Genomic DNA, 72089 nt, shown 5'->3' on the forward strand with positions numbered 1-72089 from the left:
CATGCTAGAATTGGTGTAAAGAAAAGCAACAGTGATGGGATGTCATCCAGAGATTAGACCACGAAAAACTGTGATGTCCTTCTTGCTCATTTTCTCTCTCTGGAGCTTCTCACTTGCTCTGATGAAGCAAGTCGCCATTTGTGAGCTGCTCTCTGGAGAGGGATGGGACAAAGAACAGAGGGTGGTCTTTTGACCGCCAGTCAGTCAGGAGCTGAGACCCTCTGCCCGACAGGCTGGGGGGAACTGTGTCCTGCCAGCAGTCTTCTGAGTGAGACTGCAGGAAATCCGTCTCTGTGCTGCCTGGCTTTGCAAGGACTGTGGTCCCAGAGGATCCCTGACTGCAGCCTTGAGAGACAGACGCTGAGCCAGACACCAGAACCAGCTCAACCACACCCAGACTCCAGATGCACTGAAACTCCGAGATAAGAAATGCTGTTTATAGTCAACAAATTCTGGCTACTCAGTGATAGGTGATTCACTTCAGTCAGGTCTCTGCTCAAGTGTCTCCCTGTTTAGAGTAGTCTCTTGCCTCCTGAACCAAGGAGGCCAGCAAAACTGATCCCCTGTTATCCTCTATATCCTTGCTCATCTTCATTTTTCCTTATGGAAAATTATTGCTACTCACTTTTATATTACATATTTATTGATTAGCTGGCTTCCCTACTAGAATAAAAATCCAATGAACACCATGCCTGTCATTTTCTTGGTAAATAAGATATATTTGCCCCAATGCTGCTTAGATATATTCATCAAATATTTATTACAGGGCTAATATATACCAGGTCCAGTGATTATAGATTCCCTGGTATCTAGGTCAGTAAATGTCTAAATAGATGTAGATAGATGGTAGATATCTCTACGGGCCTTAGTTTTGCTCTCAGAAATAATAAAGAACATATCAATTCTGTTCCACAAACCCAGTTCTAATTGTTCTGTTAACTCTACTTTTTGGGGTATAAGATCTCGTTATTAAATTTATTTTGTATGCTGTAGACTTATTTTGGAGTTTAAGCATGGGGATCTTACTTTAGTATATTTTTAATTTTAATTGAGTTTGGTTGATTTTTAATGTGTTAGTTTCAGGTGTACAACAAAGTGAATCAGTTATACATGCCCACACTCTTTTTTAGATTCTTTCCCCATAGAGGCCACTGTACTGAGTAACGTTCTCTGTGCTATACAGTAGGTCCTGCATAATTTATATATAGGAGTGTGTATGTGTCAGTCTTAGTCTTCTAATTTATCCCCCCCTCATAGATGCTGAAAATAAATCTATGTCACATTGTAGACTTTTGATGGAGGTTTGATGTTTCCTCATTCGGTGTTCACTTTTGCCACTGAGATTCTGTTTCAACTCTCTGCTTCTTTAGAGGAGATGTGGGAGATACTGCTGAGGCTCACTGTCTCCTGGCTTCCACTGGGATGGGGGGGGCTCATGGTGCCATTAACCAGACCCCCAGGGACCATCTCCTGCATCCCCAGACTGATGAACCACAGTGTGTGTCTGCCTGAAGCTCCCACAGTCTCTCTTCTTATCTTAAGAAGATCTTCTTATCTATCCCTGTTGTATGTGTGTGCACTGTCAATGGTGATTAATTGACCTGGCTACTTTCCCACTCTCATAAGATACACCGAGATAGACAACCTCTGAATGTGGATCGTCTATGTTGCTTCATTTTTACAACTGCGTTCTTTAAAGAGTCCTGACCTCTAGTTTTTTCTGAAAGCTTTCATCCATTTGTTGTCCATTTCTGGACCACAAAGGATAACAATTCTTATGTTGAAAAACTTCTGTATATAGTTATGTCTGTATAAAAATATAAAATATGACTATATTTATATTTTACATACACATATGTATATGTACAGGTAGTCAACTTAGCTCCCATCTTGAAACTATTATCTCTACCTCACTTTCCATTGGCCCTTCAAGTATTTGAAGATCTTTATCACATCATCCCATGTTCTCACTTCCGATGTCTAAAATGATCGTTTCTCTAAAGACTCTAATCTCCAATAATTTTGTTATGTTCTAACACCAAAACTCCCTTCTCTATTCCAGTAGATACATTAGAGTTCATTCAGTAGCACTACATGGCTGCCAACATGAGAGGAATAGAGTACAGTGGGACTATTCTTCTGTTAGTGCTAAGTCTGATTTACCTTTTTTAACCATATATTTATACAACTAGCTCATAATAATCAAGTTAGTAGAGGAGTGTGCTACTCCTTGTCCATATTTTAAATATTAAAGTCTGCCAAGCAATAGCACACTCCTCTACTTCAGAATGAAAGACTTCACACTAGTCTCTACTGAGTTTTACCATGTTAGTTTTAACCTCTCACACCCTTTGGAAGAATGTCAGTCTATGCAGAAGGACTTCAGTTAGGTTCAGTTCAGTTGCTCATTTGTGTCCAACTCTTTGTGACCCCATGGACTGCAGCACGCCAGGCCTTCCTGTCCATCACCAACTCCCAGAGTTTACTCAAACTCATGTCCATTGAGTCAGTGTTGCCATCCAACCATCTCATCCTCTGTCGTCCCCTTCTCCCACCTTCAATCTTTCACAGCATCAGGGTCTTTTCAAATGAATCAGTTCTTCTTATCAGGTGTTTATTCCTGTCTTTACTTAACTGTCAGTCCTCTGATATGTTGATCCCTGGTGAACTGCTATTTCTTCAATCTATATGACATTTTTTCCTCTCATTAACTTATCAGGAGGCATACTATATTAGATTTTTTAGATGTAAAGCCCATATTTTACTCACTGGGATTATGTCATCCATTTATTCAATAAAGATCTATCAAGGGTCAACTCTGTGCCAAGAGCCAAGCTGGACATTGAATACACAGAGATCAACAAACAAACGCAGTTCTTGACCTCATGAAACTTAAGCTTATTATTCACAGTTTTAGAACTGTTTGTTAGACAATACTATAATTTCTAAGTTTTTATATTCAGAATTTTACTCTTTTTAAAGTACCAATCTTGATAAAGCAAAAACAGTGCAACGTTAACTGTAGAATTTATGTGGTGGATAGTTGGGTTGTTCACTGTATATTTCTTTCTTTTTGTTTAATCCCTCAGTCATATCTGACTCTGTAACTCCTTGAACTGTAGCCTGCCAGTCTCCTCTGTCCATGGGATTTCCCAGACAAGAATACTGGAGCGGCTTCCCCATCTCCTTATCCAGGGGCTCCTCCCCACCCCGTGGGCCGAACCTATGTCTCTTGCACTGGCAGAAGGATTCTTTATTGCTGAGCCACCAAGGAAGCCCCATATTTCTTTCTCCTTAATTTTGGGGTAAATTTTACTTGTCTTTCACAAGCCATGAAATTGTGCATATCCCTTTTTAAAACTCCTTACATAGCTTTACTTGCTTTTTATGAACTTCAGAATGCTACAGCCTCTGTCTCCCGGGATTCCTGGTAAAATTGTTACATAACATAAAGAACACTCAAAGTAAAGCTGGACCATGACTCAAACTAAGAGCCTAGCATGAACTGGCTCTGTGCCCCTTGACAAATCACTTAATGTCTCTGGGCCTCAATTTTCTGCATCCCTAAAATGGAATAATAGTAACAGTCTAAGGTGTTTGAAAAATAAGTAAAATTATCTACATAATTACTTAGCATATTTAAAATGCATCTACCAAGCTTCTGCTATTTTCTGAACTTATACACCAGGCACATAACCATCATTTCCTTCTTTACAAATCTGAATTAAGCAGTTAATATCCATTCAAGCTTTCTTCTTTCTTTACCCTTTGAAAAATAAAATTCTTAGAAACTCATATCTTTAATGTGTTGTTAGATGATTTAGTTCACAAATATGGTGTCAGAAGAGGTAAAATTTTCTATCACCTTCCGTTCAGTTCAGTCACTCATTCATGTCTGACTCTTTGCGACTCCATAGACTGCAGCATGCCAGGCCTTCCTGTCCATCACCAACTCCCAGAATTTACTCAAACTCATGTCCATTGAGTTGGTGATACCATCCAACCATCTCATCCTCTGTCAACCCCTTCTCCTGCCTTCAATCTTATACTTACTTACTGCACTTCTAACTGCTGCATTTCATTTCTTTAGGTATGTTCTATAATTTGTTTAATCACTCTTGTGTTGTGGGCTTTTAGGTGGTTTCTTCTGCTTTAAATATTTCTGCAATAATTCTCTCGTGTCTATATATACATATATATACACAGGCAAGAGGAGACATGCACACTAGACAGTGAAGGACAGGGAAGCATAGCAGGCTGTAGGTCATGGGGTTGCAAAGAGTTGGACGTGACTTAGTGATTGAATAACAGCAATATGCGTGTGTGTGTGAATGTGAGTGTATATATATATATATATATATATGAGTCCTCATTATAGATTTTTCTATCAATTCCTAAAAGTAGGATTTCTTCTATCACAGGTTGTATGCCTTTTAAACTATGAACAAAACTGACAAAAATACAGAGAATGTGAAAAGTTTTAATGGAAGAGCAAAAAACATTCCCACATTGAGGAAAGTCACATAAATAAGGGTACCAATAAGCATTATTTGTATTCTTTTATTTCTTCCAAGAAGTCAGCATCTTGACCCTTTGTGTGAGCTTGAACGACAAATTTCAGCTCCTGCCAAGTGACCACAAGCTGTTTGTCAGTCTCTCTTTATCTTACTCCTGTCCCTTCTGTGATTAAGCCCACAGAGGTTAAACAATCCTCTAGGAATCTCACCCCTAGAGCCCTGAAAACCAGTGTTTGCTGCCCTTTGGTTTTTAATCTCAGTAACTCCTCACCATACACAGACTCCTCATTGTGCTATTCACACTTTCCAGATGAAACCCAAGGTGTGACTCAACTGTAGTCAAAGAGAAGGAATTCTGCACAATTTCACACAGAGACATACACTAACAATCCACTTCACCTCAGCAACTGAACTTAAAATTGAGTGATTGTGACATGAGATCTTTAAAGAGTCGTCCCCTTGCCTTCAGTTTTATTAAAGGTACGGATGTGTAGTCACACTTAATGGTGTTTACTTGGAAGCATATGATGTTTACCCTTGCAAATGTATTATGCAGCCCTCAAGTTAGAGTGAACAAAAGGGCATTGTAACTTCATGTAGTCCGACTGCTTGCTTAAATTTAGGTTTGCACTCAATTGAGAAAAATCTTTGCGTATCAGTTATCTTGGACTTATTCACAGAATGTTGGGGTCTATTCACAAACGATTATGTCTGCATTAAAGGGAGTGGGGACTTTGTATGTGTTGCTCAGAGAACCATCAACTGCCTCTCCTGAGGAATTTATATAAGATCAATATTTATCAACGTGAGCCAAGAATTGTGCCATACTCCTTGAGAGCCAAATACTTCATTTTCTGTTCCTTCACCCATGGGAGGAGCACAGCAGACTGAAATGTTTGCACGAAGTCCACTTAAAGTGGTTCTTACTCAGTTTCTGTTGCTTTAGATACAGTGTGAGGTTTTGGCTGAAACTGCAGATTTCTGTCATGGATGTTGCTCATGACTAACACATAGTATTTATATATAGATATGTATCATATATATACAATGTATTTATAAAATAAATGAGTAAAGAGATAAACAAACATTGTTTTCACTCTTAACAAAGAAAAAAGAGGATAGCCTACTGAATGTATTATTTTAAGATATATTAACTGGACACCCGCCAGACATTTTTGCCTTGAATGAGGATACAGTTGTTACTTGGAATGATCTTCTAGCTATGTATGTAAATAATAAAAAAACATAATAATGAAAAGCCCTGTACTCTATATTAAAGGTTAAAAAGAAATTCTTGGAGATTCAGAGCAAGAATCAACATTCTGTTTAGAGAAATTTAAGAAAGATTAAGAATCTATAGGAGTTCAACAAGCTTGTGATGAATGAGGAAGGGAGTTTTAGAAAAAGTAAAGACATAAACAAAAGAAACATAAAAGATCTTCAGATTGTAGAAATAGGATGTGTTGCCATGAACAGTTAGAGGACTTGTGTCAGTAAGAACAGTCTAGTCTGAACTTTTCCGTTAGAATTCGATTGTATAAGGCCTTATATACCCAGCTAGTGAGCTGTCACCTTCTTTTGTAAGCAAGAGATCCTCATAGACTTTTAAACATGGAAGTGACAGGATCAGATTTCCTGTAGTGCTGCAGTTTTGGGGCAAGGGGGAAAGCATATCCTTATGAGTAGGGTGTAGATAAAGCATGGACTCTCAAGTAGGTCATGTGCAAAGAGCAAGAGAACAGCCATCTTGAGTGACCTGGGCATGCACACTACCACTACACACCATGCAGGACTTTTATAATCAACGTCCACCACTCTTTCTTGATATCTCTGAGACAATTGTGTTGAGGTGCACTGTGAGAAAACACCACAAATGCAATACAGACTCCTGCAGCTAAGACTATGAAGAATAAGCCAGGTATTCACTTACGTCAATTTTTCATGAAAGTCTGGAGGAGATCAACAGCATCGTGCTGTAGACTCAGCCAGCACACTCATGTCACAGTGAGACCACCACTGCCACCCAACCTGTAAAGAAGTTTCCCTCCACTCAGACAGAGAATGAAATGCAAGATGCCTCACAGGTACAATCCAGGGGGAGACCATGAGCTTTAAGCAGAATGCAAGCAGTAACAGCATTCTGATGTAACACCACCCCTGCCTGTAGTTTCGCTCTTGGCCTGCTGAACCATACTGCCATCTACCCTAGTCCCTGCAGCCAGGGCTAGATGCTGGGACAGTCTATACTATCTGCATACCATCTGGTGAGAGGACAGGAAAGGTGGGATTCCACTTGTTTATCAAGTCTAGTGCTGTCTCTATGGACTGCTGCTTTGAGAAGGGCTTCAGAACTGCATCTGGACTCAGCAGGAATGTCTCCAGTAACAAGGAAACAAACTTGTCTTTAGTGTAAGAAGGGAAAGTAGGGAAAGTGACAGAAGGCATAAGCTGAGCTTTTGCTATCCTTGAGCTAGCAAGATTTTGGCAAGGTCTGGGTGAGAAATCATAAAAACTAAATAACAGCAATCTTAGTTTTTAAGTGAGAGGTGAAAGGAGCATATTTAAATATTTTATATTATACATAAAATCTTTAATAGTAATTTAATGTATTTAGTATGTATAATGTAATGCATTTAGAGGACTTCATGGATCGTATGAGTTTTAAGATAAAAGAATAAAGGATGACTGGGAAAGATTGAGGGCAGGAGGAGAAGGGGATGACAGAGCATGAGATGGCTGGATGGCATCACCGACTCGATGGACATGAGTTTGAGTAAACTCCAGGAGTTGGTGATGGACAGGGAGGCCTGGCGTGCTGCGGTTCATGGGGTCGCAAAGAGTCGGACACGACTGAGCAACTGAACTGAACTGAACTGAGCTGAATAAAGTTTAAGATAGGAACCTGGGGAAATCAATGGCCATTAATTAACACATTTTTGACTGGAAATTTTTTTTCAGAAACTAACACCTGTGGCATTAATAAGTCTTTTGTCAATAATGTGTTAAGAAATGGTTTACAATCAGTTGAGACTGGTAGGGAGGTGAAATGGAAGATGATATCAGTATTGGGCATAAGTTCTAGAAGCAAAGAGGGTATTCAGAGAGGGTTACCATTTCCTTCTCCAAAGGATCTTCCTGACCCAGAGACCAAACTCGTCTCCTGTGTCTCCTGCATTGCAGTTGGGTTCTTTACCATCTGAATCATCAACAGTAAACAAAACAGATGAAATTCCTTGCCCTCCTGGAGTTCACTTTCCAATGGATAAAGAAAACAGAAAAACATCATCATCTGGGAGATATAGTATTAAATTATTTGTTTTTAAAAGTTGGTTGCTGAGTTGGTCTCCTATAGGCAGCTTAATTCCCTGTCAGGCTTTTAACCTTAGTACTACAAATATTTATTCTATTTTGCTGATAAATTTTAACATCGACCTCCACTGTTATCTTGGATAGAATATACTGTCTTTACCATTAAAATAATCTTTTGTGTTCAAAGTTGAATCTTCTGAGAAGGAAAAGCAAGTAGGTGCATCTTTTAAAATGTTTTCCCCCAAATAACTGAAAAATAGAGCTTGGGAAATGCTTACATTAAGATGGAGCTAAAATTTCCTCCATGGTCATTTCTTTCCTTCTCTTTATCTTCTCATTACCAGATTTTTTTATGCATGAGAAAGCAAAATCTGAAAATTAAGATATAAAATAGAATCTTATGAAAGAAATACCCCGGAAGCTTGTATTTTTGCTTCAAGGCAAAAAGCTATTTTCCAGTCTCCTCTTCCTTCTATTTCTGCATGTCCATGTCATATACAAATTCTCTATGGTGGGAAGAGTCATTTTTAGTGGATTCTAGTCCAGGCAGTTATCGACAGAGCGCCTTATGGTACTCACTGTGGACACGTTAACAGGTATTATAGCTTTTTCAGTGCTACCTTAGCACCAGCCTTGCTCTCACTGCTTCTGAGTTCCCAGCTTGTCACAGCTGCTTCTGCTGATGCTCCCCAGGTACAGGCTCAGCTCCCTTACCTTTTCCTGATTAAGATGAATAAGGCATCATGACTCCCATTCCAGGTTGGTATTATATTACCCTTGGCCCCAAATTCATGACCCTAGATGACTGAGGGACTCCCACACTGCTTGCTGCTAATTAGTTCTGAGGTGTACTAGCAAGATTGGTTACTAGAAGGACTTGTGTACATTTGTGTTGCAGTTCATTTCTTCTACCTTTTTCCCCTTCATGCACCCAGTCTGCAATCTAGAACTGCAGTCCTGATGCCCTCTCCTTTTCCAAATGAGATTACACCTCTAGTTTACTACTCAAGATTCTTGCTGTAGTTATCTAATTACTACTCTGGATATTCTTGCTGTGAACAAGACCTTGGAGATTGTGTCCGCCTGGCTTGTTAGATTGGTCAGTTTCCACGAGTCTAATTCTTGTTCCACTCACCAGATGCAATTCACTGTGAAAGCCATTTTGAAATCAAAGATTGGAGACGGGTACAGCCCCAGCAACACTGGGCATGACCTGACTTCTAACACCTCTGGAGTTGTCCCTTGTCTCACGCCAGGGTTCATTTTAAGCTAACAAGTGCTCCATCCCCAGCTCACCTGATAATACTGTAGACATCAACGAAAAGTGTCCAAGGTTCAAATCTCAAGTGCGGATAATCTATAATAGGAGTTACCTCATGGTAGTGGCAGATGCTTTTGGTGTCAACATTTATTAGCTGTTAGTCATTCTGTAGATCACATTGTCCCTGATCATAGTAATGGACAGATCTGGGTTTTACATTTATCCCAGTTTCCTGAAGAAGATCAAGGCTTTGAAAGCAGGAGTGGCCTTCTCTGGGGCTAACTCAAGACCCCATTAGTCTTCCTGTGGGAAACACAGCTCTAGATTCTTTGGAGCACCTACGATATGGAATAGATTTCATATAATCACCAGTCCTTTTAATGTTTCCAGTTTTTTCTTTCATCGCTGTTCTAATGGTTCCTTGAAAAAAAAAATAAAGTTTGGGTGCACAAATAAATTTGTGAGTGGGAAGAAGGAATCTGGGAGAAAAGAGAAAGTGAAGTTAAGAAGCTTGTTTAGAGAACCAGATGGCTTTTAACTTAGGAAAGTAGGCTACATTGCCAGCAAGTGCATAGATAAGTTCCATCTTCTACCCTATCTCTTCTTTGGTTCCTGCCAATCACTCTTGGCCACACTCTTGCCCTGATCCTTAACACATACTAAGGCTGTGTGTGGCCTCCCTTGCAGGCAGAGGACTTGTGGCTGTGGAAGAATGGCCTCTTCCAGGAGTTTTTCTGAGGAGCAATTCCAGGAGGCTTGCGCGGAACTTCAGAATCCCGGGCTGTTAGGCTGGAATCGGCAGATGGAATCCAGGGGACTTACCGTCTACCGGAAGCTAAACAGGGTAGGGTTTCACCTGCTGGAGGCCGCTGGGGGGGCGGCGGGGGGGGGGGGGGCAGCACACAGGGGACACTGGGAAGCTGCAGCCTGTCCAGACCCCAGAGGTCTTCTGGAGCCAGGAGGGATAAGCACTGGGGTGGTGCCTCCAGCTGACTTTGCCGCTTTTGGGTCCTAGTGGGTGGAGAGGCCAATTGAATTTATTCTCATATCAGACCTGCCTGACAGGGAAAGTGGTTTGTAAGAGAGGTTAATGGTAGACTTAACATGTGGGTGCGCCTGATTCTCAGCCCCATGCACTTGCCTGTAAAAGATATGGAGCCCCTCTCCTTGGCTGATGCCCATGGTATTTGTGTGGCATGGAGTATCTTAGGTTTGAATACAGGTAGAGAAGAGGCTGGACTTTTCAGAGCATGGGTATGCAGGACAATGTGTGTAAAGAAACCCAATGACTTTTTAACTAGCTTTTTGGCCTTCCCCCACTCTATCCCTTCCATCCTACATAGTAGACTCTTCAGTCAAGTACCTGAGAGAGAGGCTGTGATCTATCAATGCCCTTCCTGTGGCACTGTTGATTATAGATTTATTCATACTAATAGTGACTATAATAACTAATGCAGTGTATGCTTTCTTAGGCTCCAGGCATTGTTTAAATGATTTGCAGACATGGTCTTATTCAATCCTCAGATGAATCCTAATATAAGGTGCTAGGATAGTCACCTTTCTACCTATATGGAAATGAATATGTGAAACCATTAAATTGATTTCTCAAGACTGACTTGGCTGTCTAACTCCAGACTTGCACCAGACATGTGCTCTTTCACTGACTCTGAAAGTGGGCAATTGCTGTCAGGAGGGCTATGCATGTGGAACTAGGTGGTATATCTCCCATGACTAATCCACCTCCCTCTGCCCTCTAGTCAACACTGACCATTCCCCCCACCTCCCCCAGAAGGCTTTTTGCTCCTCTGTTTTTGTGGCTTTCATCCCCTGAACTGAGACAGAGTGTCTGGCTTTGTACTGTGTATTGTTTCCATTGTGTATTGATATGTAGCAAGGCCCACCTCTCTCTTGGGGGGAAGATGGGTATTCAGAATGTTTCCTATCCTTATCAACTATAATACAAGTCTTTTTTCCACCTGTTCTGGGCATGAGAGCAGTCATGGTTCATTGACATAAGTTGCAAGTCTCTCCAGAGAACTTCCAGATGTTGGAGGCCATGTGGTCCTACAGGTGTGTCCTTGAGTTTCAGCAGCTAGGTTGGAGGGCCACTCTCCCTTGCCACCTTGATTTCCATTTGTGTTAAATATCAAGAGGCCCTGTTGTATCAGATGCAAGCCTACAACATTTCCTACAGCCTTAGTCCACATCCAGTATTATATGCTGCCTGACCCATTTTGCTAGAGCCTCATTTTCTTTCCAAGTTGACTTCTATCCTTTGCTTTCCTCCTGGAAGAGAATTCCCTCTAATCTCCAGTTAGCAGATCTTGCCTTCTCAATACTGCTCCAAATCAAAAGTGAATTCAGCTTGTCCCATACTTTCTCCAGGCCTGCACTTATCTCTTCTAAAGGCCTTTGCCCTTTTCTCTCTTCTGGGTCTGTGTGGTTTCACCTACTGTGTATGTTGTTAACATTAAATCATTTTTGCACAGCCATGCACTTCCCTGCTTGGAGTCATTTTACCTGTGCATATAGGTATGTCTTTTGGTCTCCAAGCCCTTGGCTGGAGGGCAAACAGAAGAGCCTGGCCCCTCTGGCAATCTTTACCTTGATTAACATACCAGACTATTATCTATAAAATTCCAAATCAGGTTTTTGCCATCTTTACAAATTCCTCCAAATAGCATACACAGAGTGGACTTGTTTAAGATTTACTAATACTGGGGGAGAAGCAGAGGATTTCAATGATCCACCCAACTTTTAAAAAACTTATTTATTTTTTTATTGACGGATAATTGCTTTACAGAATTTTGTTATTTTCTGTCAAACCTCAACATGAATCAGCCATAGGTATACATATATATGTTCCCTCCCTTATGAAACTCTCTCCCATCTCCCTCCCCATCCCACCCTTCTGGGTTGATACAGAGCAACTGTTTGTTTCCTGAGCCATACAGCAAATTCCCATTGGCTATCTATTTTACATATGGCAATGTAAGTTTCCATGTTACTCCCTCCATACATCTCACCCTCTCCTCCCCTCTCCCCAGGTCCATAAGTCTATTCTCTATGTCTGTTTCTCCATTGTTGCCCTGTGAATAAATTCTTTGGTACCATTATTCTAGATTCCATATACATGCATTAGAATATGGTATTTCTCTTTCTCTTTCTGACTCACTTCACTCTGTATAATAGGTTCCAGGCTCATCCATCTCATCAGAACTGACTCAAATGTGCTCCTTTTAATGGCCGAGTAATATTCCACTGTGCATATGTACCACACCTTTTTTATCCATTCATCTGTCAATGGACATCTAGGTTGCTTCCATGTTCTAGCCACTGTAAATAGTGCTGCAATGAACAATGGGATACACATTTCTCTTTCAATTTTGGTTTCCTCAGGATTTATGCCTAGGAGTGGGATTGCTGGGTCATATTGTGCTTTTATTCCTAGTTTCTTAAGGAATCTCCATACTGTCTTCCATAGTGGCTGTATCAATTTACATTCCCACCAACAGTGCAAGAGTGTTCCCTTTTCTCCACACCCTCTCCAGCATTTGTTGTTTGTACTTCTTAATGATGGCCATTCTGACCGGTGTGAGGTGATATCTCATTGTAGTTTTGATTTGCATTTCTCTAATAATGAGTGATGCTGAGCATCTTTCACGTGTTTGTTAGCCACCTGTATGTCTTCTTTGGAGAAATGTCTGTTTAGGTCTTTTTCCCTCTTTTTCACTGGGTTGTTTGTTTTTCTGGTATTGAGTTGTATGAACTCCTTGTATATTTTGGAAATTAATCCTTTGTCAGTTGTTTCATTTGTTATTAATTTCTCCCATTCTGAGAGTTGTCTTTTCACCTTGCTTATAGTTTCCTTTGCTGTGAAAAAGCTTTTAAATTTATAATCAGGTCCCGCTTCTTTACTTTTGTTTTTATTTCCATTACTCTAGGAAGTGGGTCATAGAGGATCTTGCTTTGATTTATATCATCAAGAATCCTGCCTATATTTTCCTCTAAGAGTTTTATAGTTTCTGGTCTTACATTTAGATCTTTAATCCATTTTGAGTTTATCTTTGTGTATGGTGTTAGGAAGTGTTCTAATTTCATTCTTTTATGTGTAGCTGTCCAGTTTTCCCAGCACCATTTATTGAAGAGGTTATCTTTGCCCCTGTTGTATATTCTTGCCTCCTTTGTCAAATATAAGGTACTCATAGGTGCATGGGTTTATCTCTAGGTTCTCTATCTTGTTCCATTGTACTATATTTCTGTTTTTGTGCCAGTACCATGCTGTTTTGATGACTGTAGCTTTGTAGAATAATCTGAATTCAGGAAGGCTGATTTCTCCAGCTCCATTTTTTCTCAAGACTGCCTTGGCTATTGGGGGTCTTTTTTGTTTCCATATGAATTGTGAAAATTTTTTTTTGTTCTAGTTCTGTGAAAAATGTCTTTGGTAATTTGATAGGGATCACATTAAAAACGCAATAACTCAAAACTATGAAATGAAGCAAAAGCAGTCCTAAGAGGGAGGGAAGGTTATAGCAATATAATCCTATCTCAAGAAGTAAGAAAAACATCGAATAGACAACCTAAATTTACACCTAAAACAACTGGAAAAAGAACAAACAAACAAACAAACAAACAAAAAAACCCCAAAATTAGTAAAAGGAAAGAAATCATAGGGATCCAAACAGAAATAAATGAGAAAGAAATGAGAGAAACAATAGCAAAGATTAATAAAACTAAAAGCTGGTTCTTTGAGAAGATAAACAAAATTAACAAAACTCTAGGCAGACGCATCAAGAAAAAAGACAGAAGAATAAAATCAACAAAATTAGAAATGAAAAAGGAGAGGTTACAGCAGACAGTGCAAAAATACAAAGGATTTTAAGAGACTATTGTGAACAACTATGTGGCAATAAAATGGATAACATGGAAGCAATGGACAGATTCTTAGAAAAGGTCAATCTTCCAAGACTGAACCAGGAAGAAATAGAAATTATGAACAACCCAATTACAAGCACTGAAATTGAAATGGTGATCAAAAATCTCCCAAAAAACAAAAGCCCAGGACCAGATGGCTTCACAGGAGAATTCTATCAAACATTTAGAGAAGAGCTAATGCCTATCCTTTTAAAACTCTTTCAAAAAATTGCAGAGGAAGGAACACTTCCAAATTCATTCTACGAGGTCACCATCACTCTGATACCAAAACCAGACAAAGACAACACAAAAAAATGAGAACTACAAGCCAATACCACTGATGAACGTAGATGCAAAAATCCTCTACAAAATTTTAGCAAACAGAATTCAGCAACACATCAAAAATTCATATACCATGATCAAATTGGGTTTATTCCAGGGATGCAAGGATTCTTCAATATATGCAAATCAATCAATGTGATACACCATATTAGCAAATTGAAAGATAAAAACCATATGATCATCTCAGTAGGTGCAGAAAAAGCCTTTGACAAAATTCAGCACTCATTTATGTTTAAAACTCTTCAAAAAAATGGGCATAGAAGGAACCTACCTCAACACAGTAAAGGCCATATATGTTAAGCCTACAGGAAGCATTATTCTCAATGATGAAAAATTGAAAGCATTCCCCCTAAGATCAGGAACAAGACAAGCATGTTCACTTTTGCCACTATTATTCAGCATACTTCCTAGCTAAAGCAAGCAAAGAAGAAAAAGAAAGAAAGAAAAGGAATCCAGATTGGAAAAAAAGAAGTAAAGCTCTCAATGCTTGCAGATGACATGATACTGCATGAAGAAAACCCTAAAGATAGTATCAGAAAATTACTACAGCTAATCAGTGAATTTAGCAAAATTGAAGGATACAAAATCAATACACAGAAATCACTTGCATTTCTATATACTAACAATGAAAAATCAGAAAGAGAAATAAAGGAATCAATTCAATTCCCTATTGCAACAAAAAGACTTAAATAACTAGGAATAAACTCACCTAAGGAGACAAAAGAACTATACACAGAAAATGATATGACACTGATGAAAGAAATCAAAGATGATATAAAGAGATGGAGAGATATTCCACATTCTTGGGTAGAAAGAATCAATATTGTGAAAACGACTATGCCACCTGACTTTTGAAAGTCTACATTAAGACCTTTACTTCAGACCATCAATAGCCACATCAATCATCTTATTTCTTAATAATCATCAAAAGATTTCCACCCTGCTGTAATGAGTCCCTTGATTTTACTGTCTCTCCCCATTTTTGTTAATATAAGACCTATAAGGGGAAGCTGAGACAGGTAATCAAATAAGGATTGTTGGATTGCTGGAGTTTGCTGCAGTAGGTTCAAAGTGCTTGCCAAATGTTTGCTGAGTAAGGCAGATGTTCAGTGGATGAATGTCCTGATCATGATAATGGAAGCTCATCATGGCTTACATACAAATCATACCAGCTGCTTCATCAAGGATTTATTATTTGGAATTTGTAGATTGAGAAGAATCAGAGAGTCCCTCTTCTCAGACTTTTCAGTGGCCTTTATCCAGTAGAACCAAGCTTGGTACTCCCTAGAGAATAATCTGCTATGAGTTTGGATCATATATAGCTATGTACAATTAGCTAAGAAGCCACAATGAGATGTGATCATGATCTAAATGATACTGTAAGAAAGCTACTTTTACATGAATTAAAAAGACTAAAATAAGAGTAGAGGCATTTGAAAGAGCTCGGAATGTAACAAAAAGTATGTGTATTTTAAACTAAAACAGATTGTGGTTTTAGTAGATATAAATAATACTGAATTTTATTCTTGGACAAATTGCTACTTTGATAGACAATATTTTGATAATATTTTTATTTTCTCTTTCTATTGAATCAGAGAATTTTAGACTTAGAAAATCTTAGAAACCATTCTGTCCAACACCATCACATTTTCTTTTCACTTTTCTTTTACTTTCTTTTCTTTTTTCAGCTTCCCTGTTCTCACCTTTCCTATTTTTCCTCCCCATGTTGTAATGGCAATAACTTATCTTTACATGGTACTTTAATATGCAAAATTCTATTGCATGTATTTTTTCACTTATCCCTCTTGAGAATTCTAGAAGATAGACAGATATAGACTTCTTTTCCTATTTTACAGATGATATTAGACCAACAACCAGGGTTGTTAAGTGAGCCCTATAAGACCTCATAACTAGTAACCCTACATGAACCAGTCTACTTTAATAAGCTCAATACCAAAATATAAAGCTTGCTTCAATTTAGAAGTATCTTCTCTTTCCCCAAACTAAGCAAAACTAATGCAAAGCTGCTACGTGCTATTCCAAGTGGTATTGTGGGAAGAACATGGGTTAGAGTCAGATAGTCATTTCTGTTCCACCACGCTCGCACGCTCTTATTAATTTACTCAGGATGTGGTAGTGTTTTACTTGCTAAGTCATGTCTGACTCTTGCTACCCCATGGACTGTAGCCTGCCAGGATTCTCTGTCCATGGGATTTTCCAGGCAAGAATACTGAAGTGGGTTGCCATTTACTCCGGAGGTAACTCATCAATGCCTCCTATGTAGTTGCCCTAGCAGGCACTGCCTCAGAGCAGGAAGGCAGAGTCTCTGCTTCAATGAATGAACAATAAACCATATTCGATGATGAAAATAATAGTAAAGAGAGATTCAATTTCTAGATAGGTTGATAAGAAGTCTGGGGTCCCCAAGGAGGAGAGAGGGATCTGGGGCTCTCAAAGAGGAGATAGGGGTCTGGAATTCTCAAGGAGGAATTTTTTTCTTCTTCTACATTCCTTAGTCTTAGTCACATAAAACATTTTTTCTTTAAGCCCAGAGGTGATGATTACACAACAAAACAACTCAGCTTAACTTTGTACTAAGGATTATATACAACAATGTATCCTGTTTGTGGACAGTTTCTCCTTCTTGAAAACCTTATGACTAATCCTTTTATCTTAAAATTTGTATTATGGGAGTGAGTCTGGTAGTTCAGTTCGGTTCAGTCACTCAGTCCTGTCTGACTCTTTGTGACCCCCATGGACTGCAGTACATCAGGCCATTCTGTCTGTTACCAACTCCCAGAGTTTACTCAAACTCATGTCCATTGAGTCAGTGATGCCATCCAACCATCTCATCCTCTGTTGTCCGCTTCTCCTCCTGCCTTCAGTCTTTCCCAGCATCAGGCTCTTTTCCACTGAGTCAGTTAGTCACATCAGGTGGCCAAAGTATTGGAGTTTCAACTTCAACATCAGGTCTTCCAATGAATATTCAGGACTGATTTGGTTAAGGATGGACTGGTTGGATCTCCTTGCAGTCCAAGAGATTCTCAAGAGTCTTCTCTAACACCACAGTTCAAAAGCATCAATTCTTCGGTGCTCCAACTCTCACATCCATACGTGAATATTGGAAAAACCACAGCCTTGACTAGAGGGACCTTTGTTGCAAAGTAATGTCTCTGCTTTTCAATATGCTGTCTAGGGTGGTCATAACTTTCCTTTCAAGGAGCAAGCATCTTTTAATTTGATGGCTGCAGTCACCATCTGCAGTGATTTTGAAGCAGAAAAAAAAAAAAGTCTGCACTGTTTCCACTGTTTCCCCATATACATGACAGGAAGTGATGGACTGGATGCCATAATCTTAGTTTTCCGAATGTTGAGTTTTAAGCCAACTTTTTCACTCTCCTCTTTCACTTTCATCAAGAGGCTTTTTAGTTCTTCTTCACTTTCTGCCATAAGGGTGGTATCATCTGCATATCTGAGGTTATTGATATTTCTCCCAGCAATCTTGATTCCAGCTTGTGCTTCATCCAGCCCAGCATTTCTCATGATGTATTCTGCATATAAGTTAAATAAGCAGGGTGACAGTATACAGCCTTGACATACTCCTTTTCCTATTTGGAACCAGTCTGTTGTTCCATGTCCAGTTCTAACTGTTGCTTCCTGACCTGCATACACATTTCTCAAGAGGCAGGTCAGGTGGTATGGTATTTCCATCTCTTTCAGAATTTTCCACAGTTTGTTGTGATCCACACAGTTGAAGGCTTTGGCATAGTCAATAAAGCAGAAATAGATGTTTTCCTGGAACTCTCTTGCTTTTTCAATGATCCAAAAGATGTTGGCAATTGGATCTCTGGTTCCTCTGCCTTTTCTAAAACCAGCTTGAGCATCTGGAAGTTCACGGTTCACATATTGCTGACGCCCGGCTTGGAGAATTTTGAGCATTACTTTACTAGCATGTGAGATGAATGCAATTGTGCGGTAGTTTGAGCATTCTTTGGCATTGCATTTCTTTGGGATTGGAATGAAAAGTGATCTTTCCAGTCCTCTGGCCACTGTTGAGTTTTCCAAATTTTCTGGCATATCGAGTATAGCACTTTCTCAGCATCATCTTCGAGGATTTGAAATAGCTCAACTGGAATTCCATCACCTCCACTAGCTTTGTTTGTAGTGATGCTTCCTAAGGCCCACTTGAGTTCACATTCCAGGATGTCTGGTTCTAGGTGAGTGTGAGCGATCACACCATCGTGGTTGTCTGGGTTATGAAGATCTTTTTCAAATAGTTCTTCTGTGTATTCTTGCCACCTCTTCTTAATAGCTTCTGTTTCTGTTAGGTCTATACCATTTCTGTCCTTTATTGAGTTCATCTTTGCATGAAATATTCCCTTGGTATCTCTAATTTTCTTGGAGAGATCTTTAGTCTTTCCCATTCTACTATTTTCCTCTCTTTCTTTGGACTGATCACTGAGGAAGGCTTCTCTCCTTGTTGTTCTTTGCAACTCTGCATTCAGATGGGTATATCTTTCCTTTTCTCCTTGCTTTTCACTTCTCTTCTTTTCACAGCTATTTGTAAGGCCTCCTCAGACAGCCATTTTGCTTTTTTGCATTTCTTTTTCTTGGGGATGGTCTTGATTCCTGTCTCCTGTACAGTGTCACAAACCTCCATCCATAGTTCATCAGGCACTCTGTCTATCAGATCTAGTCCCTTGAATCTATTTCTCATGTTTACTGTATAATCTTAAGGGATCTGATTTAGGTCATACCTGAATGGCCTAGTGGTTTTCCCTACTTTCTTCAGTTTAAATCTGAATTTTGCAATAAAGGAGTTCATGATCTTAGCCACAGTAAGCTCCTCATCTTGTTTTTGCTGACTGTATAGAGCTTCTCCATCTTTGGCTGCAAAGAATATAATCAATCTGATTTTGGTGTTGACCACCTGGTGATGTCCATGTGGAAAGTTGTCTCTTGTGTTGTTGGAAGAGGATGTTTGCTATGACCACTGCATTCTCTTGGCAAAACTCTACTAGCCATTGCCCTGCTTCACTCTGTACTCCAAGGCCAAATTTGTCTGTTACTCCAGGTGTTTCTTGATTTCCTAAATTTGCATTCAAGTCCCCTATAATGAAAAGGGCATCTTTTTTGGTTGTTAGTTCTAAAACTCTTGAAGATCTTCATGGAACCTTCAACTTCAGCTTCTTCAGTGTTACTGGTTGGGGCATAGACTTGGATTACCATGATATTGAATGGTTTGCCTTGGAAACAAACAGAGATCATTCTGTTGTTTTTGAGATTGCATTCAAGCACTGCATTTTGGACTCTTTTGTTGACTATGATGGCTACTCCATTTCTTCTAAGGGATTGTTGCTCACAGTAGTATATATAATAGTCATCTGAGGTACATTCACCCATTCCAGTCCATTTTAGTTCGCTAATTCCAAAATGTCAGTGTTCACTCTTGCCATCTCCTGTTTGACCACTTCCAATTTGCCTTGGTTCGTGAACCTAACATTCCAGGTTCCTATGCAATATTGCTCTTTATAGCATTGGACCTTGCTTCCATCACCAGTCACATCCACAACTGGGTATTGTTTTTGCTTTGGCTCCATCTCTTCATTGTTTCTGGAGTTATTTCTCCACTGATCTCCAGTAGCATATTGGGCACCTACTGACCTGGGGAGTTCCTCTTTCAGTTTACTATTTTTTTGCTTTTTCATACTGTTCATGGAGTGAGTCTGGTAAGATCTCTCTATTGTTAGTTCTAATCCTGTCATATCAAAATGTAAATTGTGGGGGTGGGTCTAGAAAGATATTTACAAACTTGAGAAATTCTTTTAGTTTATTGTAATAACCAATTAAAAATTTATAGCTCCCTTGCTAAGACTAGTGAGGGGCACCCTCTCCACCCCCTTCTGATGTCTACATCAGAAACTTTCTCTGTCCCTTTTACCTGTAATAAATCTTCTGCCACACAAGAGCCCGGAATGGCCAAGCCTGGTTTCTCATTCTAAAGCTAAATCTTCTTCTTTGGAGATCACAAATCCAACATCATTCACTGTAAGCTATCAGTATATAATGAAATGGCAGTTGAAAAATGCTACAAAGAAAGAAATGTGGGATGAAGGGATACAGAGATGTTATGGTGGGGGGTGGGGGTATCCAGGAGTGATGTGATGTGTTCTATGTAAAGGGAATATGGAAAGCCCCTTTTCCAGAGGTAACTGAGTGGAAAATTAAGCAAAATGAGGAATTGTGTCTTGCAAATATGTGGAGGAGAAATGGACTAAAGACAGTTTATCAAAGCTCAAGCATGTTAGAATTGTCTAGGGAGCTCTAAGGGCATCACCAAACTTTGCTTAGAATCCAGATTTAATTGAGATGCAGTGGAGTTTAGGAGGGATGGTCCATTTGAAAAACTTCGCTTTCACATAGAGGTTGATTATTCTTTCCTCCCTACTTTTGTGTATGTTGAAATGCTAGTGCACCAGAATCACCTGCAGGGAATGTTAAAATTCACAGTAGAACTAAACTCCCAATTTTAATTCAGTAGGTGTGGATAAGAAGTTCACATTTTACTTTTTTTTTCTCTTCTCCATCTCCTCCTTCTTCATGTTTTCCATTTTGCATTCTACTTTTAGCCAGTTGTCAACTTATATTAAAAATAGAATGGAAAAACTCAGATCATCAGCTTCCCATAGCAAAATTCAGGCTTAAACTAAAGGGAGTGGGGGAAAACCACTAGGCCAGCTGGGCACAACTTAAATCAAGTCCCCTATGAATATGTAGTGGAGGTAACAAATAGATTCAAGGGATTAGAACTTGTAAACAGTGTGCTTGAAGAACTATGGGCAGAGGTCCATAATATTATACAGGAGGCCTTGAACAAAACCATCCCAAAGAAAAAGAAAAGCAAGAAGGCAAAATGGGTATCCAAGGAAGCCTTACAAATAGCTTTAAAAAAAAGAAGAGGAGAGCAAAGGAGAAAGGGAAAGGCATATTAAACTAAACACATGCCAGCAGCATGGCGAGAAAAGAAGGCCTTCTTCAATGAACAGTGTATAAAGCTGGAAGAAAATGGCAGAAGGGGAAAGATTAGAGATCTGTTTAGGAAAATTGGAGATATCAGGGGAATGTTTTGTCCAAAGATGGGCATGATAAAGGACAAAAATTGTAGAGACTTAGGTCAAGACCTGGATGAAGAGATCAAGAAGAGATGGAAAGAATACATGGAAGAACTGTATAATAAAGATCCAGATGAAGTGGATGACTACAGTGGTGTGGTCAACCACCTAGAGCCAGACATTCTGGAGAGTGTAGTAAAGTGGGCCTTAGGAAGCACTTCTGTTAATAAAAGTTAGTGGATGTGACAGAATTCCACTTCAGTTCAGTTCAGTCACTCAGTCGTGTCTGACTCTTTGTGATCCCATGAATCACAGCACGCCAGGCCTCCCTGTCCATCACCAACTCCCGGAGTTTACTCAAACTCATGCCCATCGAGTCGGTGATGCCATCCAACCATCTCATCCTCTGTTATCCCCTTCTCTTCCTGCCCCCAATCCCTCCAAGCATCAGGGTCCTTTCCAACGAGTCAACTCTTCGCATGAGGTGGCCAAAGTACTGGAGTTTCAGCTTCAGCATCAGTCCTTCCAATGAACACCCAGGACTGATCTCCTTCAGGATGGACTGGTTGGATCTTCTTGCAGTCCAAGGGACTCTCAAGAGTCTTCTCCAACACCACAGTTCAAAAGCATCAATTTTTCGGCACCCAGCTTTCTTCACAGTCCAACTCTCACATCCATACATGACCACTGGAAAAACCATAGCCTTGACCAGATGGACCTTTGTTGGCAAAGTAATGTCTCTGCTTTTTAATATGCTATCTAGGTTGGTCATAACTTTCCTTCCAAGGAGTAAGCATCTTTTAATTTCATGGCTGCAGTCACCATCTGCAGTGATTTTGGAGCCCAAAAAAATAAAGTTTGACACTGTTTCCACTGTCTCCCCATTTATTTCCCATGAGGTGATGGGACCAGATTCCATGATCCTAGTTTTCTGAATGTTAAGCTTTAAGCCAACTTTTTCACTCTCCTCTTTCACTTTCATCAAGAAGCTTTTTAGTTCCTCTTCACTTTCTGCCATAAGGGTGGCATCATCTGCATATCTGAGGTTATTGATATTTCTCCCGGCAATCTGGATTCCAGCTTGTGCTTCATCCAGCCCAGTGTTTCTCATGATGTACTCTGCATATAAGTTAAATAAGCAGGGTGACACTATACAGCCTTGACATACTCCTTTTCCTATTTGGAAGCAGTCTGCTGTTTCATGTCCAGTTCTAACAGTTGCTTCCTGACTTGCATATAGATTTCTTAAGAGGCAGATCAGGTGGTCTGGTATTCCCATCTCTTTCAGAATTTTCCACAGTTTATTGTGATTCACACAGTCAAAGGTTTTGGCATAGTCAATAAAGCAGAAATAGATAGTTTTTCTGGAACTCTCATGCTTTTTCAATGATCCAGTGGATATTGGCAATTTGATCTCTGGTTCCTCTGCCTTTTCTAAAACCAGCTGAACATCTGGAAGTTCTCGATTCATGTATTGCTGACGCCTGGCTTGGAGAATTTTGAGCATTACTTTACTAGCATGTGAGATGAGTACAATTGTGTGGTAGTTTGAGCATTCTTTGGCATTGCCTTTCTTAGGGATTGAAATGAAAACTGACCTTTTCCAGTCCTGTGGCCACTGCTGAGTTTTCCAAATTTGCTTGCATATTGAGTGCAGCACTTTCACAGCCTCATCTTTCAAGATTTGAAATAGCTCAACTGGAATTCCAGCACCTCCACTAGCTTTGTTCATAGTGATGCTTTCTAAGTCCCACTTGACTTCATATTCCAGGATGTCTGGCTCTAGGTGAGTGATCACACCATTGTGCTTATCTGGGTCATGAAGATCTTTTTTGTACAGTTCTTCTGTGTATTCTTGGCACCTCTTCTTAATATCTTCTGCTTCTGTTAGGTCCATACCATTTCTGTCCTTTATTGAGCCCATTTTTGCATGAAATGTTCCCTTGGTATATTTAATTTTCTTGAAGAGATCTCTAGTCTTTCCCATTCTGTTGTTTTCATCTATTTCTTTGCATTGATCACTGAGGAAGGCTTTCTTATCTCTCCTGGCTATTCTTTGGAACTCTGTGTTCACATGAGAATATCTTTCCTTTCCTCCTTTGCTTTTCACTTCTCTTCATTTCACAGCTATTTGTAAGGCCTCTTCAGACAACCATTTTGCCTTTTTGCATTTATTTTCCATGGGGATGATCTTGATCCCTGTCTCCTGTACAATGTCATGAACCTCCATCCATAGTTCCTCAGGCTCTCTGTCTATCAGATCTAGTCCCTTAAATCTATTTCTCACTTCCACTGTATAGTCATAAGGGATTTGATTTAGGTCATACCTGAATGGTCTAGTGGTTATCCCTACTTTCTTCAGTTTAAGTCTGAATTTGGCAATAAGTTCATGTTCTGAGTCACAGTCAGCTCCTCATCTTGTTTTTGCTGACTGTGTAGAGCTTCTCCATCTTTGGCTGCAAAGAATATAATCAATCTGATTTTGGTGTTGACCATCTGGTGATGTCCATGTGTACAGTCTTCTCTTGTGTTGTTGGAAGAGGGTGTTTGCTATGACCAGTGCGTTCTCTTGGCAAAACTCTATTAGCCTTTGCCCTGCTTCATTCCGTACTCCAAGGCCAAATTTGCCTGTTACTCAAAGTGTTTCTTCATTTCCTAAATTTGCATTCCAGTCCCCTATAATGAAAAGGACATCTTTTTGGGTGTTAGTTCTAAAAGCTCTTGTATGTTTTCATAGAACCATTCAACTTCAGCTTCTTCAGTGTTACTGGTTGGGGCATAGACTTGGATTACCGTGATATTGAATGGTTTGCCTTGGAAATAAACAGAGATCATTCTGTCGTTTTTGAGATTACATCCAAGTACTGCTTTTCGGACTCTTTTGTTGACTATGATGCCTATTTCATTTCTTCTAGGGATTCCTGCCCACAGTAGTAGATATAATGGTCACCTGAGTTAAATTCACCCATTCCAGTCCATTTTAGTTTGCTGATTCCTAGAATGTCGACATTCACTCTTGCCACCTCCTGTTTGACCACTTCCAATTTGCTTTGATTCATGGACCTAACATTCCAGGTTCCTATGCAATATTGCTCTTTATAGCATTGGACCTTGCTTCTATCACCAGTCCCATCTACAACTGGGTACTGTTTTTGCTTTGGCTCCATCTCTTCATTCTTTCTGGATTTATTTCTCCACTGATCTAGCATATTAAGCACCTACTGACCTTGGGAGTTCATCTTTCAGTATCATATCATTTTGCTTCTCATACTGCTCATGGGATTCTCAAGGCAAGAATACTGAAGTGGTTTGCCATTTTCTTCTCCAGTGGACCACATTCTGTCAGACCTCTCCACCATGACCTGACCATCTTGGGTGGCCCCACATGGCATGGCTCAGTTTCATTGAGTCAGACAAGACTGTGGTCCTGTGATCAGATTGGCTAGTTTTCTGTGATTATGGTTTTAGTGTTTCTGCCCTCTGATGCCCTCTCGCAACACCTACTGTCTTACTTGGGTTTCTTTTACCTTGGTCGTGGGGTATCTCTTCATTGCTCCAGGAAAGCACAGCCGCTGCTCCTTATCTGGGACAAGGGGTATCTCCTCATGACCGTCCCTCCTGACCTTGAACGTGGAGTAGCTCCTCTCGGCCCTCCTGCGCTCCGCAGCAGAGAACTACTCAAAACCCTAAAGGATGATTCTATCAAGGTTCTGCATTCAGTGTGTCAGCCAATCTGGAAGACCTAGCCGTGGCTACAGGACTGGAAAAGGTCAATCCTCATCCTAGTTCCCAAGAAGGGTAGTACTAAAGAATGTGCTAACAATCAGACAATTGCACTCACTTCCCATGCTGTGTGGATCACAACAAACTGGGAAATTCTTAAAGAGATGGGGATGCCAGAACACCTTACTTGCTTCCTGTGAAACCTGTATGCAGGTTAAGAAGCAAAAGTTAGAACCAGACAAGAAACAATTTACTGGTTCCAAATTAGGAAAGGAGAATGTCAAGGCTGTATATTGTCATCCTGTTTATTTAACTTCAATGCAGAGTACATCATGCACAAGGTTGTATGAAGCACAAGCTGGAATCAAGATTTCCAGAAGTATCAACAATGCAGATATGCAGATGACTCCATCCTTATGGAAGAAATGGAAGGGGAACTAAAGAACCTCTTGATGAAGGTGAAAGAGGAGAGTGAAAAAACTGGTAAAAGTCAACATTCTAAAAATGAAGATCATGGTATCCAGTCCCATCACTTCATGGTAAATAGATGGGGAAGCAATGGAAACAGTGATAGATTTTATTTTCTTTGGCTTCAAAATCACTGTACATGGTGACTGCAGCCATGAAATTAAAAGACACTTGCTCCTTGGAACACAAACCTAGACAGCATATTAAAAAGCAGAGACACTACTTTGCAAACAAAGGTCCATACAGTTAAAGCTATGGTTTCTCCAGTAGTTATGTACAGATGTGAGAGTTGGACCATAAAGAAGGCTGAGCACTGAAGAATTGATGCTTTTGAACTGTGGTGTTGGAGAAGACTCTTGAGAGTCCCTTGGACTGCAAGGAAATCAAACTAGTCAATTGTAAAGGAAATCAGTCCTGAATATTTATTGGAAAGACTGATACTGACTCTGAAGCTCTAATACTTTGGCAACCTAATGCAAAGAGCCAACTCATTAGAAAATACCCTGATACTGGGAAGCAGGAGGAGCAGGGGAAGACAGAGGATGAGATGATTGGTTGGCATACCAACTCAATGGACATGAGTTTGAGCATGCTCCAGGAGATGGTGAAGGACAGGGAAACCTGGTATGCTATAGTTCATAGGGTCACAAGGAATTGGACATGACTGAGCAACTGAACAACAACAACTTATGTTGAGACTCCTGGTCCAGGGACCAGACTTGAGGACAACTGATGTATGAGGGGCCTCTTGCATGGTGCTCAAGAGGGTTTTGAGTTTGGAAGCAGGAGTTGATAAACAGTGGGGACTGAAAGATAAAAGTGGAAGTAAAAGAGTATCTGAGACAAAGGCAACATCCACTTTAAGACTCAGTCTCTGATTTTTAAAATAGTCACCAGTTGTAGTGCATGAGGTTCCCTGAACAATGTTGAGAAATTCTCCTGGCAGAGCAGGGCCATGGGTCACTTACAAAAGCTTTCCCAGGGATCTTCAGTCAGATCTCCTTGGAGCTTTAGGCTGGTTCCCGTGCCAGTAGAAATGGTGACGTGACAGCAGATCATGTGAAACCAGCGTGCAGATCATGTGCAGCAAGCACATCATTGATTTAGGCCAGGAAAATGTTGGTATAAAAAGATCTGGGGAATTTCCTGGTGATCCAGGGGATAGGACTCTGTGCTTTCATTGCTGAGGTCACAGGTTTGATCTCTGATAGGGGACCTGAGATCCCACAAGACCTTCAGTGCAGCAAAATGCAAAGGTCTGGCTGATGGTTTGACTTCTTATGTTTCTTTAGATGTCTTTCATTGTGAAGTAAAGCTGCTTTTAGCCTTTCATAGATCTTCTAATCAGTAAGTTTAGTGAGGAGCAGATCACACTTTCCGAGGGACTGTTCTTTCCTCTGCTGTTAACCTATTAAACTATTAAGAGCCTGGCCTCTCTGGGAAAACTCTGTGGTTCACCAGGCTGGGCTGAGAGGAAGTTTGGCCTTTCAGAGGGAAGGAAATATTTAATTGCCATTTACCTCCATGAAAGAGAAGCTTCCACTCTCATTCTCCAGGTAGAATCATAATCTGATAGCATCATTGTTTTCTTTACTTCTGGATAATGGGACTATTCTTCTCCCTTCCCTCATCCTTCTATGTACCAGCATGATTCATGGAACAATTTTTTGCACACAGGACACTTATGGAGCCTATTTACTCATGGGTAGGGTCACCAGGTTTAAAACTGAAAATCATATGCAGCCTCCCCCTCCTTCCTGCTACTGATTGAGGCCACCCCCTCTGCATGTTTCTTTCTGTCCTATTCCACCATCCCTGAGCACACAACTGGATAGACGTGTCAAAGCCTCGGTTCTCCTTCAGCTGGGAGGTGTGGTAGGAGGCAGTATGAAGATGCGGGTCCTAAGATGTGGCTTTGAGGAAATGAAGTGAGAGAGCTGAGAGGATTCTGCACATTCGTCTGCAGGTATACCTTTGTGCAGCCACTCTGCCTTTCCCTACATCCTTGCATGCAGATCACACCAGGTGGCTATTAATCAACCAGAACTTTTATTATCACTGGGCCTTGGGACACCTTGACAGTTAAGGTGACTTGTTGGAAGGAACTAGACATTCTGGATCTTTAGATGTGTTATTACACCAATACCTGGGCTAATCAGGGCTTGAACTGGGGCAATGTCACATAGAAAATGGTTCTTGTTTGGTCTTCCAACCTGCCTTTAACATCAAAATCATCACCTCTGAGCAGAAGGAGAATTCTATCAGGCTCTCCAGTGGGGGTACTTTGTCACTTCACAAGCTCACCACTCCCGACATTATTTTGGCAAACTATTTTGCTCTCCGTGGAAACCGTGCAGATGAATATATTTTTGTAAGAAAGGGAGAATCGTGTGACTATAGAACTTTGAATTTTAGCCTGGGACCTTTAATGTGTTGCTAAGATATAAAAAGGCTAAGAAATATAATACAACTTCCTTATCTTGGCATTTAGTGTAGGAAATACATCTTTCCGTGTCTGCCTTTGGGTTGTCTGAATATACTTTAGTGAGACAAAAACTCCAGAATATTCATTCATAATCTATCCAACCAGTCTTTCAGAACCTATTGTATGCCAGTATTTTGCTAAGCTCCAGTAATGCCTGATGAACAAGACAAAGTCATGCCTTTGAGAAACTGTAAGGCTAAAACAGGCACTTTTTATGCTATGTAGATCTGAGTTCCTGACCTAAACTATTTTTTTCTCCCTGACAAACTTCTTTTAGCATTTCTTTCAGAGCAAGTGATCTGCTGCTTGCTCAGTTTTTGTTTGTTTGAAAGGTTTTTTTTTTTTATTTTTTCTTCAGTTTTGAAGAAAAGTTTTATTGGATATAAAACACTAGGTCGGTGACTTACTTCTTTCAAAATGCTATATATTTCAGTCCATTCTCTTTTTGTCAGGTTTCTGATGGGATGTCTGCTATAATTTCCATCTGTATTCCTCAATTGATAAAGTGCTCCCCCATCCTCCCCTCCATGGCTTCTTTCAAGATTTTATTTTTCTCTTTGTATATGATATATTTAAGATTTTGGTATTTATCTTGTATAGTTTGCTAAAGATTGACAGATTTACTTGAAGGGCAGCCTGAACTTAAATAATAAGCTTCCATGTGATTCAAAATAAAATATAATATATTTGGGACTTATGACACAGATTCCTCTCCTGTATATGGAATTGCAACATGACTCTAGTAATTCAGAGCTTTCCTGGGTTGTTGTTTTAGAATGGATGGTGGCAATCATCTAAAGCCAAGATTGTCATTTTTTTTTTCTCTGTAAGAGCCAAATAGAAAATATTTTAGGCTTTACAGGCTAAAAGGCAAAATGATGGTTATTTTGTACAGGCTTTTATAACTACTTAAAATGTAAAATCTATTCTTAGATTGTAAACTGTTCAGTAATAGCTAACATGGCAGATTCAGAAACCCCTAGTTTAAAGTGTAGTTTTGTTGCCAAGTTGCTCTGTCCGTTAAGGATTTATGAACCTAAAACCCTAGCTGAGTCTATAAAGTGGAAAGAAATCCTTCCCTGCCAAATTTGTACAGGGATCCAATTGGAAGATACATTTTGAAGCACCTAATAAATTAAAAGGTGTTTGGCTGTGAGCTATAGCTAGAGTGATCTGTGTCCCAACATATCTACCATAGGCTTAGCTTACCCTTTTCCTGTTGAAAAATATAATAACACCCCTGTCATTTGAAAGAGTTATGGTTGAAATGATAAATTATAAGGTACCCTGGCTGTGGCTGAATGCACTCCAACTGCTTATTGTTAACCTAATAATATGTTGGGAGAGGTCAGTGACTCTTTGAAGGCAGGATAATACACTTTGATCTCTGCCATCACATCGCTGGCTATAAGTCCAGGTTCTGCTGTTAATGAACAGGTTCTGTTAATGAACATCAAGTCAGGTTCCTTAGTTGTGTGACAGTGGGAAAGTTTCATAATATAATTAAAAACCTTACAGACTTATTAAGTCCTATAAATTCTTTTTCATTTAAAGTGCACAATTCAATGATTTTTAGTAAATTTATGATGTTATGCAACATTCACTGGAGTTTAAGTTTGGAACATTTGTGTAACCTCCAAAGACATGTCTTGCTCATTTACAGTCCCTTGCTGTTCCCATTTCCAATTCCAGACAAACACCAAGCTGCTTCTTATCTCTACAGAGCTAACTTTTCCGAGAATTTCTCAGAGCTTCTTTAAACCTCTTTCTTGTTGTCTATAAATGAGTTTACTAATGGTCTATACCTCATGTTTTCATTGCATACATTAAGTGAGGTGACCCCTGCAAAGCACTCAGCCCAGGGCCTGGTGTTCAATAAGGATGCAGTAAGCATTAACTATCAGTGTTATTCTACCTAGTTCTCTGCAGCCTTTCAGGATTAAATCTGCCATGTGTTTTTGGAGAGATATCAAATATTGAATCAGATTTAGTCAGCTGTCTTTCTTCTTAACTGTCACGGTACATACTTCCCAGTGGCAGCTGCAGCTTTGACACCTGCCGTTAGGAGTGATGTTCCTTAATAAAAAATGTTTATTTTTCATACGTCCTGAGCCCGTCACATGCCATAGAAGGTTGGTGGTGTGTAGCTGCCACAGTGGTAGATTTGAGAGGCTTCCTGGCCCATGAGGAATGGAAATGAGCTCTTCTAGGAGAGGCAAAGGAAATTCAGTGCACACTCAAGTGCATACTGACAGGATTAGAGAGATGTGATTTATCAAGGCTGTCTTGTAGTTAGTTATGTAAATGCAGATAAACACCATAATTGAAAAGAATGAGTGATACCTTTCTCTAGGTAAGGCTGCAGGGTGTAGGAATGGTGGGGATTACTCCTCTGTAGAAATTACTCCTATGCAGGAATTGCAAATGTCAAATGCAAGCTTTATGACATTTGGACATTTCTCATATAAAGCACATTACCTGTTACATAATTTATTCTGCTGAGGATAAATAAGTGTATAGCCAGTAGTGTTTCTTTAAGTATTTTAATAGAGTATTTATATTTAAAGTATTTAACAGTATGCTTTAAAGTCAAAAAAAAAAAAAAAAACCCTTTCACTTAGTAAGAGGACTTTCATTCAAAACGATTATTTGCTAAGGGTTGGGGATTATCATAGCAGGGAGAAAGCTTTGACCATAAACTTCAGAGTGTCTCAGGAGTGAGGCAGAAAGGTCTTCTTTAAGTCAGCAAGGCTGAAGCCACATGTGTGGGAGTGAAATGAAGGTGATCTAACTGGAGAATGTAGCAGAGAACTTCTTAACCTGGAGCCAATCTATTCTCAATGGTGGCTGGATTCGATGCTGCTCAGGCTGAGGCTGGGCCAAGTTTAGGGACCTGGAGGGAGGACAGACACTTTAGTTCGGTTAACAAGCATTTTGTTCCTATGGGTCAGTAGAGTAAGCAGTTTAGCTGATCATTAATGGGACGTAGAATGGGAATTTAGAGGCATTGTGTCTGGCCTTGTGACAAGTGAACAAGGGGTTTGTATATGACTCTCATCCAAAGCACGGGGGGAAGGTGGTTTGTTAGTGGTAAGCTGTTTTCTGGAACACAAAGGGTGAGTGAGTTTCTTTACTGTTTTCCAGGATCACAGAACTGAAGTAAAATTCATCACCAGTAAGGTTCACTTGCAATAATTAGAATTGCTTATTCCATGCTGGCTCAGAGGTTAAAGTGTCTGCCTACAACACGGGAGACCCGGGTTCTAACCCTGGGTCAGGAAGATTCCCCTGGAGAAGGAAATGGCAACCCACTCCAGTATTCTTGCCTAGAGAATCCCATGGACGGAGGAGCCTGGTAGGCTACAGTCCATGGGGTTGCAAAGAGTCGGACATGACTGAGCGACTTCACTTTCACTTTTACTCATTGCTGCAAGTAAAATAAAACTGAATTAAAAATGACAATCAAAGAGAGGTTTGTTTTTCTAGCTAACAAGTAGTTTAGAGGTTAGCAGTTGCTGATTTGGATCAGCTTATCAATGTGGCTGGCAAAACTCTTTGAAACTTTTCAGTCCACATCCTCTTGTCTCTTGTCACAAAATAGCTTCTGCAGATGTAAATATCATGTGTATATTCAAAACAGAAAGGAAGTGCCATATAGCCATTTCTACCTGCATAGGAGACCAGAAAATTTATTAACTATGCATATGACTATAGGGTTTCTCTCTGCAAGAAAGATAGTATGTGTTCTAACAATTTTGTATTATACACTTTATAGTCACTGATTCTCTACCATTGAAAAATTCTCTAGCTATATGAAGTGCAAGATAGTATGTGTTCTAACAATTTTGTATTATACACTTTATAGTCACTGATTCTCTACCATTGAAAAATTCTCTAGCTATATGAAGTGTAGCAAATGAAATATCCTATAAATGGAGTATAGAAAACCATGCAATGTGTTTTACTTTAAGAAAAAATGAGATATTCTTAGAACTGGTTTTCTGGAGGAGCTTTAGGAAAAGCCAAGAACATCTTGAGTAAACTTGTTTGAAGTCACTGAAGTGTTAATGTGGTTGACAAGTACAGCAACAAGTTTGAAAGAGTTTATATAATTTGCAAGAGACTTACACATCAATACTAAAAACATTGCCCAAATAAACTGATTTATTCTCTTTTCTTTTGTACAAACAATTGTACCCAATCTTGATGAGATGCTCCTTTGATACTGGTGACTGTATAGAGAAAACAACTATCTTCAAGATTTATAAAATGTATAAAGACACTTCAAATATTAATGTCCTTTACTCTAAAATTTAGCTCTAATAAAACTTATTGCTTTCAAAATGAAAAAATGATAAATTATGGACAAGGCTTATATGGAATAATTATTCACAATATTCACATTTGTAAAATTGTTTGGAAATAATTTTTCAAATAAATTATGAAAATAAATTAGGCATGATCTTTCCATAGCTTTAAAATTGTATTCTTTAAAATAAGAACAGTCAGTTCAGTCACTCAGTTGTGTCCAACTCTTTGTGACCCCATGGACAGCAGCATGCCAGGCCTCCCTGTCCATCACCAACTCCTGGAGCTTGCTCAAATTCATGTCCATTGAGTCTGTGATGCTGTCCAATCATCTCAGCCTCTGTTGTCCCCTTCTCCTCCTGCCTTTAATCTTTCCCAGAATCAAGGTCTATTCTAATGAGTCAGTTCTTCTTGTTAGGTGGTCAAAGTATTGGAGTTTCAACTTTAGCATCAGTCCCTCCAATGAATATTCAGGGCTGATTTCCTTTAGGATTAACTAGTTTGATCTTGTTGCAATCCAAGGGATTCTCAAGAGCCTTCTCCAATACCAGAGTTCAAAAGCATCAAATCTTTGGCACTCAACCTTCTCTATAGTCCAGTTCTCACACTCATACATGACTACTGGAAAAACCATAGCTTTGTCTATACCAACATTTGTCAACAAAGTAATGTCACTGCTTTTTAATATGCTGTTCAGTTTGGCCATAGCTTTTCTTCAATGGAGCAAGAGTCTTTAATTTCATGGCTGCAGTGATTCTGGGGGCTAAGAAAATAAAGTCTGTCACTGTTTCCATTTTTTCCCCACCTATTTGTGAAGTGATGGGACCAGATGCCATGATCTTAGTTGATGACTGAGTGACTTTCACTTTCAAAATAAGAACACCACCCATTTATACCATGTTACTTTCATTTTGTAACATATGTTACAAAGAATTATTTATTTACTTAAAAGAAATATGTCTCATTCCAAAAAAGCATAATACACATTCTTTTCAAGTACACAGGGAACATTTTCTACAACTGACCACATACTAGAGCACAAAACAAGCCTCAACAAACTTAAGAGTTATAGAAATTATTTCAAGCATCTTTTCTGACCACAATGGCATGAAACTAGAAATCAATTCCAGAAAAATGAAAAAAAGAAGAAACAATTACATGGAAACTAAACAGCATGCTACTAAAAAGTGTTCAAATTATAAAATCAAAGAAGAAACTAAAAAATACTTCAAGGAAATTGACAATGAAAACAGAACTATACAAACACTGTGGAATGTGGCAAAAATAGTTCTCAGAGAAAAGTTCATATTGATACAGGCCTTCTTTAAGAAATAAGAAATCTCAAGTGAATAATCAAACTCACCACCTAAAATAAGAAGAAAAAGAAGAACAAACAAAACTTCAAGAAAGCTTAAGGAAGGTGTTAATAAAGTTCAGAGAGGAAATCAATAGAGATAAAAATAATGGAAATGGAAAAATCAATAAACCAAGAACTGGTTCTTTGAAAGGGTAAATGAATTTGATAAAACTCTGGCCAGGCTCACCAAGAAGAAAAGCGAGAAGACCAAATAAACAAAATAAAGAGTGAAAGAGGAAAAACTACTGATACTGAAGATATATATATATATATATAAAGATATATATATATATATATATATAAAACTATGAACTATTATATGCCAACAAATTTGACAAATTAGAAGAAATGGACAACTCTCTAGAATCATACAGCTCACCAAAACTGAATCAAGTAGAAATGGATTGCTTGAACAGACCAATCACTAGAAGTGAAATACAATCTTTAATTGAAAAAAAAAATCTGTACAAATAAAAGTCCAAGACCAGATGGCTTCACAGGCAAATTCTACCAAACACACAAAGAAGAATTCAGACTGATCATTCTGATACTCTTCCTAAAGTTTGAAGAGAATGGAACATGCCCAAAGACATTCTATGGGGCCACCATCATCCTGCTACTAAAATAAGACAAAGACACTACCAAAAAAGAAAATTACAGACCAATATCTTTTGATGAATGTACATAAAATAATGCTCGATAAAATATTTGTAAATTGAATTGAACAACACATTAAAAAAATCATGCACCATGGCCAAATGGGATTCATCTGAGGGCCACAAGGCTGGCACAACATATACAAATAAATCTGTGATACACCACATCAACAAAAGAAAAGACAAAACCACATAATAATTTTAATAGATGCAAAACAAAAATTTGATAAAATTTCACATCAATCCGTGATAAAACTCTTATGAAAGTGAATATAGAGGGAACATGTCTCAATATAATTAAAACAATTCATGACAAACCCACAGCCAACATAAAAATCAATGGTGAAAAGTTGAAAACCTTCCTAATAAAATAGGGAACAAAGCAAGGATGCCTACTCTCACCATTTCTCTTCAACATAGTATTGAAGACATGTGTCTTAGCCATAGCAATCAAACAAGAAAAATGAATAAAATATATTCAGAATGGTAGGGAAAAGGTAAAATTGTCATTATATGCATGTGACATAATACTCCATATACAAAACACCAAAGACTTCACACCAAAATATTAGAACTTACAAATGAATTCAGCAAAGTAGCAGGATACAAGATTAACATATGGAAATCAGTTGCATTTATTTATACTAACAGTCATATATCAGAAAGGGGATTTAAAATTTAAAAAAAGCTTTTAATAATGAACCAGAAAAGTAAAATACCTAGGAAAAAGCATGACCAAGGAGGTGAAACACTTACATGCTGATAAATATAAAACATTAATAAAGGAAATTAAATAAAATTTAAAAAAAATAAAAAGGCATCCTATGCTCTTGGATTGGAAGAATTTTGTTAAAATGCCCATACTACCCAAAGCAATATACAGATTTAATGCAATGTCTATCAACATATTCATGATAGTTTTCCCGGAATTATAACAAATAATTCTAAACTTCATATGGAAACATAAAAGACAAAGAATTGCCAAAACAATCCTGAGGGCAAAGAACAAAGCAGGAGGCATAACCTTCAGACAATACTACTTAGCCACAGTAATTAAATAAGCATGGTACTGGCACAAAGACAGACATTCAGGTCTATGGAATAGAATAGACAGCTCAGCAATAAACTCACATGCCTATGGACAATTAATCTTTGATAAAGGAAATAAGAATATTCAATGGGAAAAATGCAGTCTTTTTAGCAAACGGTGTTAGGAATCTTGGACAGTCACTTGTAAATCAATGAAGTCAGAACATATCCTCACACTATACGCAAAAGTAAACTCAAAATACCTTAAAATTTAAATATAAGACAAGACACCATAAAATTCCTAGAAGAAGCAAAACATTCTCTGATTTAAAGCATACAATGTTTTCTTAGTTCACTTTTCCAAGGCAATGGAAATAAAAGCAAAAATAAACAAATGGAATCTAATGAAACTTACAGGATTTTCCACAGCAAAGGAAACCAAAACAAAACATAAAAATGAACTATGGACTTGGACAAGATATTTGCAATTGATGCCACTGACAGGGCTTAATTTCCAAGAGTTACAAACATGCCTTGTAATTCAATAACAAAAACCAAACAACCCAACCAAAAAATGAGCAGAAGATCTAAACAGACATTCCTCCAAAGAAGATATATACAGATGGCCAACGGGAACATGAAAAGGTGCTCATCATCATGAATTAGTAGAGAAATGAAAATCCAAACAACAAATGGTACCACCTCACATCAGTTGTAAAGGACATCATTAAAAATCTACAAATAATAAATCCTGGAGAGAGTGTGGAGAAGAAGGAACATCTTAACAGTGTTGGTGGCAATGTAATTTGATTCAGTCATGGAAGAAATTATGGAGGTCATCAAAAAGCTAAAAATAGATTTGCCATATGATCCAGCAACCCCACTCCTGGGCATATAATCAGTAAAACTATAATTCAAAAAGACAAATGTACCCATATGTTCATAACAGCACAATTTACAATAGTCAAGACATGAAAACAATGTAAATGTCCACCAACAGATGAAAGGATAAAGAAGATGTGGGTGTGTGTGTGTGTGTGTGTGTGTGTGTGTGTGTGTGTGTATCTCACTGAACCATTATAAAGAATGACATAGTGCCATTTGCAGCAACATGAATGGACCTAGAGAATATCAAACTAAGTGAAGTTCAATCAGAAAGAGAAAGACAAATACCATATGTTATCACTTATATACGGAATCTAAAGTATGACACAAACGAGCATGTTTATGAAACAAAAACAGACTAACAGGTATAAAGAACAGACCTGTGGTTGCCTGGGGGAGATGGAGAGGGGGTGTGAAGGATTGGGAGCTTGGGGCTCAAACAGATGCAAACTTTTACATATAAGATGGGTAAACAACAAAATCCTACTGTATAGCCCAGGAACTATATTCAATATTCCGTGATGAATTAAACCATAATGGAAAAGACTATGGAAAAGAAGATATGTATATCTATAACTGAGTCACTTTACTAAACAGCAAAATGTAATACAACATTGTAAATCAAATGTACTTCAATAAAAAGTTTTAAAAAGAGAAGAAATATATCATGTACTGCAATTAGGTTATTTGTGGATTTTAGCATTACATGCCAATTACATTTTCTTCACATTTTATAATTTTTCTTAACGAATTTGAATTATTTTTATAGTTATAAAAATTCACTTATTTTTTCAAAGACAAAATGAAGTTGTGAATATGTTTGCTGAGGGCCTCTTTCAGAGGAAACCATTCTTTGATGCAAGAATTTGGATGGGGTTGCTAAATACCTGAAAAGAACATTTTGTTGATGGACAAGGAAAGCTGTCATCCCACAATTTGTCCTCTGGTGTTCTGGCATTTCTCAGTCCTGCTATGAAGGGAGTGTTTAAAGAAAGTTGTCATAATAGTTCATTCTTGGGTATTCACATAAATCACATTGTTTTATTTTTTCTCTTCTTTGAGGGCTTTCTTTTTTCTTTTCTGTAATATTACAGGACTGAAGTCGCTAAGGGCTAAAATTATCAATACATTCATGAGGGATGGGAACTAGTTCCAGGAAGCAGTTTGTCTTCATTCATCCAGATAACCAAAGCTAATCCATGTGAAGTTGGGGAGATCATAATCTCTATACGTAGCTATCCTTTTTGCTCACTGCGTATAGAAAATGGGGCTGCAGTATTCCTGAACAGAAGTTTTCTTCCCAAGCTAACTAAAATGTGTGTGGGTGTAGATGTGTGCTGGGTGTAAAGCCTCATCCTCTTCCCATCTCTGAACCTGATGGGAGGAGACAGGAGGAGAAGGAGGACTTTTCTGTTGAGTCCTGCCCTTCCTGTGGGGCATCCATGGCACAGCACACATGGGGGTCAGACCTACCAGCTTCTTGTTTGCTGGTTGGAAACACTTGGTATAATGCCACATACTCTTAGAGCTGAAACATCCTTATGAATTCAGTTTCAATTTTACTTCCCATTTTCTGCCAGGTACTTTCACAAACATCTGAGATTCCTAAACTGACAATTACTGTCATGCCACCTAGGTCAGGAGACCCCTAAAGCCTCAGGATCTCTAAAAAGATTTCCACGTTTACACCTTGACTTCACATAAGTTCTTGGAAGTGCTTAAGAACCTGGGTTCTTTCACCTTTGGTTAGCTGCTGGACTCTGTTAACACCTGAAAGTATAGGTACAAGTAAAAGGTTCATTTTTGTTTGTTTTGTTTGTTTGCTTTTGTACTGGAATTAGTCATTAGTTTAATCTTAAGAAAGAACCCTTTGGCAAGAGGGTCAGGAATTGTACAATAAACCTTTTGGCAGTGGGGCTAGGAAATAGTTGCCATTGTATAGAGATTGAAGTGTATCCACTCCAGCCTGCATCCTCACAGAATATGGCTTAACATGAAAACAAGGAAAATCTCTTGTACTTAGAAATCTAGAAATGATCTTTTTTTCTGAATAAAAAGGACTAGTATGGTTTGAGGCTGGTGTTTCTTCCCCCATTTTGTTCTTCTTCTTCTTCTTCTTTTTTAACATTTTTCATTGGAGGATAATTGCTTTACAATGTGGTGTTGGTTTCTGCAACACAACAGCATGAATCAGCCTTAAGTATACATATATCCCCTCTCTCTTGTACCTCTCCTTCATCCCTCCCCTGTTTCATCCCACCCTTCCAGGTTGTCACAGAGGACTAGGCTGAGCTCCCTGTGTTATATAACAGCTTCTGCTAGCTTTCTGTTTCATATGTTAATGGATATGTTGCAATGCTACTCTCTCAATTTGCCCCACCCTCTCCTTCTTCTGCTGTATCCACACATCTGTTCTGTATCTACATGTATCCCCTTTTCATTCTTTTATACACAAGTTTTATAGAAAAAAAAAGCAGTTGCTGAAAAATTTCACCTTGGAATTGGTAAAACAATAATGTTTTGGGTTTCATTATGGCCCTTGGTTATCTAAAACAGTCTAAACTCTGCCTATGTGACATTTCCACATGAGTATTTAATAACTCAACTCAACATGCTCAACACTTCAAACTCGACATGCTCAAAGTAGAACTCTTGGTCAGCCCGCAGATCGCCACCTCTGCAAGCTTTCTCTCTCTCAGATCTCCCATCTACCTGGTTGTTTAAGCTCATGTTACAAGATTTGTTCTAGCTATCTCTGTCTCTACAGCCAACCTGTCACCAATATTCTGTTGACATTACTTCCAAAATGTTTCCCTAAATTACTGACTTCTCCCCATCAGTATCATTACCTCTCGGGCCAATCATCAACCTCTCTTCTCTGGATCATTGTACTGGTCTTACCCATCTCCTTACTCATTTATGATCTATTTTCTACCAAGAAGCAAGAACTATTTTTAAAAAATCATTTTCCTATTTTAAGTTATTGACTGGCTTTCCATAGCTATTAGAATAAAATTTTTTTGCCCATTGCCTTGGTTCACAAAGCCCTTTGGACCCAGCCCCCACTACCTCTCTGACCTCAGCTGCTATCACTTTTCTCCATCACAGTTCTCTGGTCTGCCTGACTTTCTGTTCTCTGAGTAAGAAAATCCATCAGTCTGTGGGCCCTCTCCCTACCAGAAATGGGTTTTTCTCATCTTCCCATGGCCAGCTCCTTCTAATACTCAGAACAAACTCTTATGATGTATCCCTCATAGAGACATCCCCTAAACACCTGATGATATACAACAAACCACCAGCCCGCCAAAACTAGACACCATTTATCACATAACCTTCTTTTATCCTACTTAAATTACCTGGGTAGCTAATCACCAGCACCTGTGGCAAAGAACAAATAGAACTATGACAGCAAGATCAGCAAGGTCTTCACCTGTTTTCACCATTGCATTACCAGGACTGCAGAGATGTTCAGTAGTGATGCAGCACAAGCAACTATTTGTCATATGCTGTGTAATAGCAACTTGGGAATCAATAGTTTGTTTCTCCCTGTTCTCATTTTACAGCCGACTGGACTCTATGAATATAAGCTCATTGGTACTCTGAGAGCTCCACCAGATCTACTTGCAGATATCTGTATGGATTTAGGCTATATAAGACGGCAGATCCCACAGGTTACAGGTGAGCGACATATATTCCTTTTAAAAAATCAATTAGAAGGTAGAATCTATTGCTATTTTATCTAACCAAGAGAGATCAGTAGGTTTAGTTTCTATCATACTATGTTCCATTTTAAATTTTGGCTTAAATGTCTGAGGTGCTGGGCTGAAATATGCCTTCAATATTTCTAGGACTTCCTTTTTATACTTTAATAGATTCACACTCCTGTTTGAACTTACTACAAGTTTGTTGTCTTGTGTGTGTGTGTGTGTGTATATATATATATATATATATATATATATATATATATATGAGATGTATACACCTGGAAGAGCATGGAAGGCTTCTTGGAGGAGGTGGTTTCTGAGCTTTGTTTTAAAACTGCTCACAGATTAAAAAAAAAAAAAGTCATGTTGTTTCATGCCTTCCTCATTTTACTCATACTCTTCCCTGGACCAAATGTCCTTAACCCACTATGAAAAGTGGGTGTTTTTGGGTTGCTGTTGTAGCAGAATCTGGAATTAGCCTGGGAGGAGAGTCCAGAGACCCAAGGGCCTAGGCTGGTCACCTGACTACACTTCTTAGATTTTTCCCTAGAAATGATAGAGAGTTATGAGTGGCGTTAGATAGGGGATCTTTCTGGCACTTAGAGTGGGGAGTGGTCTCTGCTATCCCAGGCACAGTAGAATAGATACAGCTAGCCCAGGGGCTGGAAACCCTGCCAGGCACTTGCTGTGGTTAGGAATCTTGGTTGCAAGGAAGAAGAGCTAACAAATTGCAGTGTAATGAAGGGAAAAGTGTTTATAGGTTTGTGATGTTGAAACTCCATGGGTGTCTGGTTTCCAGGATAGCTGCACACAATACTTCGTTTCTCCAGCTTGACTCGGTTTTCTTCTGAATTGACCACATTCTCAGGCAGACTCTGTGTCATGCAGAGAGGCCACCAGAAGATGCAGGCTTACATTCTAACCAAGTACATAGCCCCAGAGGAACAGGAACTTTCCTACTGATGGCATCCAGAGCCTCAGGATTGGCTCTTATCGCCTCAGCCTGGATCATGTGTTATTTCCTTGGGGATGTTTGTCATGGTTTAGGGCCACATACTGTTTTCAGATACTCTTACTTTATGGGGAATGGTGGTGCCATACATTCAAGGAAAAGCCAGATGTTCTCTGTCCCTCTCCCTACCAGTTATGGTTCAGTCAAGTGCTGTAGCCATTTACAGAGCTTCTGATGTGTGGTGCTTGATATCAATAGTCCACACTATGGAGTATGCTCCAGAGGCTGCAGTAGTTTGACTTCTCTGGAATAATCCTGAGGTTCGTAACCTCATTCTGGTCCTCCCAGATCTTCTATAAGCTGCCTGAGAACCTTTACAAAGCCACTTTTGGGCCTAAACTTGCTAGAGTGGCAAGCCAAGATTCTGTCCACATATGCCTTCCCTAATCACTGTGACCATGTTTTGCTCATTTTCCCAGCCCTGAAATTAACAGAGTCAGTCTGGGAATACCAGACCCCCTGACCTGCCTCTTGAGAAATCTGTATCCAGGTCAGGAAGCAACAGTTAGAACTGGACATGGAGCAACGGACTGCTTTCATATTGGGAAAGGAGTATTTCAAGGCTTTACATTGTCACGCTGCTTATTTAATTTATATGCAGAACATCATGAGAAACCTGGGCTGGATCAAGCACAGGCTGGAATCAAAATTGCAGGGAGAAATATCAATAACCTCAGATATGCAGATGAAACCACCCTTATGGCAGAAGGTGAAGAACTAAAGAGCCTCTTGATGAAAGTTAAAGAGGAGAGTGGGAAAGTTGGCTTAAAACTCATCATTCAGAAAACTAAGATCATGGCATCCGGCCCCATCACTTCATGGCAAATAGATGGGGAAACAGTGGAAATATTGGCTGACTTAATTTTGGGGGGCTCCAAAATCCCTGCAGATGGTGATTGCAGCCATGAAATTAAAAGATGCTTACTCCATGGAAGGAAAGTTATGAACAACCTAGACAGCATATTAAAGAGCAGAGACATAACTTTGTCAACAAAGGTCTGTCTAGTCAAGGCTATGGTTTTTCCAGTAGTCATGTACAGATGTGAGAGTTGGACTGTAAATAAAGCTGAGCGCCGATGAATCGATGCTTTTGAACTGTGGTGTTGAAGAAGACTCTTGAGAGTCCCTTGGACTGCAAGGAGATCCAACCAGTCCATCCTAAAGGAGATCAGTCTTGGGTGTTCATTGGAAGGATTGATGCTGAAGCTGAAACACCAATGCTTTGGCCACCTGATGTGAAGAGCTGATTCATCTGAAAAGACCCTGATGCTGGGAAAGATTGAAGGCAGGAGGAGAAGGAGATGACAGAGAATGAGATGGTTAGAAGGCATCACTGACTCAATGGACATGAGTTTGAGTAAACTCCGGGAGTTGGTGATGGACAGGGAGGCCTGGCGTGCTGCGGTCCATGGGGTCTCAGAGTCGGACACGACTGCACGACTGAACTGAACTGAACAGCCCTGTTTAAAGCAAATAGTGGATAAGGATGGAAAGGATGATGCCCTGAAGAATGAGGTTCTGGGGCAAGAAGGGGACAGTCATAGCAGAGCAGGCCAAGGCAGCAGATATCCACTCATTCCCTTCCTTTCAGGTCATCGTCAGCTCTTGTAGTGATGGACTGATACATTCTTTACTCAGGTCTGCTTCTAATAGGTTTTCTTTCATTCAAAACCTGAATTAAATAACACATTTGTGCCGTCAGCACCTTCTCAGGGGATTCTCTTGGTTCCTTCAGAAGCTTAGGCTTGGCTACTTCTCTAAATGGCTTGTTAGAAGCTTCCCACACAGCTTGTGGGCAGATGCTGTGCACTTCATAGCATCGCTTTGCTCTCTCTCTCCAAGAGCTGATGCTACTTGCACACAGGAGCATGGTGGAGATTAAGGAAATTTGGTCCCTGTAACTGTGACATAAAGCAACGTGGGAGAGAGACAAGAAACTTACAGTTAACATAGTTAAGCCACTTTCTAGCTTTTTAGGAAGGACACTAACCTCTCTGGAAACTTCATTTCCAAACTGGGTTGCTCAGTTCCAGGATACCTGTAATATGTCACAAAATTTAAGATGAGGAGAAAGGTCACAACAGGAAAAATTATTGATACCGTAGTGCCATCTGATGATTACCAAGATTTGAGAACTTGAAAATTTATTTTTGGATGCCTAATTTTGTTTCACTGCCTTCTGTCTTAGAATGTTGTTTGTGGTATACAATGAACAAGTTTTGTTGGGTTCTTTTATTTTTACTGTGTTTTTATATCTACCAGACACTGTCCCTGGGCAACAAGATTTCAGTGGTTCTAAATATATGACTTTCTCTAAAATTCAGTGCCTCATGACTTAGTGGTTTATTACCCTACAGGGTTGTCATATCAAAGTTCCAGATGCAATAACATCTTTTGTGTTGTGGTTTTATCACTTTGCTTTGTTTAATAGAAACCTATGAAACAGAATGCAATGGAGAAACAGTGATCTACATGAAAATGGAGTTCCCTTTTTTATTGGCCGCAAGAGATGTATCCTTTTCGAATGCATACTATTAGTCAGCTAGATCTAAGTGTTTTTGTTCCCTGTGGCCACGACCCAATGGCGGTATATACAGAAGGTGTGGACAACATGATCTTTGACTCTTGCATAAACATCTGCTAAAACTGTTGCTTTTTGTGTAGCTTTCAGAGACCTCAGAGTGTGATTTCTGGGTCAGACTCCATAGAGCATCTATAACTGTGGGAAGGCAGCTCATACTTTCCTGAGAATTTTCCTAGAAAATCCTTGTACCACAGATTTGGGGGCCTGAAAACAACTTTTCCTTAAGGGTATTCAATACACTCCCTCGGTCTGCAGAGGAGGAAGCTGGGACCCAGAGAGTTAAGGTCACACACACACAGGCGGTTACCAGCCGACTCGGGGATGGGGCTCAGGCCCCACATTTCCAGCTCTCTCCACCTCCCCTCCACCCCCAGCATTGGCTTTGGGCCCTGTGTTTGTGTGATTCCTGCTCAATTTCTTTAAATCTGATTATCTTCCCTGTAACAGGGCCATAGACATAGTGGCTGGTCTGTGAATCTTTATTGAGGTGAAATGATTGTATTACTCTTGGTGAACCAGAACCAGTGAGGACATATGCCTACTAATATTTGGGTATCCACATATCTTCCTATGGTCACCAGGTGTAAGTAACCTTGCCTGATGATCCTCTGTGCACAGAGGTCAATGATTAGGGCTTAAGGGGAGGACAGAGAGCAATGACCCCACTGTTTGCTGAGTGAGATTCTGCTCCAGTCTTTCTCCAATGCCCCCACCAAACCTGTCTACAGGCAGTGTTGCCCTCTTTTCTTGCACAGTGAAGCTGAATCTCAACAAAGTTAAGTTGCCCAGGATCACAGCTGATAAATGACCAATCCTCTGAGATCTCATTGCTTTACTGGAGAAAGGAGGAGTGAGTTCCCCTCATACTTAGAGCTGCAAGGAATCACTGACAGGCGGGTAAGGCATGTCTTGAGCTTTCCAGGTGGCCCAGTGGTGAAGAATCTGCCTGCCAGTACAAGATATGCAGGAGCTTTGGGTTTGATCCCTGGGTCAGGAAGATTCCCTGGAGGAGGACATGGCAACCCACTCTGCTATTCTTGCCTGGGAAATCCTATGGACAGAAGAACCTGTCAGGCTACGGTCCATGGGGTCACAAAGAGTCAGACAATAGTTGGGAACTGAATATGTACACAATGCCTGCTATGAAGAGAAAACACCAGTTGGGAGGTCACAGGGTTTTGCAGGGAAGTTAGGCAGACCAAGTAGGAAGTGAACTGACAGTTTAAGGGAGCAAATGCCACGTGGAGGCAACAACATAATTTCCTTTTGCTTCTGACTTGTGGGCTTTCCTTTTATCCATCTGAGAGGCTTCACTCTTGTCTCGCCTTGACCGGCAGTGCAGTGCGTCTATGTGCGGCAGCGGCGAGAACTGGACTTCAGGGGGCAGAAGGTTCAGGTGGTCCTGGCCAAGACCACCTCGGTGCCACAGTTCCCAGAGAGATCAGACTTCATCCGCGTGAGGCAGTGCCAGGTGAAGCTGGCCGTGCAGAGCAACGGAAGTAACCAGAGCAAAGGTAAAAAGACGGCATCTGTTGGTGTGCTGCTGCGCCCTGCGAAGTATGAGAAGTCCCTGTGAGGCACATAAAATGCATGATGCATTTTCCCTGGGGTCAGAGACTGGGCATGTGTTCAAAGGAAACAGAGGAGACTCAGTTCACCCCTCAAGTGTGGCTACAATGCAAGGTGGATGTTTAAATCTGATCAATCTATTTTTTACTTACTCTTGCATTGTCCAGATGAAATCAGAACATCAAAGTGAACCAAAAGGTTTAGGAATTCACTTCAGGCTGCTCTTGTACTGCATAGTCTGGCTGGAGATGGGCAGGAAGGCTAGTGGGAGCATCTCTGACGAGGTACCGCTCACTCAGCAAAAGCTAAGAGACTCAGGACCTGTCTGCCTTGAGTTCCATACTCAGGAGAGAATCTGGGAGGGGTTTATGTGGCCACCTGCTGGACTGGAAGGGGTGTGGCCTTGAGACTGCAGTAAAGTCTGAACAGTAGTTCTGATGTGTGTTAGATCTGCCACCTTGGGTGCATCACCCCACTCTTCTAAGAAGTCTCAGTTTTATCATTTATAAACCAGAGTTTAATTTTATCAATTTTTATAATTAAGATAATTGAGAGAAATAATTAAATGAGACATATATCCAAATATCTAGCACTTATGCTATGCTATGCAATGCTATGCTAAGTCACTTCAGTCATGTCCAGCTCTATGGACTGTAGCCTGCCAGGCTCCTCTGTCCATGGGGATTCTCCAGGCAAGAATACTGGAGTGTATTGCCGTGCCCTCCTCATCGAGCACTTGCCACGGATTTAATAAATAGCACATTTTGCTAAATGTGCCTTGGCTGTTTGCCAAAGTGTGTGTATAAGTCTCCCCTAAAGGAGATGGGGGAGTCCACTTGAATCGTGTGTCCTCCTTCCTTAATTGCTTGGCCTGCATATAAACCTGGATGTTTGCTGCTGTATTTTTCCTCCTTTTGAACTGCCTTTCCTTTCCCTCTCTAGTGTTCATTTACTGCTTCATAAACCCTGGTGGCTGGATTCCATCCTGGATCATCAACTTGGTTGCCAAGGTGAGGCCCCCAGCGGCAGGAGGGGAAGTGAGCCTGACAGATGTTGACTGAGCCTGAGGGGCTGTCAGACTGAAGAGGCGTACAGTCTCGGGCCTCACGATGCTCTTTGATGAAGTAGCATGGTTGACTGACTTTGGTGAGGACTGGGGTTGCCAACACCTAGGACCAAGGTTGGGACAAAAGACCAGAATCTTTACCTGGAATATCAGCTCCACGCTACTTTCCCACCAAGATCCCGCCAGAATCACTGTCTGGAACCTTTGGACAATAACCTGCTCCTTGTAGGAACAAGGGTGCCTGTGGATGCTGTGTCTGCTTATGGAGGAGTTAGGCCAACATGGCTTGGGAGACAATGAGATATGTTCAAGCCTGGGGAAGCCTCCAGTTTTGTTTTTGTGTTTTCTTTCTATAAGGAGCAGGGACTTCAGTGGTATGCAGATCACTCATGGAGACCATTCACTCTGCTTTGTGAGGTCCTACTTACAGGCTGGTGGGCTCACCAGTTCCCAGGGAGAGTGAAAAAGTACACAAGCTTTAGTAAAACACATCATGCTTTGAATTCTGGTCCTAGTTCTGACTATGTAATCTAGGGAAGCCATCAGTTTTTTCCCTCCAAAAAAAAAAATGGGGATGGATATTTCCACAATGTGTAGAAGGAGTAACCAAAACAACATTTGGGGAAAGTCTGGGCAATGTTCAACACTAAATAAGGGATGACATATCCCACCTCTTGCTCCCAATTCTTACCAATTTCTAATTCTGTAAAGCAAGTCCTTTTTTTCATCTTTTGGAAGAATCACACAGCCCAGCCCTGTCCCATTTCCTGAGTCTTCTATTTCTTTTCAAAAACAGTGTCTTAGAATTATCTTAGATTTCTATTAGCAAATGCTAAAATATGCAAGGTCTGACAACTGTGGCCCCTACCTTACCTGTGCCCTGAGTCTTACCTTTTTCATCATCAGTGACAACATTCTGTTGAAATTTTATCAGGAGCCCTATTGTCTTATTTATTATTCCCCAAGGAATCTTACTTCACCATTGCCACATCTTGAGAATCAGGAGTAGTTGCTGTGAGGACAGAGTAATGACAGTCTCTTTTTCTTTGCAGAATGGAGTTCCTGGCTTCCTTGCTAACCTGGAGGATGCCTGCCTGAGGTGCCAGAGGAGAACCTGAGAGATTTGGGAGCTTTTTGTTTATGAATGATGTTCCTGGAAGTGCCACAACTATTGATGCTCAGTATATCTGTCATTTTTCCTTCTCAGAAGCCTGCACTCTCTCCAGAACCTTGTGCCCAAGTGTGCCAGCCTGATACCTAGCTTCCTTTCCCATCCTCCCCACTCTGGGACACACCGCCTTGTTTCACTGTATAATGTGGGTCAGATTTGGAAAACACTTGCTTGTTTATTTTTTAAAAGGGGAATCCTCAGGAGGGAACCCAGCCATTCCATTGTTCCATTCTAGGGGGATGGTGGGTGGAGGACTGATAACACTGCCTAAGAGTAACTGACCCGAGCAAGTTGTCTCCTTCCCACATGTGAGTTTTTGCAACACAAGAGGGTGACTTCCTGCAGGTGCATTACCTTCAGGGTTGACTCACAGTACAGCAAGAGTGGAAGCTTCATGTCCATTTCCCTTTGGCTTTGCTGACTTGATTTGCCTGATTTGAAATGATAATCTACTAAGCCTCTCCGCATTTCTATTTGTAGAGGATCATGAGCAGTTTCGATTTCAAATCATTTTGAAAAATGTTGCAGACCTGACTACGTATATAGCGTGGTGACAGTTATCTCAATACTGGTGTCTAAGTTTTTCTCTGCCACTGGAGAAGGCTGTCTGTACCTCATTAGCTCTGAATTTCTGGACACTGAGGCATCAAGACAGCTCTGGCAGTTAACAGAAACCAACCTGTTTTACACACAGCATTGAAAAAGTTGTCTTTTAGGCAAGAAATGGATTTCTCTTCTAGAATGTTTGGAGATGTCGGAGGGATAATTCTTCTTGTTGTCCAGTTGCTCAGTCATATTTGACTCTTTGCAACCCCATGGACTGCAGCATGCCAGGCTTCCTGTCTTACACATCTCCCAGAGTTTGCTCAAACTCATGTTCATTGAGTTAATGATGCCACCCAACCATCTCATCCTCTGTGTCCCTGTTCTCCTCCTGTGCTCAATATTTCACAGCAGAAGGGTCTTTTCCAGTGAGTTGGCTCTTTGCATCAGGTGACCGAAGTATTGGAGTTTCAGCTTCAGCATCAGTCCTTCCTATGAGTATTCAGGATTGATTTCCATTAGGATTGACTGATTTGATCTCCTTGCAGTCCAAGGGACTCTCAAGAGTCTTCTCCAGTACCACAGTTCAAAAGCATCAATTCTTTGGTGATCAGTCTTCTTTATGGTCCAACTCTCATATCTGTACATGACTACTGGATAGAAATCATAGCTTTGACCGGACAGATATTTGTAGGCAGAGTGATATACTACTGTCAGGGCATCTTGCTGGGTTGAGAGTGGCCTGCAGGTTCAGGGGCAGTGGCAGCAGCAGCCCTGGGGGCACAGCAGGCATACTGGCCTGTCCTTTAGGAGGAGGCTGCCATTCCCCCATCACAGAGTCTGTAGCCTACCACGAAGACTGCAAATGCTAGGACGGCTGCCTTAGGCCAGACTACAGGGAGGGGCACAGCCCCCCCACCAGCAGAAAATTGGATGAAAGCTTTACTGAGCATGGCCCTGCACACCAGAACAACTCCCAGTTTTCCCCAGAGCTGGTCCCTCCCATCAGGAAGCTTGCACAAGCCTCTTATCCTCGTCTATCAGAGGGCTTACAGAATGAAAACCACAAATACAGAAAACTAACCAAAATGATCACACGGATCACAGTCTTGTGTAACTCAGTGAAATTGACCCATGCCATGTAGGGCCACCCGAGAAGGACAGGTCATGGTGGAGAGTTCTGACATGATGGAGAGGTCTTTCTGCATTGGAGAAAGGAATGGCAAACGACTTCATCATTCTTGCCTTGAAAAGGGATAATAGTTCTCTTATTATTGGATTAGTACGGTGGTTGACTCTACAGTTTTCTCTCAGGAATTCTACCTAAGTTATCCACTTCTCCCACCACCAGGAGACTTCCCATTTTCTACTTTTCTCTTGAAATTTGGAAGGAAAGATATTCTGTGTACAAAGGGACAGCCTTAAAATCTCAGGTAACATTTTAATTACTGTGTGTGATGGTACCAAACCTTGATTAATAGGCATAAAATTTCAGCATTTAATTCCCAGAGGCAGCAAATTTATTAATGGGACACCTCAGATTTTGTCTTTTCTCTTTAGAAGGGGAAGTCCATTGAATACCAAATAAATAGGGACTTATACTTGTCCTGTCTTCAGTCTCCTTCCTGCTTTGTTCCTTTTGCATAAATGCATCTGTTAGGTCTCTTCGGTTTGTAAGTCACATCCTAACTAACTCACGTACTTGAATATCAAAGATATTTTAGACTCACTTACTTGTAAGACCAAATGTAGAGTGGTCGCAGGTAGGGGTTTATGGGTGCTCAAACTGGCATTTGGAATCAACTCTGTTCTTCTTTAAGCTTTCTTTAATGTTAGGCTGTTTTTGCTGGCAGGATCATTTCTGTTAGCAAAGGGTTGGCCTGCATCTTCCCAGGTTCATAGCAAGTCAATAAAAGACAGCGTTTCTTTCCAGTAGATCCAGAACCATCCTATGCTTCCCTCTAAAACATATGCCAATCCCTGCTGCAGTCACTGTGGTCACATGGACAGAACTTGCAAATTAACAATTACTTCATAAATGTGTCATTAAAATATCACTATCAGTAAGGTGGCTGGAATTTAATTTTAGGTAGAGTAAATGTGAATGTCTCATGTAATTGAGGTCAAGTTATCAGTCATTGTCATTGAAGGACAAGTACTAAAATTCTAGCCTTTGAGTAGAGAGTTGACATGAAATGCTGTCAGGCAAACTGTATATTTAAACAGCATTTTATGATCTGCTAAAAACACTGAGATTACTAAGAATACTAACATTCTAGGTAGGAGATTTTTTATTTTTTAGGAGATTTTTCAAAAGTCACTAAGCTTGCTCTGATTAGTAGAATTAAGCCCCTTTTGGCATTCAAGATTTCTGACTTAGGGAAGGCAGTCCTACATAGCACTGAAACTTGAGGTTACATGGGAAACGGAGAACCCCTGAGCAAACAGTAAACTTCTTGTTGCTCAGTCACTAAGACATGTTCAACTCTTTTGACCCCATGGACTGAAGCATGCCAATCTCGCCTGTGCTTCACTATCTCCTGAAGTTTGCCCAAACTCACATCCATTCAGTTAGCGATAGTATCCAAATATCACATCCTCTGTGGCCTGCTTCTTCTCCTGCTCTCAATCTTTCCCAGCATCAGGGTCTTTTTCAATGAGTCAGCTCTTTGCATGAGGTGGCCAAAGTATTGGAGGTTCAGCATCAGTCCTTCAAAGGATATTCAGCATTGATTTCCTTTAGGATTGATTAGTTTCATCTCACTGCAGTCCAGGGGACTCTCAAGAGTCTTCTCTGGCACCACAATCTGAAAACATCAATTCTTCAGGGCTCAGCCTTTCTTATGGTCCAACTCTCACATCTGTGTATTACTACCAGAAAAGCCATAAGTTTGACTATATGAATTTTTGCCGGCAAATAATGTCTCTGCTTTTTCATACTCTGTCTAGGTTTGCCACTGCTTTCCTTCCAAGGACCAAGTATCTTCTAATTTCATGTCTGCAGTCACCATCCACAGTGGTTTTGGAGCCCAAGAAGATAAAATCTGTCACTGTTTCCACTTTTCCACCTTCTATTTGCCATGAGGTGATGGGATTGGATGACATGATCTTTGTTTTTTGTATGTTGAATTTTAAGCCAGCTTTTTCACTCTGCTTTCACTTTCATCCAGAGATTCCTTAGTTCTTCTTCACATTCTTCCATTAAAGTAGTATCATCTGCATATCTGAGGTTGTTGATATTTCTCCTGGCAATCTTGATTCCATCTTGTGCTTCAACCAGCCTAGCATTTCACATGATGTACTCTGCATAGAAGTTAAATAAGTGAGGTGACAATATACAGCCTTGGCATACTCCTTTCCTAATTTCAAGCCAGTCCATCTGTTCCATGTCTAGTTTTAGCTGTTGCTCTTTTACCTGCATAAAGGTTTCTCAATAGGCAGGTAAGGTGGTCTGGTATTCCCATCTCTTTCAAAATTTTCCAGTTTGTTGTGATCCACACAGTCAAAGGCTATAGTATATGAAGCATAAGTAGATGTTTGTTTTTTTTTTTTCCTGGAATTCCCTTGTTTTCTCTATGATCCAATGAATGTATCCAGCTTGTATATCTGGACATTCTTGGTTCATGTATGCTGAAGCCTAGCTTCAAGGACCTTGAGTGTTACCTTGCTAGCATGTGAAATGAATGCAATTGTGCTGTAGTTTAAACATTTTTTGGCATTGCCCTTCTTTGGGGCTGAAATTAAAGCTACCCTTTTCTGATCCTGTGGCCACTGCTGAGTTTTGCAAATTTGCTGCCATTGGGAGCAGCACTTTATTAGCATCATCATTTAGGATTTGAAGTAACTCAGGTGGAATTCCATCACCTCCACTAACTTTGTTTGTAGTAATCTTTTCTAAGGCTCACTTGACTTCATACTCCTGGATGTCTGGCTCTAGGTGAGTAACCACACCATCGTGGGGGTCAGGGTCGTTAAGACCTTCTTGTACAGTTCTTCTGTGTAGTCTTGCCACCTCTTCTTAATCTCTTCTGCTTCTGTTAGGTCCTTACTGATACCTTTCACCCTGTAGAACTCATCTTCCAGTGTCAAATCTTTTTGCTTTTTCATGCCATTCATGGTGTTCTTCAGGCAAAAATACTGGAGTATTTCCCTTTCCTCCCTCCAATGGACCCCATTTTGTCAGAACTCTCCACTATGTCAGAACTCCCCACCTGTCTTGGGTGGCTCTGCATGGCACGGCCTAACTCAGAGCTTCATTGAGTTATGCAAGTCCCTTATGCAAGACAAGGTTTTTTGATCCATGTATGGGCCATATAGCAAATGTCAGGGGCCTGAAAACATAGAACTAGTGTTTTGGAGGTTGACCTGTATTCCTCAGAGTCTGCCTCTTCCTTAGGGGCTGAAAGTGTCATTTGGAGCTCCTTTCTATTGCTAGGATGGATGCAGCCAATTCTAATTGGTTTTTGTTCAAACAAACTCTTAAAAATCTTAATACTTTTCAGTTTATCTTTTAACAACTCTGGTGTCAGAAGAATGAGCTGAACCAAAAGGACCTCAGCAGCACAATCAAGGATACTTGGATGTCTGCTGAGTTTTTGAGCTCACTGTTCTGCCACTGCTTCTGGAAGCGGTGAGCAAGCCCTTCTCAAATTCTAGCTCTGCAGTTTTACATGAGTGTTCATACTTATTTTAGCATTTGTTTCTCTGGACTGGGGCCCCAAAGTTTTCCAGAAAGAGACTAGATCTGACTTAGAAATTGGTCTGAGTCTCGGATTGGACTTGGTCCAGCTTAGAAACTGGACTCAGTCCAGAGTCAGACTGGGTCTTACTTAAGTTGGACTGAGTCCAGTGTGAGGCCTCAGGAGAATAAACTTTTGTTTTAAGGCTGGACAAATAAGCTACCCTTACCAGAAGTAATCTTGATCTTGGTGACCACAGGGGAGAAATTTTACCCCAGATTTCCTTATCATTCATGATATTGTCTAGAACAAAAGTGATCTCATTCAACTACTCATGATAAAGAGTAGAGGAAAAATGATTTTTCCTTCTCTAAAAATTTTTGGTGATCAGGATGGGACCCATTGGGACATCCTTCTTACTCCAGAGCCTGCAGACAGCAAAGGTAAGGGTTCTTACCAAAGTCAGCTCTCTCATCTCTGTCTCCATCTGTGGTGCTTATTTAACAGAGCAAGGTTAAATTGCACTTTCTCCCTTCCTTTCCAAATTTAGATTGACAGGGAGAAAACATTTAAATGTATCTGCTCTTTGAACTGTGACTCTCAATTTTGCTTTTGAGTACACATTCATTGTAGATCCCTTCTACCCCAAAGACAGTCATTTCCTTCTTGTTTGTCTAACTATTGTCGTGAGAACTTGGCTTAGCAAAAGCCAGGTTGGGATCCCCCCAAATTTTGACTTGGAAGGAACATGGGTTGCACTCCATGTACAGCTGTGGTTTTATCCCTGTTGCCAGCTCTCAGCCTTTTCTTCATTTTGTTTACCCTTGGGACTTGCTTTAGATCTTGGGAAGATAATGTCTTTTGCACTCTCTTTGGGGACTTCTCTTGTTCCCATGGGATTGTTCAATACTACCAGAAATATGTACTGTTTGTCCAGCTCAAACTTGACAATACATTTGGCAAGATTCTCTTTTTTTTAAAATTTTTTAAGTAGCTCTCTTGTAGGGAACTGGCCAAATATGAAGCTGATAATAAGTGCCTGATGGGAACTTGTTTTAAAGCCTTCTCCACCAAGCTAAAATTAAACTACACCACGAGGGCAAGAAAAACTGAAGCCTGCATGACAGACTTACCAAACCACTCTAAAGACACACAATTCTAAATCGAGAACATAGGAATCTTTTTGTATATATATTTTCTTATTAAAGGATAATTGCTTTATAGAATTTTGTTGTTTTCTGTCAAGCCTCAACATGAATGGTGTGTGTGTGTGTGTGTGTGTGTGTGTGTGTGTGTGTATCTCCTCTTCCTTTTGAACTTCCTTCCCATCTCCCTCCCCATCCCACCCCTCTAGGTTGAGAACATAGGAATCTTGATTTCCATCTTAGTTGAAGATCTCCTCCCTGATGTAAAGAAGCAAACTGAGGATAATAAGGATGGATGGGTGGGTTGGCCTCCATATTATTCAAATTGCCACTCAATTCTTTGAGTAACTAAAGAAACCTATATTATCTTACAAACCACGCCTTTATTATCACTGAAAAGGAGGCTCTAGGAAGAATTCAAAGCCTACTTGTCCTTTCTGCCAATGCCCAAATGTACCCTTTTCATCTCAAAATGTTTGCAGATATTCTAAAAGTTATGGACTTACGGAGCAAAAGTCCTTGGTGAAACTTCCATTCTTTGTGTCTTTGAGATATAAATATTTTACATAGTCTTCTCTAGGATACAGAGGAATTCTCATAAGAAGGAGAGAAAAAAGTTCATTTTGATAATTTGGAGAAGGAAACATCTTAAAAGTCTCACTCAGAAATATTAGTAAAAACCTATCTGAGGAGATAACCTTCATTTACTCCATCTTCCAGAATCACAATGGACCTAACTCTTCTTTTATAAACCACTGAGTTTCATATTATCATACCTGTTTATTTATTTCTCTATCTATATGTTATAGTGAATTTTTTGTAGTTCTGAATTATATTTCCAAAATTATTTTTAAAGGCTCCAGTAAATTGACTTGAAGTTCAACAAGAAATATACAAATCAAGTGTACTATCAGAAATATAGAAACTAACCCAAATGTTTTCCAGATACATGTGATCTAGGATAATATTTGGTAAATAAACCTATCTTACAAGGAAAATTGAAGTGGTGCTACAAAAATAATGGAAAATTCCCTCATTTTAATCTGGTTATATGCCCAAACTTCTAACCAAGAAATGGTTCAGCTATAGGAGCCAATTAAATTACTATAAAACATTCCTTCATCTATAAAACACATCTCTTTTTCCTTTGCCAACTAAAAATTGTCACTCACCACCTGGCACTGCAAGAGTGACATCCCCAGCTACTGCAGTCACTGACCTTCAATAGACCTTGAAAGGAGTTCAGGGCAGAAATGAGGAATGAAGCATTCAGTGCTCTGGGAAGTTCTGGCAAAACAGATTTTTGCATAGTTGGATATTTTCAGGAGAAGATTTTAAGAGTCCAATTTCTTGCTTTTTCTTCTATCTAGAAAATCACTAAAACTATTAATGGACATCTGTTCCACATGAATGGCAGCAATCTTTCTGAGATGAGTGGAAACCCTCTGCCAAAATGTTTGCTTGACTGCATGTATCCCCCTTCACTAAAATCACATATATACTGACCTCCCCTGCCCACTTTTCAGAGCAGTTCCTCAGAGATATCTGAGAGGCTGAACCCTGGGCTATAGTTCTCATTTTGTCTCAAGTAAAACTGAACTCACAGCTCTCACATTGTGTTTTTTTTTGTTGACAACTTTGGCAATCAACAAAGAGACCCAGAGCAGACATGTTGCCTTCTTCTGAACTTCATGAAGAACCAGAGGTCGGTACCAATAGAGACTTCCTGTGCCCATCCACCTTCTCAGAGTTCAGATGAATTTAGAGTGAGTCTCTCTTGGTTCTTGCATCTCGCTTATAGGTTGATGATCCTGAGTTCTGTTTGGTGGTCTATAACAGGTATCTGACCCCCAGTTGAAAGATACTGGGGGGAGCAGGGCAGTTGAAAGACACTGGGGAAATTGCCCACCCGGCTGAAAGAAATTAGTTTGCTCAGTTCAAAGACACTGAATGACCTGGGGCTAAGTGGTAAGATAGGAGGCTGATCCGACATATTTCCTCAATTTGGGTGTCTTAATAAAATTTATTGGGATAAAGTGAAGATATTAGACATTAAATTTTTTACAAAGAAGAGTGACAAGATTCCTCCCAGTTAATTATGGCTTTCCAAGACAACTGAGAAATTTACAAGAGTTCTGGGGGCAGAGTCCTCATACCTTGCAGTGGTACCATGGGGAAATCCATTAATTAATAAAGAGACTTGATCATCTAGAGATCATGAATGAGAATTGGCCATTCAGTGCTCTGACCACCCACGATAAAACCAAGATCTAAGCACCAAAGAAAGACACTAAGACGCTTTAAGAGGAAGTGAAATAACTCTGGGGTGATGGTTAATGGAGTTAAGCTCATAAGCAGCACATCAGCCCATCACACAATTTCATTAGTAAGTTTTATTCCCAAACAAATTCAACTTTAAAATGGGAATTAAGCTTATCAAACAGAAATGCAGGGTGCCAGAAAACCAGCTTCTGACTAATACCCAGTCAGGTTTATGTATGTACAAAGCTCTTACTTACTCAACTGGGAAGCAAAGGACAATTTTGCCCTGAAAGTGGACGATATGGGCTTCTTTATTTTGTACAAGTTGCTGGAGAAAGTTGGCCTGATTAAACATCTTTTTTCAGAATTCTGATTCCGAGGGAACAAGTCCTTCTAGGAGAACTTGCTTTTCCCTCCCTGTGCCTTGAGCTGTTTTGTTCTACCACAGTTTCCAGGAATGCTTGTCTTATCTAGAACATCTTGAAACTGAGGGGCTAGAACTGAAGCAACTTAGCTCGCACAACTGACTTAAAGGGAATTAAGTGCTTGCATAAACTCTAAGAAATCTGAAAGAAAACTGGACAGAATGAATTTTAGGTTCATATGACCTGGGAAATTGTTGGTATTAATACCTGTATTAAAGTTAAAGTTTATTGATTTAATTAATATTTGCGTGTTTTTAGAGTCATCAACTTTCTGTATAATACTTTTATTTTTCCTAGGTTTAATAGAAGTCAAATAATATCTTATTATATCTGTTGCAAATTTTCTAGCAAAAAAAAAACTTGGTATGATGAAATTTTTATAAATAAATTATCTCTAAATGAGGTAAAAGTTATGTGAATTCTTTAGGAATAATTATGCTTTAAGAGTATTTAGTTAAAAATAACCTCTACGGATTTTGGTAACTAGAAATCTTAGAGTTGTGCTAAATTAAGTTATATGATAGAAGTTTATGGTATAGCAAGGTCATTCCCAAATAAGATAAGACACTGAAACACTAATTACTGAACAATTGGTTTCCTTTTACAAAGAAACTAAAGGTATTTAGTACCGTTAATAAATATGTTTAATGCTATACTGAGATTTTTTATAAGAAAGCACATGTTTTTAGAAATTATTATTGGTATTTATGTTTACTTGTGTATAGAATGCTAATGTAAAAAACAGTTCATAATTATTTATGTCTTAATTTTACTAGAAATGAATGTTTTTAAGAACTGAGGATTCAAATTTAAAATATGCCATTAAAGCTACTAGAAAAAAATTAGAGAAATATTTCAGTGTACAGTAGCAAAGTAGGATGTGTATTTTCATAAAGAAGATATGAGGAATGGAATATGTTTTATTAAGAGAAAAGTAAGTAATATAGTCTTCGAGGTAGTAGTTTCTGGATATAAAAAAATAAGTGCCAAACTAATATTATACAGAAAGTTATGGAAGGTTTGTGGAAAAGGAACTCTGAGAAAAGAGTTTTGTACATGGTCAGAATTAGTTATGTTTAGAATACTTTTTAAATTCATTTATTTTTAATTTTATGTTTAGAATACTTTTAAAATTCATTTTTTAATTTTAGCTGTACTGTGTCTTCGCTGCTACACACAGGCGTTTTTCAGCTGCGGCGAGTGGGGGCTCCTCGCAAGTTGCGGTGCGCGGGCTTCTCACGGCAGTGTGTTTTCTTGTTGCAGAGCGTGGGCTCTCGGGTGCATGGGGCTCGGTAGTTGCGATGCTTGGGCTTGATTGTTGAGGCTCGCGGGCTCTGTAGTTGTGGCACACAGGCTTAGTCGCCCCCACGGGAAGGCTGGACTCCTCCTGCAGGAGGAACCTATGTCCCCTGTATGGGCAGGGAGATTTTTAACCACTGGGTCACTAGAGAAAGCTTAGAATTAATTCAATTGAGTAAACTTTAGAAGTAGGCTGGTGTAAAACCAAAATTTGTTGTTGTTTTTTTTTTTTCTCTGTTAATAGAACAGTTTTCTTAAAATATTGGTCTGCTTGTGATAACAGATTTTAAAGCTTATTTTACCTTTAACCAGTAATCTGCTGGGGCGTCCCCAGTGGCTCAAGGGTAAAGAATCTGCCTGCAATGCAGGAAATGCAGAGAAGTAAGTTCAATCCCTGTGTCAGGAAGATCCCTTGGAGAAGGAAATGGCAACCCACTGCAGTAATCTTTCCTGGAAAATTCCACAGACAGAGGAGCCTGGTGGGCTACAGTCTGCCGCTGCTGCTGCTAAGTCACTTCAGTCGTGGCCGACTCTGTGCGACCCCATAGACGGCAGCCCACCAGGCTCCGCCGTCCCTGGGATTCTCCAGGCAAGATCACCGGAGTGGGTTGCCATTTCCTTCTCCAGTCTATGAGGCAGCAAAAAAGTCAGCGACTAAACAACAAAACTGTAATCTGTTAGAGCTTTCTAACTTTGCCTTTGAAATCTTTTGTTGAGGGGAGGAGCCAAGATGGCGGAGGAATAGGACGGGGAGACCACTTTCTCTCCTACAAATTCATCGAAAGAACATTTGAACACTGAGCAAATTTCACAAAACAACTTCTGATCGCTAGCAGAGGACATCAGGCGCCCAGAAAAGCAGCCCATTGTCTTCAAAGGGAGGTGGGACAAAATATAAAAGATAAAAAGGGAGACAAGAGCTACGGACGGAGACCCGTCCCGGGAAGGGAGTCTTAATAGAGGAAGTTTCCAATCACCAGGAAACCCTCGCACTGGCGGGACTGGGGGAAGTTTGCGGCAATCTAACTGGGAGGAAAAATTAAACAAGGCCCACAGATTACGTGCCTAAAAGCAACTCCCAGCAGAAAAGTACCCCAGACGCCCGCACCCACCAGCAACAAGCGGGGGCAGAACGGAGAGGAGCGGGCGGCATTGCTTAGGGTAAGGACCGGCCCGAAGACCCTGAGAGCAATCGGAGGGCGCTTTTTTAAATTGTGGGATAGCAAGGGTCAAAATTAACTGGCCCGAACACACTGCCTGCGGTTCGCAGAACAAAGGGACTGAGAAAGTCCAGAGAAGAGCCGGCCCATCCCCGCTGGAGGTGGGAGGCAGGGGTAAGGGGAAAAGGGCAAACTCAGCCCCTGAGAAGCCACCCCCTCCCACACTGCAAACAGGCCCCCGGTTCCTATCTAAAGACTTCCTGAGACCCGACTGGCGGTGCGTGCTGGGGCCGCGGAGGGGAAAAGCGCGCCGTACCCGGGGAGATTGCACCCAAGCCTCTGGCTGCCTGGGCCGCTCGCCGCGGAGGGAAAAGGCGCGCCGCATCCGGGGAGAGTGCGCCCAAGCTTCTGGCTGCCTGAACCGCTCAGGCCAGAAAGGCACAAAACGCAGGCGCAACCAAATCCGCGCTTTTGTGGAGTACCCGAAAACTGGAACTGCACTCAACGCAGGGCCCGCTCCATATAGAGCAGCCAGGAGCCTGAGCAGTGTAGACGGGGAAAGCACAGACACCCGTGAGCGGGGCAAACCCAGTGTGGCCGGAACACGGTGAGTGCTATCCACACAGAGCGGCATCTGTCTGCAGCGCCCCGCCCTCCCCATAGCAGGACTGAACTGAACCAGCGAAACTAAATAAGAGATCACCTCCGCCCGCCTGTGTCAGGGCGGAAATTAGACACCGAAGAGATGGCAAACAGAAGCCAAATAAAGGGAACTGCTTCAGAAAGGACCGGTGCAACAGATTAAAATCCCTGAAAGTAACACCGACTACACTGGAAGGGGCCTATAGATATCGAGAAGTGTAAGCTGGAAAGAGGAGCTATCTGAAATTGAACTGAACCTACACTGACCGCAATAACTCCAGAGAAATTCCTAGATGTATATGAATTTTTTTTTAATTAAAAAAAATTTTTTTTCTTTCCTTTTTTTTATTTTTTATTTTTTCTCTTTTATTTTCTTTTAAAATTCCCAATTACTCCCCCATTACTCCTCAACTTTCATTTTCATATATTTTTATGATTTTTTTAATTAGGAAAAAAATTTTTTTTTCTTTTTTTTTCTTTTTCTCGTTTTTCTCTTCTATTTCCTTTTAAAGTCCTCTAATACTCCTCTATTATTCCTTACTTTTCATTTTCATTTCACTATAACCTTGCCAAAAAAAAAAAGAGAGAGAAACCCTATTTTTAAACCAAACTTCATATATATTTCTTAATTTTCTTTGTGTTTTTGTTTTCATTTTTAAATATTGTATTTCAAAGAGTCTAACCTCTACACTAGATTTTTAATCTTTGTTTTTCAGTATGTGATATAAATTTTGGACATTTAAGAATCCAATATTCAGTTCCCATTTCTATTCAGGAGTGTGGTGATTACTCTCCCACTTTTGACTCTCTGTTTTCTACCTCAGAACACGTCTATTTCCTCCTTTCCCCTTCTCTTCCCAATCCAATTCTTTGAATCTTTGTGGGTGTCTGGGCTACAGAGAACACTTTGGGAACAGATAACTGCGTAGATCTGTCTCTCTCCTCTTGAGTCCCCTTTTTCTCCTCCTGCTCACCTCTATCTCCTTCCTCCCTCTCCTATTCTTCATGTAACTCTGTAAATCTCTCTGGTTGTCTCTCACAGTGGAGAATCTTTTCACCATTAACCTAGAAGTTTTATTATCAGTGCTGTATAGTTGGAGAAGTCTTGAGACTATTGGAAGAATAAAACTGAAATCCAGAGGCATGAGATTTAAGCCCAAAACCTGAGAAAAAAAGAAAACTCCTGACTACATGGAACATTAAGGAATAAGAGACCATCCAAAAGCCTCCATACCTACACTAAAACCAACCACCACCCAAGAGCCAATAAGCTCTAGTACAAGACATACCACACAAATTCTTTAGAAACGCAGGAACATAGACCTGAGTGTCAACATACAGGCTGTCCAAAGTCACACCTAACACAAAGACCCATCGCAAAACTCATTACTGGACACTCCATTGCACTCCAGAGAGAAGAAATCCAATTCCACGCACCAGAACACTGACACAAGCTTCCCTAACCAGGAAACCTTGACAAACCAATCGTCCAACCCCACCCACTGAGTAAAACCTCCACAATAAAAAGGAACCACAGACCACAAGAATACAGAAAGCCCACTCCAGACACAGAAATCTAAACAAGATGAAAAGGCAGAGAAATACCCAACAGGTAAAGGAACATGAAAAAAGCCCACCAAGTCAAACAAAAGAGGAGGAAATAGGCAATCTACCTGAAAAAGAATTTAGAATAATGATAATAAAAATGATCCAAAATCTTGAAAACAAAATGGAGTTACAAATAAATAGCCTGGAGACAAAGATTGAGAAGATGCAAGAAAGGTTTAACAAGGACCTAGAAGAAATTTTAAAAAGTCAATTAAAAATTAATAGTGAAATAAATGAGATCAAAAACACTCTGGAGGGAACCATGAGTAGAATAACAGAGACAGAAGATAGGATAAGTGAGTTAGAAGATAAAATGGTGGAAATAAATGAAGCACAGAGGAAAAAAGAAAAAAGAATCAAAAGAAATGAGGACAACCTCAGGAACCTCTGGGACAATGTGAAACGCCCCAACATTCGAATCATAGGAGTCCCAGAAGAAGAAGACAAAAAGAAAGGCCATGAGAAGTTACTCGAGGAGATAATAGCTGAAAACTTCCCTAAAATGGGGAAGGAAATAGCCACCCAAGTCCAAGAAACCCAGAGAGTCCCAAACAGGATAAACCCAAGGCGAAACACCCCAAGACACATATTAATCAAATTAACAAAGATCAAACACAAAGAACAAATATTAAAAGCAGCAAGGGAGAAACAACAAATAACACACAAAGGGATTCCCATAAGGATAACAGCTGATCTATCAATAGAAACCCTTCAGGCCAGAAGGGAATGGCAGGACATACTTAAAGTAATGAAAGAGAATAACCTACAACCTAGATTACTCTACCCAGCAAGGGTCTCATTCAGATATGAAGGAGAACTCAAAAGCTTTACAGACAAGCAAAAGCTGAGAGAATTCAGCACCACCAAACCAGCTCTTCAACAAATACTAAAGGATCTTCTCTGGACAGGAAACACAGAAAGGTGGTATAAACGTGAACCCCAAACAACAAAATAAATGGCAATGGGACCATACCTATCAATAATTACCTTAAATGTAAATGGGTTGAACGCCCCAACCAAAAGACAAAGGCTGGCTGAATGGATACAAAAGCAAGATCCCTATATATGCTGTCTACAAGAGACCCACCTCAAAACAAGGGACACATACAGACTAAAAGTGAAGGGCTGGAAAAAAATATTCCACGCAAACGGAGACCAAAAGAAAGCAGGAGTCGCAATACTCATATCAGATAAAATAGACTTTCAAATAAAGGCTGTGAAAAGAGACAAAGATGGACACTACATAAGGATCAATCCAAGAAGGAGATATAACAATTATAAATATATATGCACCCAACATAGGAGCACCGCAGTATGTAAGGCAAACGCTAACGAGTATGAAAGAGGAAATTAATAGTAACACAATAATAGTAGGAGACTTTAATACCCCACTCACAACTATGGATAGATCAACTAAACAGAAAATGAACAAGGAAACACAAACTTAAAAGGACACAATGGACCAGTTAGACCTTACTGACATCTATAGGACGTTTCACCCCAAAACAATCAACTTCACCTTTTTCTCAAGTGCACATGGAACCTTCTCCAGAATAGATCACATCCTGGGCCATAAATCTAGTCTTGACAAATTCAAGAAAATTGAAATCATTCCAGTCATCTTTTCTGACCACAGTGCAGTAAGATTAGATCTCAATTACAGGAAAAAAAATTATTAAAAATTCAAACATATGGAGGCTAAACAACACGCTTCTGAATAACCAACAAATCATAGAAGAAATAAAAAAAGAAATCAAAATATGCATAGAAATAAATGAAAATGAAAACACAACAACCCAAAACCTATGGGACACTGTAAAAGCAGTGCTAAGGGGAAGATTCATAGCATTACAGGCCTACCTCAAGAAACAAGAAAAAAGTCAAATAAATAACCTAACTCTACACCTAAAGCAACTAGAGGAGGAAGAAATGAAGAACCCCAGGGTTAGTAGAAGGAAAGAATTCTTAAAAATTAGGGCAGAAATAAATGCAAAAAAACTAAAGAGACCATAGCAAAAATCAACAAAGCTAAAAGCTGGTTTTTTGAAAAAATAAACAAAATTGACAAACCATTAGCAAGACTCATTAAGAAACAAAGGGAGAAGAACCAAATTAACAAAATTAGAAACGAAAATGGAGAGATCACAACAGACAACACTGAAATACAAAGGATCATAATAGACTACTACCAGCAGCTCTATGCCAATAAAATGGACAACTTGGAAGAAATGGACAAGTTCTTAGAGAAGTATAACTTTCCAAAACTGAACCAGGAAGAAATAGAAGATCTTAACAAACCCATCACAAGCAAGGAAATCGAAACTGTAATCAGAAATCTTCCAGCAAACAAAAGCCCAGGACCAGATGGCTTCACAGCTGAATTCTACCAAAAATTTAGAGAAGAGCTAACACCTATCTTACTCAAACTCTTCCAGAAAATTGCAGAAGAAGGTAAACTTCCAAACTCATTCTATGAGGCCACCATCACCTTAATTCCAAAACCAGACAAAGATGCCACGAAAAAAGAGAACTACAGGCCAATATCATTGATGAACACAGATGCAAAAATCCTTAACAAAATCCTAGCAAACAGAATCCAACAACGTATTAAAAAAAATCATACACCATGACCAAGTGGGCTTTATCCCAGGAATGCAAGGGTTCTTTAATATCCGCAAATCAATCAATGTAATACACCACATTAACAAATTGAAAGATAAAAACCATATGATTATCTCAATAGATGCAGAAAAAGCCTTTGACAAAATTCAACATCCATTTATGATTAAAACTCTCCGGAAAGCAGGAATAGAAGGAACATACCTCAACATAATAAAATAATAATAAAAATATATGACAAACCCACAGCAAGCATCACCCTCAATGGTGAAAAATTGAAAGCATTTCCCCTGAAATCAGGAACAAGACAAGGGTGCCCACTCTCACCACTACTATTCAACATAGTTTTGGAAGTGTTGGCCACAGCAATCAGGGCAGAAAAAGAAGTAAAAGGAATCCAGATAGGAAAAGAAGAAGTGAAACTCTCTCTGTTTGCAGATGACATGACCCTCTACATGGAAAACCCTAAAGACTCTACCAGAAAATTACTAGAGCTAATCAACGAATACAGTAAAGTTGCAGGATATAAAATTAACACACAGAAATCTCTTGCATTCCTATACACTAACAATGAGAAAACAGAAAGAGAAATTAAGGAAACGATACCATTCACCATCGCAACAAAAAGAATAAAATACTTAGGAGTATATCTACCTAAAGAAACAAAAGGCCTATACATAGAAAACTATAAAACACTGATGAAAGAAATCAAAGAGGACACAAACAGATGGAGAAATACACCGTGTTCATGGATTGGAAGAATCAATATTGTCAAAATGGCTATACTATCCAAAGCAATCTATAGATTCAATGCAATCCCTATCAAACTACCAACGGTATTTTTCACAGAACTAGAACAAATAATTTCACAATTTGTATGGAAATACAAAAAACCTCGAATAGCCAAAGTAACCTTGAGAAAGAAGAATGGAACTGGAGTAATCAACCTGCCTGACTTCAGACTATACTACAAAGCCACAGTCATCAAGACAGTATGGTACTGGCACAAAGACAGAAATATAGATCAATGGAACAGAATAGAAAGCCCAGAGATAAATCCACGAACTTATGGTCACCTTATCTTCGACAAAGGAGGCAAGGATATACAATGGAAAAAAGACAACCTCTTTAACAAGTGGTGCTGGGAAAACTGGTCAACCACCTGTAAAAGAATGAAACTAGAACACTTTCTAACACCATACACAAAAATAAACTCAAAATGGATTAAAGATCTAAATGTAAGACCAGAAACTATAAAACTCCTAGAGGAGAACATAGGCAAAACACTCTCCGACATAAATCACAGCAGGATCCTCTATGACCCACATCCCAGAATTTTAGAAACAAAAGCAAAAATAAACAAATGGGACCTAATGAAACTTAAAAGCTTTTGTACAACAAAGGAAACTATAAGCAAGGTGAAAAGACAGCCCTCAGATTGGGAGAAGATAATAGCAAATGAAGCAACAGACAAAGGATTAATCTCAAACATATAGAAGCAACTCCTGCAGCTCAACTCCAGAAAAATAAATGACCCAATCAAAAAATGGGCCAAAGAACTAAACAGACATTTCTCCAAGGAAGACATATGGATGGCAAAAAAAAAAAAAAAAAACACATGAAAAGATGCTCAACATCACTCATTATCAGAGAAATGCAAATCAAAACCACAATGAGGTACCATTACACGCCAGTCAGGATGGCTGCTATCCAAAAGTCTACAAGCAATAAATGCTGGAGAGGGTGTGGAGAAAAGGGAACCCTCTTACACTGTTGATGGGAATGCAAATTAGTACAGCCACTATGGAAAACAGTGTGGAGATTCCTTAAAAAGCTGGAAATAGAACTGCCATATGACCCAGCAATACCACTTCTAGGCATACACACTGAGGAAACCAGATCCGAAAGAGACACATGCACCCCAATGTTCATCGCAGGACTGTTTATAATAGCCAGGACATGGAAGCAACCTAGATGCCCATCAGCAGACGAATGGATGAGGAAGCTGTGGTACATATACACCATGGAATATTACTCAGCCATTAAAAAGAATTCATTTGAATCAGTTCTAATGAGATGGGTGAAACTGGAGCCCATTATACAGAGCGAAGTAGCCAGAAAGATAAAGACCATTACAGTATACTAACACATATATATGGAATTTAGAAAGATGGTAATGATAACCCTATATGCAAAAAAAGAAAAAGAGACTCAGATGTATAGAACAGACTTGTGGACTCTGTGGGAGAAGGCGAGGGTGGGATGTTTCAAGAGAACAGCATTGAAACATGTATATTATCTAGGGTGAAACAGATCACCAGCCCAGGTTGGATGCATGAGACAAGTGCTCGGGCCTGGTGCATTGGGAAGACCCAGAGGGATGGGGTGGAGAGGGAGGTGGGAGAGGGGACCGGGATGGGGAATACATGTAAATCCATGGCTAATTCATTTCAATGTATGACAAAAACCACTGCAATGTTGTGAAGTAATTAGCCTCCAACTAATAAAAATAAATGGAAAAAAAAAAGTGACAAGATGACTATGATCTGCAAAAAACAAAACAAAACAAAACAAAACAAAACAAAACACAGTGATTAATTGGCCTGGCCACTTTTCTACTCTCATGAGAGACACCAGAGATAAACTCTGAACATAGATCATCTGTATTTTTCTTCCCATCTTTACAGCTGGGTTCTTCCACAGGAGTCCTGACTTCTAGCTCTCTCTCAAGTCTATCTCATCCATTTGCTGTCTGTTTCTGGCCCACAGGGTGTGAAAATCTTTATGCTTTAATTCTTATGTATGCATTTAAGTGCATATATTTTACAAATATAAAATAAGACTATATTACCATGTATGCATATGTATATATAATCAGCTTAGCTGCGATTTTGAAACCAGTATATCTACTGCCTTTCTTTCAGCCCTTCAAATATTTGAAGATAATTATCATCTCCCTTATTCTCACCCCCTTAGTCTAAAAATATCATGTTCCTTTAAGGATTCTAATTAGCAATGATTTTCCGAGTTTCAATCACCTCCCTCCTCTATTGCAGTAGACACATAAGATTCATTTAGCAGCACTATATAGATCCCAGCGCGAGAGGAATCCTCAGAGCACAGTGAGACTGTTCCTTCTTGTAATGTATATATTTTTCCTATTACTGCTAAGTCCAGTTTATCTTTTTAAACTACCTATTCATACAACTGGCTCATAATAATCAATCTCCTTCCACTCTTCTTCCACGTTTTGAATACATAGGCTCTAACAAGTGACAACCGCCTTCCCCCACCTGTGTAATTGACCCCTGGCTACCATGAAAGACTTCACGCTAATTCCTGCTGAGCTTCACCACGCTAGGTTTAACCTCCTCACACTCTCTTGAAATGTGTTGAGCTATGCAGAAACACCAGCTTAAGTTTATTCTTATGTTCACTCAGCTGACTATATCCTCTGATGAACTGATCCCTGGTGAATTGTTTTCCTTCCATCTACAGGACATGTTTTCCTCTCTTACTAACCTTTCCAGAGAGCATACTATACTAACTTCTTCATCTGAATCCCACTTTTGCTCACTTGGATTAGGTCATCCATTCATTGACCAAAGATTTCTCAGAGGCCAACTCTGTGCCCAGAGTCACTGGGCATGCAGAGATAAACAAACAAACATGGTCTTGACCTCATGGAACTTATGGTGTGATACTCACAACCTTATCATTTTGGTACTTGATACTATACCTATAGTTTCTGGTTTTTATACAGTCAAAATTTTATTTTTAAAAAATATAACCACCTTTATAAAGGAAAAATAGCAAAATGTTAACTGTAGAATCTAGATGGTGGATCAGTGTACATTCTATTTCACTGTACATTTCTTTCTACTTTTCTATATATTGGGAATTTTTCATGGTAAAATTTTGGGAAAAAACTTTGCCTATCTTTCACAAGCTTTATTTCTTTTATAACCCTCAACCATGGGATTGTACAAATCCCTTTTTAAAGCTGTTTAGATAACTTTTCTTGATTTTATGAATGCCCAGGTATCATTGCCTTGGTCTCCCAGGGCTCCTGGGAGAAGCAGTCACGTAATAGCAATAGAAAGAACACTCACAGCGAAGATGACTGAAGCTCAGAACTTAGCACCTCTTGGCCCTGTGCACACTGACAACATCGCCTTATGTCTCTAAGCCTTGACTTGTCTCATCCCTTAAATGGGGTGATGTTCACACCCTACATTGCTGTGAATTAGAATATTTAAAATACATCTGCCCCTCTTTCACCACTTTCTCTGCTTAGCCACCATTATTTCCTTCCTTACAAATCTGAATTAAGTAATTAATGCCCATTCAGGTTTTCTTTCTTTCTTTAACTTTTGAAGAATAAACTTCTTAGAAACTCACATCTGTAATGTATTATTAGATGTTTTTGTCTAGTAAATAATGTCAGAAGAAGTTAACTCATCTATCACCTTCAAATTTATTTTTGTTCAGGTATGGGATTGATATTACAGAAGTGCCATTTATACCTAAAGCAGGTGGTCTGAAACTGCTGCTACTTTGTAGGAGCTTACTGCCGATGGCTGTCTTAGTTTAGCATGTTTATACCATTGTTTGTGTTTTGATTCCTCTGTCTACAGTGTTAGCTTTTCTTTCTGAGACTACAAAAGACTCGCACTTCTGCAGGGTGAGCTTAATGTCACATCCTCTAGTGAAAGCTTCCTGAGTCCCTTCCTCCAGCTTTTACTCATGATGTTTCGACTGTATTGTGTCATATCTTGAAATATCTTACATCGCTTAATACTAGATGGTCAGCACCATGTAGCCAGAGGAAAGTACTCTTTTATTTTTCTGTTCCAAGTTATAGGACTGGAAACAGCCAGTAGGCATTTGTTAGAGATGAATGCTTGTGAAGAAAAGTGACTAGAGTCCATTGTCCTTGGGCATCAGATTTCATCCTCTAAGAAATGAGAGCGATATCCAGACACCTTAAAAAGCACATTTGAGCGCCAAAATGCTATGATTCTTAGACTTTGTATTATTGTTTAGTAACAAAGTTATGCCCAACTCTTTGCAACCCCATGGACTGCAGCATGCCAGACTTCCCTGTCCTTCACCATCTCCCAGAGTTTGCCCAAACTCATGTCCATTGAATCAGGGATGCCATTCAACCATCTCATCCTGTACCATCACCTTCTCCTCCCACCTTCAATCTTTCCCATCATCAGGGTCTTTTCCAGTGAGTCAACTCTTCGCATCAGGTGGCCAAAATATAAGAGCTTCATGTTACATTACTCAAATACAGTACACATTTTCTTAATTTCAAGTATTAATCTTAATGCCAGAGCTTTCTGTATGGTCAGAAGTTTCTTGACTTTTAAGCAACTGGGATTTGGATGTGCATATAGTCCTTTTCTCTGACTCTTTGCCTGTAATTTCATCAAGAACATGACTGAGTTGATGTATTTACAACTCCTGACATATCCCCCACTCCAAAGGAATAAATTTCTTTTCACCATCACCTTAACCTCTATCTCCTGGGTTACCTGCCTTAGAACACCCCTTCTGTCTTGTGTCCTAACTCTGAAGAAGGTTGAGTGGATTCACGTATCCTGGAGGCTGCTGGGTCTCTACAGAAATATTACAATGATGTTGACTTTCTGAGCCTCAGACCCTTTAATCCTCCAACTGTTGCTATTTTCTGTTTCTTGGAAAACATTTAAATTTTGGTCTAAGATACTGTGTGTTCCCACTCATTATAGGGGAGAGTCAGCAACATTCAGTAAGAATGAGGAAGCATGTCATTAAGGTTTAAAACCTCATATTTCATCCTCTTTTCTCACCTTTAAATTCCAGCCTTGCCAAACATACCAAATATTCCCAATGCTCTACACTGTCATTCAATTATTTCCTCTACTTCACACATTCTTTAAATCCCCTCTACCTTCTTTGTCTACTAAAGCAGAGTCATATTCTGTGTCTCACCTAAAAATATCACCTCCTACAAAAGTTTCCTGATTCTCCTATCATAATACTTGATATTCTCTTTGGCAATTATTTGATTATACATATGTTTTCTTCACTTACCTATAAATTTCATGGAAGAAGATACCGTCTTTCTTATTTATTGTTTTATCACTAAAGCTCACTAAAGTGCCTGACAGGAGTACATTGTTGCTGTATCCACTGAATGAATTAATGAATCTAGGAGACCCTGCTCTCATAGGAGCTGAAATGTTATAGGATACAAAAGATAAGCACACAAATAAACAGTATATTCATGCCTACTGCTTACACTTCCCAAGTAATCTCTGTAGTTAGCATTGTTTCTCCTATTTTCACAAAGGAAATTTTAGACTTAGAAGATGTGTCACTTACCAAGATGACTGTACAGGTAGAAAGTGGCCAAGTAAGGAGTTGTACTCTAGTCTTCGATAGCAAATTAAGTGCCCCCTATATAATGTTGCAGCAATACATAGGAAGCTAGTGTTACAAAATCTACTGCATTTTATAAATGGGAGAATTCACTTCTAAATGAGATGACATTTGAACTTGAACCCAAAAGATAAATAAACTTTTTTCTTAAAGAATTATTTTCAATTATGAAAACATGATCAGAGAACCCCTATGTGTTATAATAAGTTCAATGAATACAGACATATTTAATACAAAAGTCAAGGTTCACCTCATTTTTGCTTTAACTACATTCCTAAGAAATAACAATCACAAACCATATCTGTGTATATAAATATCACATGTTGGTTTCATTTGTTTTAAAAGAAATCACACTATGACTACTCTTCTGCAGATTTTTTTTTTAACTTTAGTGCCACTTAGACAAACTTCTATCTTAGACATATTTATACTTACATACTGCACTTTTAACTAGTGCATTTCAATTTTTTTTGGTAGGTATTTTGCATAATTTTCTTAATCAGTCTGCTATTTAGACAGCTTTTTATTTCTCCTCTAAAAATATTTCTGCAATAATACTCTTGTATACACATCTCCTAAATTTCATTAAAGACTTTTTCTCCATCAGTTCCTAAGAATAGAATTTCTTTGTGTCATGTGTTACATACCTTTTAAATTTTGAACAAAACTGACAAAAATGCAGAGAATGTGAAAAGTTGGAATGAGAAGGCAAAAAAGATATTCAAGTGGGGGAAAGTCACATAAATAAAGGTACTGAGAAGCAAAAGTCACAATCCTTTATTTCTCCCAAGAAGTTTCAGCATTTTGTCCATTTGTTTGAGCTCAAATGACAAATTCCAGCTCCTGGTAAGTGATCACAAATTATTTGTCAGTCTTTCTTTATCCTCCTCCTTTCTCTTCATGGATGAAGTCCCCAGAGGTTAAACACTCTCATTAGTAATCTTACCATTATAACCCCTGTAAACCAGTGTTTGCTGCCCATTGTTTTTTAATCTCAATGACTCCTCACCACACACAGACTCCCATTGTGCTATGCACACTTTCCAGATGAAATAAAAGGCTTAATTCAACTGTAGTCAAAGAAAAGTAATTTTGCACAATTTCACATATATACACACACTAACAGTCCACTTTCCAGCATCTGAAACTTAAAATTCAATGATCATGACATGAGATGCTTTTAAAAGCTGCCCGCTTGCCTTCAGTTTTATTAAAGGCACAGATGTGCAGTCACACTTAATGGTGTTTACTTGGAAACACACAATGTTTACCCTTGGAAATGCATCTCTCACCTTACTGTGAACAAAAAAGCATTGTAACTTCATGTAGTCTGACTGCCCGCTTAAATTTAGGTCTGCACGCAAATGAGAAAAATGCTTAAGTATCAGTCATCTTGGAATCCAAAGGACTTATTCACTGAGCATGTGGGGCTGTATTCACAAATGATTTATGTCTTTGCATATAAGGGAGAGGGGGCTGCTTGTGTGTTGCTCAGAGAACCATCAACTGCCTCTCCTGAGTAGTTTATATAATATCAATATTTATCAAAGTGAGCCAGAAATTGTGACATACTCTCTGAATTTTAAATGCTACCTTTATATTAATAGTTTCTTCACCCATAGACAGGAGCACAGCAAATTAAAACGGTAGTGCAAGTCTAAAATGGTTCCCTTCGTCTCTGGTGCTTGAGGTACAATATGAAACTTTGGCTGAAATTGCTGATTTCTTTTGTGAACATTGAGTAACACATAGCAGGTATTTAAAAATGTATTTGTGGAGTAAAGAGAAATAAGCAAACATTGC

The 72089-nt window shown here is 39.6% G+C and overlaps 1 protein-coding gene across 1 annotated transcript; it reads left to right on the top strand.

Moving 5' to 3' along the window:
• The first annotated feature begins 9799 nt into the window (after nucleotides 1–9799).
• LOC110143567 (phosphatidylcholine transfer protein-like) lies at nucleotides 9800–47473 on the top strand. The gene is made up of 6 exons (XM_020903203.2): nucleotides 9800–9931; nucleotides 39930–40044; nucleotides 43514–43593; nucleotides 45009–45180; nucleotides 46178–46245; nucleotides 47354–47473. Exons 1-6 carry the CDS (start codon nucleotides 9800–9802, stop codon nucleotides 47417–47419), a joined length of 633 nt encoding a protein of 210 aa, XP_020758862.2. The 3' UTR covers nucleotides 47420–47473.
• Nucleotides 47474–72089: the final 24616 nt, after the last annotated feature.

Source organism: Odocoileus virginianus, chromosome 17 (genome assembly GCF_023699985.2).
Source record: "Odocoileus virginianus isolate 20LAN1187 ecotype Illinois chromosome 17, Ovbor_1.2, whole genome shotgun sequence".
In the NCBI taxonomy this organism is placed as follows: Eukaryota; Metazoa; Chordata; class Mammalia; order Artiodactyla; family Cervidae; genus Odocoileus; species Odocoileus virginianus.

What these genes read in the sequence shown, in the direction of transcription:
- LOC110143567 (XM_020903203.2), top strand. Translation starts at nt 9,800, where the DNA reads ATGGCCTCTTCCAGGAGTTTTTCTGAGGAGCAATTCCAGGAGGCTTGC. An exon ending in TCTACCGGAAGCTAAACAGG is followed by an intron (nt 9,932 to 39,929) that starts GTAGGGTTTCAC and finishes CTCATTTTACAG; the next exon opens with CCGACTGGACTCTATGAATA. An exon ending in GCAGATCCCACAGGTTACAG is followed by an intron (nt 40,045 to 43,513) that starts GTGAGCGACATA and finishes TTTGTTTAATAG; the next exon opens with AAACCTATGAAACAGAATGC.